Consider the following 72,089-nt stretch of genomic DNA (forward strand, 5'->3'; position numbering starts at 1 on the left):
CCTGCACAGGCTTGCCTAAATGTGAGGGACAGTCCTTTAGATACCTTACCATGTCACTGTCGACCTTGGCAATGGGCTTGGGTCTCAGCACTAATAATCACCATAGCATATTCTCACACACTAATCTGCTGTATTATGCTATTTGAATGATTAGAAGAGTTTGTTGAATATGATTGTAAGGGAGAAATACCAAAGACGCTGTTCACATTGTGCAGTCAGATCAGACTGCAGCACAAAATAACTCAACAGGGTTAATAAACACAAAGGTTTCCCAGAAGGGAGCAGGGATCCCCAATTTACCTGAAATAAATTGTACCTCCAAAACACGTTCCATTAACTCCTAAACATAATAAAATAACTACAGCGTCAAAATCCATGTTTAAATAAAGAAGAATGAAAGGGGTCACACTTGCCTCCTTGCATTAGTGAATACTAGGCAGTGTATGTCTTTGCCTGGTTTGAATAGAAAAGTAAACAGAGTTTGTTTAGCCTGACGAATCCTCAGTCTCACTGCATTTGGAAATGTGCTGTGCTGTACGAAATATACCAAGCGACTCAAACAACAGCAGCCAGGAAATTGCTTTAATTGAGCCATCAACTTCAATTATACTCTCGGAGCATCTAGTACCTGCGGAAATGCCCTGCTGTGTCTGAAGCTGACTCTTTGATTCACCTCTTCTGAGGTTAGGATCGAGTGTGGTAGAGCTGCCTCCCCTGCCTAGACCTGGCACAGCCTTAGACCCCTCCTGTTGCTTAACCCTCAAGCCTGGGGCACTGTCAGCTGCTTGACAAACAAAGTTTACCTTTTGGTACTAGCCTGGGTTTGCATTGCTGGCCTGAGAGCTTTGAGATTATGGTGTGTATGAATTAGTATTTTGTTTTTCAGGGGTCTAGTCATCTGTTCTGAGCGTGCACCTTGCTGCTTGCTAACTATTCTTTTCCATTTAACAAGGTATTTCAATGTTAGGCGGTCCCAATTCCTTTAAGCACGACAGCTTGAGTGTTACTCTGTTGTTTCTGTGGCCCCTCTGAGCTCCATGCCAGACCAAACAGAATGTCCATTTTAAACTGCCAGCCAGGCCACAGCCTCCAACAGATGGGCAAAGCGATCTTGTTTGACCATTAAAAAAACAGGTGTCTTACAGTTTCACTACAGAAATCATGACTGAGTGTTTGTTATGGAAGTTATGGGTAAGAACAGGTGTAGCTATATCAATGGGAACATTTCTGTGACCTGCTCCCTCTATTATATAGTAGTTACATATATAAATACAATAATAATCTCTGTTAGACCTGCCTCAGACCAGGGGGCCTCTGGTTCAAATCCCAGGCAATGTCACTTTCTATAGAGATAAATGGAGCTGGTGTGCAGTATAATGTGCAATTCCAACAATGCAGTCCTGACCTTGAAGACACCTGGAGGAATGTGGGAAGCACAATCTCATTCGCAAGTAGCAGAGTATCAGAGCTGCTGCTCCTGATAATCCAGGGATTCAGCCTGGGTGGTGCTGGGGGTGGACAAGTGTTTTCCATCCTGGCATATTCCCCAATGGCATTGCTGTAATCTTGACAAGCTCCCACTCTAGTATGGAGAGATGTAGCCGTTTGGTATCTATGAATATGATGAGGGGGTGGGGTATGGTGAATCTTACCATGCTGTTGCCTAACATGGAGTTCTGTACTGGTGCCCCCCCTGCTGAGAATGCCTCCTTGTCATCACTCAGCTGCTCAATCCAGCCCAGAAGAGAAAGAGGAAAGTGAAACTATTACTGGTTACTTCAGCCTCTCTCTCCCCGTCCTTCTCTACTTTTCATTTTCCTTTTCTCTCTCGCCTTGGCCATGGTCACCATGGCAGCAGTGGAGTGCTGTGCTGATTACACAAGCAGGGATTGTTGGAAAGGTCTCTCTGATAATCCTGTCTCCTTCTCAGTAGAGAGTGTGCAGTGCAGTCAGATCCTATCACAGCTTCTATACACACACACACACACACACACACACACACACACACAAACTTTTTTAAAATAAAAGTAGCACACTTCCTGTGTCTCAATACTTTGAGAGGAGTGCACATTATTGTGTTTCCTATCACAGCACTGACTGATCCATTTAAAACACTGGAACCCTGGGAAAGTACTGAAGTGCGCATCTGAATGCATGTATTGATTAGGACTGTTTAAAAATAAAAAAAACACATGTCTAAACACACACACACACACACACACACACACACACACACACACACACACACACACACACACACACACACACAGCAGTTCACCGAAACCCCTCTCCTGTCCCACAATCCACCCCCCTGTCATTCCCTTCTGGAGTACTCTGATCTCTAGAGTCCCTCAGGCTGTCAGTCCCTTTATATAGGAAACTCGTCTCAGCGTCCTGGCACACATGGGCTGATGGATTTATCTCTGGAGATAGAGTTACAGGCTGCAGGCTCCCCCCCCCTTTCCCTCCCCTCCCCTCCTCGGCTTTCTTTTTAAATTGTCCTGAGAGTGTGCTGCAGCTCTGCCCCATGGTTTGGATATAAAGTGGTCTGCCTATGCTTATTGTGTCTGTACAGAGCGAATGCAAGTGGCCATGGCGGGCCCATGCCCCAGAGGACTGGAGGTGCTGCTCTCAACGTTACAGGTAGGAGACTGCGAGTCCTGTGAGCATGTTCTACCCTACCGGCAAGCCACTGACTACACCAGCTGAACTGCATGCAAAGAGCGAGGAGGGGGAGAGTCAATGAAAAAAGGGTTTCAACTAAATCATCAGAACGCTATAGAGCCATACGGCCACCTAGAATTTCAGAATTTAAAAAACCTCTCTGTCTCTCTCTCTCTCTCTCTCTCTCTCTCTCTCTCTCTCTCTCTCTCTCTCTCTCTCTCTCTCTATATATATATATATATATATATTCAGATCTTTTCTTGAACTTCATGTAATCAAAGAAACTACAAAATGATTTCACAGAAGTCTACCAGAAGCCTTAATATTAGTGCAGTATTTCGTGTTAGATTTTGAAATGTCAATTTTTGTCAGTTTTTTGTTAAGTATATGGAAAACTATGAAGTGGTGTGTAATTCAATATGCTAACATGACATTATTAAACAGGTTTTATTCCACTTGATATTATTGATCCTTAACCCTAGCATTATTAATTCATTGTGATAAGCATTCATTTTAAACTGTTGTCAGTATGTTTAAGTGTGGCATGGATATGAAAAAAAGAATCCTTTCAAGAGAATACAGTAGAAATATGCCAAGAATTTACTGCATTCCATTTGTGTAATTGACTTCTGGTGTAGTTAATTTGTACTCCATTTTACTCTGAAGTAACAGCAGCGCTGGCCTGTATATCAAGCTCCTTCGTCAGGACTGGCGAGGGGAGACCAGGGGCACAAGCTGGGAAGTGCGCTAGAAGTATGACCACAAGATTTGCATCACCATATAGAATTAATTCATTTTACTTCATAAAGTCAAATTATACCTGCTGAATAATCAATCAATCAATCAATCTTTATTTTGTATAGCGCCTTTCATAGTGGAGCACCATCACAAAGAGCTTTACAAGACGCAGTAACAACAAGAAAACCCATAATAATTTAAATACAGAGAAATGCATAACACATGATATACAGTAAAAAAAAAAGTTACAGACTGGTCCTCAGTATAACAAACATTACAGACTGGTCCTCAGTATAACAAACATTACAGACTGGTCCTCAGTATAACTAACATTACAGACAGGTCCTCAGTATAACTAACATTACAGACAGGTTCTCAGTATAGCTTTGGAGTGGGAGTCAGGGCTCTCTATAATAAAGCAGATTGTCTCCCCGCATATTTTTATTTCCATGTGTCTTTTGCTGCTGCCATTTTAAATGCCTCTGCTTCTCATGATAAATTGTGATAGAGTCGAGCCAATGATGCAGATGTTATTTTCATGTGAAAAACATACGCAGAGCAAAAGCCACGCAGCCTCTCATTCTGTCTAGAGTGTCCATTATTTACCAGCAGACACACTGTATAAACAGGGAGCAAAGCCTTCAGCTGAGAGATACTGGAAATATCTGCGGTGATTGTGCAAAGTGCAAACTCACAGCCCTGGGTCATGAAGTCATCAGACTCCTCCCACACACAAAATAAACAGCAGGGTTGTTTTGTCAGCAGGTGACTGTATGCTGGGTCTGGTATTGTGGGGTGCCGTGGCAACCCTACTCCACGTGCAAGCTGCCAGTGCTTGAAATGGGATTTCAAAAGTACCAGTGCTCAACACTATCAACACACACACACACAGATCCAATGCACAAGCACAAAAACAAAGTAGTGGCCATGCCGAAGTGAATGGAAAAGGCAGACTGAGACTTTACAGGCAATAGGAGCAGCAATAAGAAACTGTGAGAACTTGAACACTGGTATTGGAGAATGAGTCAAAGCAAAACTCCAACCCTTCCAACTGAGCCCTGGGAACACTGTTATCAATCTGAGCACGTCCCAGGTGAGACGATTTGAAGTTAAGCAGACATGTTTTACATGATTAACATGCGTCAGATCATTAATACAAAGACAGACCCCTCTCTGACTCATGCTGTTTGCTTCCCTCCATTCAAGTGCCAAAGTAATCATTGCTGAGGGTTATAATGGCACTCAAACCAGTGTGTTTCCTTCTTGTGGTGAGCCACGGCAACATCATCACAATAACTGAAGTACATCTTCACAAAACAGACTGAAACTTGGTAGAAACTAAAGTCAAACGGAACCCAGGCTGAGAAATATTTAGATTACGTCATTTAAAAAGGGATTGAGAAAGGCCTCCTAATAAGAATATTGCAAGAAAAAATCCTAATGCTGGAGTTTCAGAAAAATAACTAATACGTTTGTTACTTTAGCCAAGTGCATAACAGATTTTACAGTTAAATAATAATAATAATCCTATAATAATAATAATAATCATAATAATTAATAATATAAACTAATAAAATTTATATAAACTGATATAATAGAAAGTCTCTTAAGAACTCTCAAGGCATTTGTTTCTCATTTTGTAAAATATAAGACATTTTCACCTTTCCAAAAAATAAAGCACTGTGTAAATGTGGCTGAAAGGGGGAGGTGACTCTACCAGAACCTATCTAACCCTGTCAGTGTAGTGCACAGTAAAACACTGTAGAGCTGCGACAGTATACAGCAAAACCAGACAGTACCGCCACAGAGTTTCTCATCTGGCTAATAGCTTCATAAAACATAAAAACCAAACAAGCTGCTATTTACATCAGCAACACAAACGACAGTTTCCTAAATAATAATACAGTAATCCCTTTTGGTACTTGCTGTTTATCGTGAAGCTACTTTTAAAATGCTTTTACCTCTCGGGTGCCTCAAATGCCTTGCCTGGGGAGAAGCGCCCTGATAGGGATGAGAGGGAGGTCGGGAGACTCTGCTCCCCTCTCTGAGAGACAGAGAGGCTGGGATGCTGTGCCAGTCGTGGAGGTATTATAGTGTGAAGTGGACACCCCATTTCCTTTTACTGGTCGAGAGTGATAGTACAGTGCAGCCATCTCTCCAGTGTGCCCTGCACTAACAGGCTGTTTAAAGAATATCTGTTAGCTGTGACAGGCCCTGGGAAGCAGGTGTCAGGCTGAGTGGGTGACATGTCTCTCCAGGCAGTGCTGGTGAGCGCCGGGGTGCCTTTGATGGGTCAGGGACTCATGACAGGGCAGGCAGTGTGTTAATAGTGTAATTGGAAGGCAGAAGTAGAAACCACTAGGTCAAATAAGAAGTGACAGCTGTATACGGTTTTCTCAGCAGAAAACACCCAGTGCAAGTTGTTTGTTGACACTGTTCGGGCGTCTGAGTTGATTGCAGTTGAAAACAAGCACAGCTACGCTGCAGTGAAAACCGTTGTAAATCAATCTGCCTGCATGGGAACTACACTGTGTCTGCTATTATGAGTGCAGTAATCTCAGAATTGTGCTCCAGCTGCTATTAAATTGTGCTGCATTGAGGTCAGTGTACATGTGGGGTCAAGAAGGTTAATGACAGCTTTTTTTAGAGTGGCCTAACTTTTCTTTGATTTAACTAACCCCGAGGGCTACTCCAGTTTCACCTCTTCTTGCAGTTCCTATGTAGCTGCACTGTAGTGAGATCTCTATGCATCCAGGGTTTATCACAAAAAGGTTATTCAAGCTTTGTATAGACTCTCCTGCTCTTGGGATTTGATCCCTGCCTGGTGGCTGTGCTTCCCTATATAGCTCCCTGCCTCTCTTCTCTTCCTCCTCCTCCTCTTCCTCCTCTCTCACTCCCACTCAGCCTCTTCCTTCTTGCAGCACTAGCTGCCAGCTCTCTCACTGTCTCGCTGTCGCTGTCACTGTCTCGCTCAGTCCCTGCATACCCATGGCAGGTAAGGTGATCTCCTCCTCAGCTGTGGGCCCTCTTCCTCCAGGATTAGGGGCACCCTACAGCTTTTCAACTCCTCACGGCTTTTAATAACTCCCTCCTCTCCCCTACACATTCCTCCAAGTCCCATCATCTGCTTATTACTGGGGTGAGTGGGACTGGGACAGAGCCAGCTCCTTCTCATCTGCTTCTTACTGGGGTGAGTGGAACTGGGATAGAGCCAGCTCCTTCTCATCAGCTTCTTACTGGGCTGAGTGGGACAGAGCCAGCACTTTGGACATTCATCTAATCTTGATCTGCGTGATACACACACTACTTATTGTAAACATTCATCTGCTCTTGATCTGCTTGAGACAGACACTACCTGTTTTAAATATCTCTTTCGTGCCAGTCTTTGATTGATTCATTTTCCAATTCAACTGAAAACTGTGGATTGTCAGAGAAACCGCAGTCATCAAATTCACATTAGTCAATTGCTCCTTTTCCTGTCTGAATGTCAATTCAAAGTGTCAAAAACAGTGGTGGACAATCAATAGCATTTTGAATTAGTATCTGTTGAACTGCATTTTTTTTTGTGAGATAAACAAATCAAAGTATTTCATCTGTGTTCAAGTAATTCACAGTGGATTATAATACACCACTATTTTTAAACCAACTACCTTCAAAGTGACTCCTCTCATTAGACCTTTCAACCCATTCTTTGTGAAACTGTATTTTATTTAAAGGAAACACTGCACTGTGTAATAACCCATAATAGCTGCCTTCTGAAGAAAGGTGTAAAGAAAATTGCAGGATAAGAGACAATTGTAACAGAAATCTACAATGTATTGACAGCCACTAATACTAATAATACACATTTAACAAAACTCCTTTATACTGTAAAGAAGACGATTCTTCATGCTGCCCTTGACAAAAAGAACGTGTATTGTGCACAGTGATATTATATTGAAACAACCTTCCTTTTCTTTCTTGCAGGATGCCAGCGACAGTGACACTCCCTGAATATTCTTAGTGTTTTCTTGCAGGATGCCAGCGACAGTGACACTCCCTGAATATTCTCAATGTTTTCTTGCAGGATGCCAGCGACAGTGACACTCCCTGAATATTCTCAGTGTTTTCTTGCAGGATGCCAGTGACAGTGAAAGCACCCTGAATATTCTCAATGTTTTGGACGAGCTGCTGTCTGCTGGTGAGGAACAGGACAGAGTAATATGTCAGAAGTGTTTAGATGACTTAACAACTAATTGCTCATCATTTACCTGTCAACATGTTCTAGAATTAAAAGGTGTGTGAACCTCATTCACATAACCAGCCTGTCTGAACCTCATTCACATAACCAGCCTGTCTGAACCTCACACCTCACATAACCAGCCTGTCTGAACCTCACACCTCACATAACCAGCCTGTCTGAACCTCACACCTCACATAACCAGCCTGTCTGAACCTCACACCTCACATAACCAACCTGTCTGAACCTCACACCTCACATAACCAGCCTGTCTGAACCTCACACCTCACATAACCAGCCTGTCTGATCCATTCCTGAGCAGGCTAACAGCAGGGGTGGGAGGTGGTTCTCCCCAGGTTTAAGGTGCAGAACAGAGGTCCCAATCACACCCTGTCTGCTTTCAGCTGGGTTCAACGTTTGCCACAAAGGCTCCATTTCATGAAAGAAGAAAATCGATACTGTTGTCAAGTATGAGAGGAATTTTCACTGCTTCACAAACGTAATGACAAACCCCATTTCCTGCTGTTCACAGGCTGCCTCTCTCTAATAGGGTGTGACATTCCTGGGGGTTCACACTGCACCTCTAATATTAAGAGAGGAGCAGTTTTACTAGCATTAGAATGAAGGCTATTATTAGAAACTAGCAGCCATGGGAAAGAATTCCAAAACGTTGCCATTCCGCTGTCTGGCCGGCTGGGCTCATTCCGTCTGTTTCTCTGTGTTTTCCAGGCACTGACAGAAGGATTCACTACATGATCAAGAAGGGAGGCAGTGAGGCTCTACTGAGGACCCTGGTGAACACGGGCTGCAGCCTCTCCCCCAACTCCACCATCCTGGTGCCTTTGTTGCACCTCCTCTCCAAGGCTGGGCACAGAGGTAAGCTTGCAATCTGTAAACCGAGAGGGGGCACTGCCAGTTCCATTCTTGAATCAGAGGCAGCGCACTCACTGTCCATGCGCACTGTTTCTCTAATTAAGAGCAACCTGAAACTATGGCTATCCAATCTTGCTTGCAGCAGCCTGCAGTAAATATCTTCAGCAGTACCGTGCTTCAGCAGTAGAGGGTAGACTCCGTTCATTAGACTGTCAAACCACTCCGTCTCAGGCAATGTTGTTATTACAGCTATTAGCTGTATGTTTATACAATACTGTGTTTGCTAGATTTGCCAAGTCTGAGAGATGGATTTGCTGGTCACGTGTGTGTGTGTGTGTGTGTGTGTGTGTGTGTGTGTGTGTGTGTGTGTGTGTGTGTGTGTGTGAGTGTGTGTGTGTGTGTGTGTGTGTGTGTGTGCGTGTGTGTCTGCAAGTGCACAATGCAGCGCACACTCTTCAAATCAAGCTATGTCCCATTAAAATGAGCAATTTTAAACTCTAGAATGTGCTTTTATTTTTTTATATGTTGATTTTTTTTTTTTTTATAACCCTGTATTGTCTCCTGTACAGTGATACACTGTTAACTGTGCTTCCAAACAGACAAGAAGATTGGCCACAAAGCTGAGAAGGAGGGGGCTGTTCTTCTGCCCCTGGACTTGCTGAGACAGAGCCTGAGCGATGTGAAGATGGCCAACGCCTGCCTGTGGTTGCTCAGGGTGTATGCGTCCTGTGGTGAGAATCTGAGGGACTTTACCACCACAACACATCAGCACACATTGGGCTGAGCAAAACACGATACCACTGCTACTCCAATCAATAAACAAAGCCTACTACCTGAATATATGCGTCTGTATATCTATACGCCCTTCTTAACTCATCTCTATATGTTTAACTGTAGCTGGGTATTGCATTATTCAGTAGTATTACTATAGAAGCAGCCCTGGAACTGTTCCGGATGCTCATTAACCGAGCTAATGAACTTTTCTTTCTATTTCAATTCCAGTTCCCACAGCTGCCCTGCTAGGTAAAAATGGAGCTCTGGACGTTCAGTTTAAGCCCATCGCTCCCCACACACGCATGGTCAAGTAAGTACATCGTGTGATATCATCATTCACTGTGTGAGTGACGACCAGCTCTGCAACAAATACATCCTATACCATAACCTGGATGAGATTAACCACCTATAGAGGGGATGAGAAAATCCACAGCAGCTCAGTATTTATGAGCAATCCTTCGCATGCAGCAATGCCTTGAAGTGGAGCTGGAATGAGCAGGTCTGCTCTCCACCACTGCACTTACAGCTCATTAAACTGGAACACATAACTGCTCAGGGGCTGCTATTCACAATCACCAAGCTGGGCTATGGCAATTGCAATTATGACACCATAATAGCATAGCAAATCAAAAGGGCAATCGGAATGCTTGGGTCTATAGCAAAACATGTGTAGAGTACAAGTCCACAGAGGTTGTGATGCGGTTATATAATGCAATGGTGAGACCGCACTTAGAGTACTTAGTGTACAATTCTGGTCACCACAGCACCAAAGGGACATTGTGGCTGTTCTGTATGTCTTGGTGTTTGGAGCTGTTCTTCGTGTCTTAGTGTTTGGAGCTGTTCTTCGTGTCTTGTTGTTTGCAGCTGTTCCACATGTCTTGTTTTTTGGAGCTATTCTATGTGTCTTGTTGTTTGGAGCTGTTCCACCTGTCTTGTTTTTTGGAGCTGTTCCACCTGTCTTGTTTTTTGGAGCTGTTCTACGTGTCTTGTTGTTTGCAGCTGTTCCACATGTCTTGTTTTTTGGAGCTGTTCTACGTGTCTTGTTTTTTGGAGCTGTTCTACGTGTCTTGTTGTTTGCAGCTGTTCCACATGTCTTGTTTTTTGGAGCTGTTCTACGTGTCTTGTTTTTTGGAGCTGTTCTACGTGTCTTGTTGTTTGGAGCTGTTCCACCTGTCTTGTTTTTTGGAGCTGTTCCACCTGTCTTGTTTTTTGGAGCTGTTCCACATGTCTTGTTTTTTGGAGCTGTTCTACGTGTCTTGTTGTTTGGAGCTGTTCCACATGTCTTGTTGTTTACTCAAGCTCCTTTCAAGCTTATTTAGTTTATGAGTGGAAGACAAGTGGCTATTCAGTGTTACAGTTTTAAATTCCTTGCTGTCTGATTGTGGTTTGCTGTTGCTTTAGTTCATGTCTTTAGCCTTCTGTGCACACTTCATCTGAAGATTGACAATCCAGTTTGTTTACAATACCCAAAGGTAGTTTTTGCTGTAGAGACACATGTTTCCTGTGAGTCATAGTTCTGCTCCTGTTACTCCTTACACAAATAGACATGTGTTTCTGGTTCTACATTTCACTGTGATCGCTCTGCTGGGCTAATCATTCCAGCTGAACCCGCACAGAAGGGCACCTGAGCGCAAAGATAATCTGCTATTGGAGGTGGAGTTTCAGCATTGAGGCTATTATACTATCACTGCAGATTTATTCTGGATTACCTTGTATGTGCACTGGATTTGTCGACAAAATAAAGTTGATCACTTTATTCATAGCCAAGATTCACAGCCCTTCCACTGCAGTGTACTGCATATGGAACTGAATGCTGTGAATTCTAGAAACTTAGCAATGATTATAGCCAGCATTGCAGAAATCAAGCAGGGAAGTGGGGAGTAGGACGTAGCTCTAGACAAATGCTGTCTTGCACTTTATCAGTGGATAGTAAGCCGGGTAATTGTAGTATTCAAATGGGTCTTTCTTAAGCATTCTGTAAAATTAATAATTTGTTAACGTGGTATAACAAACTCAAAAACAGTTGAAATTACATTTTAATACTCCAATGTGCAGTAATAAACAAACGTGTGATCAAGTTTATCCAACTTGCTATAAATGTTATTTAATGTTATTTAATGCTCCTCACCTATCCAGGTCATACAGTTGCATTTTCATTATCAGGAGCACATGTTCCTTCTAGAAGCTTCTATGCATTGGAGGGTCTACACACACCCATGCCATATTTAATCCTTCAGACAGCTTCAGTGATGACGCGCAGTGCTTGATAAGACAGGGAATGGTTCAGAGAGAAGCAGCGCTTGCTTCAGCATTAATGGTACAGTTCCACGATTAAGCAGGTTAGCAGTACAGAGACAAACCAGACACCCACCACAAGACACATCTTGTCTTGGCATATCACTTTTTAAGGGCTCTATTTTGATGCACAAGATGAATAAAATACTGTTATTTAAGTTGTTGCTGGCTGGCTGTGAACCTGTGTGCTGGCTTTGTTTGCCTTTTTGTTTGGTTGTCTCTTGTAATGTTTGGAATGGCAGTTATGAAAAAAAGCCTGGTAAACAAAGCTTGACCTCTGTATATATGAAGTCGTCGGACCGATGTTATCTCTCTTCTCTCTCTCTCTCTCTCTCTCTCTCTCTCTCTCTCTCTCTCTCTCTCTCTCTCTCTCTCTCTCTCTCTCTCTCTCTCTCTCTCTCTCTCTCTCTCTCTCTCTCTCTCTCTCTCTCTCTCTCTCTCTCTCTCTCTCTCTCCTCTCTCTCCCTCTCTCTCTCCTCTCTCTCTCTCTCTCTCTCTCTCTCTCTCTCTCTCTCTCTCTCTCTCTCTCTCTCTCTCTCTCTCTCTCTCTCTCTCTCCTCTCTCTCTCTTTCTCTCTCTCTCTCTCTCTCTCTCTCTCTCTCTCTCTCTCTCTCTCTCTTTCTCTTTCACTCTCTCTCCCACTTCCCCCTTCTCCTCCTCTCTCTCCTCTCTCTTTCTTTCTCCTCACCAAGTGAGACTCTCCTCCCGTTCCTCCTCTCTCTTCCCTCTCTCCCTCCTCCCTCCTCTTTCTCTTTCACTCTCTCTCTCTCTCTCTCTCTCTCTCTCTCTCGCTCTCTCTCTCTCTTTCTCTCTCTTCCTCTCTCTGTCTCTCTCTCTCTCTCTCAGAAGGTTTAGTCTCTTCCAGTTGCCACTGGCAGATGTGCATATGTTTATTTATGATTATTACCAACCTAATGGTCTCTGCCAAACAATCCAAATGCTGTTAAATTACCAGCTCTAAAACACACACAGCTGTTTCTCCAACAGTATAACAAGTAGCCCTGTGACAAATGGCAGCACAGGAGTCAGGTTTAGCCAGCTATCATCTGTTCACCCAACCATCTATGTAAGAAATACCTCTTGGACAAATTTGAAGGCTGTTCTTTTTTTTTAAATTGAAGCATTCAGATCAATCTGGGCTTGTCGTTTCAGGCTGCCTCTGGAATACATACATACCTTCTCTGCTATTTTTCTTTACTGAAGTCATATCAAAGCTCGCTCTCTCTCTACTCCACACAACGGCAATTCATTAAATGATGGCTTTGTGAAAAAGAGGTTGTGTGTCCTGATCTGTAAGCAAAGCGCCACACAGCTCCTTGTGATTCACTAAGTGTTTAGTGGGATAGGGCTGCAGACAAGGCACTAGGGGAACCTGGGAGTAATCCATACACGTTCCACCATACTTTGGCCTTTTGTCTAATTAGTGATCATTTTATCTCATCACACCTCTGTTCAAAGTAATCCAGTACTATGTATCGAATGTGGACTTTGTTCATATCGTAGCGTTACTTTAACGTATTGTTACACTTCTTGCAATGAGATCAGAGTGCAGTAGAGTCTCCCTGGTAGTTTAGTGCATTCGGCCATCACAACAAACCAGCGCAATGGAACCCAATGATTCAGGACTTCAGATAATGATAATAATAATAATAATAATAATAATAATATAATAATAATAATAATAATAATAATAATAATAATAATAAAACACATTGATTGATGAATAATCTCCCTAGAAAGAAAATCAAAATTAGCCTCTGTTAGGGGGTACCCTGAGGAGGTAATTTATTTGAAAAAGAAGACAATGAAAAAGGCAGTTAGCTGCTGTTAACATTTGCGTTGTTGGGGATTTTTGCACTAATTACACAGTTGGAGGAAAAACAACAATCAGCCCATACCTGGGAAAACATCCCTTGACGATTGTACTTCTAATCTGGAAAGCATTTCAACCTGCTGATCAGTATGCAGTAGAGCAGAAGAAGCAATGATTACCAACCCCCTGCCAATTACAAACCCCCTTCCAATTACAAACCCCCTTCCATTTATCAACTCCCTGCCAATTACAAACCCCCTGCCAATTACAAACCCCCTTCCAATTACAAACCCCCTTCCATTTATCAACTCCCTGCCAATTACAACCCCCTGCCAATTACAAACCCCCTTCCAATTACAAACCCCCTTCCATTTATCAACTCCCTGCCAATTACAAACCCCCTGCCAATTACAAACCCCCTTCCAATTACAAACCCCCTTCCAATTATCAACTCCCTGCCAATTACAACCCCCCCTGCCAATTACAAACCCCCTTCCAATTACAAACCCCCTTCCATTTATCAACTCCCTGCCAATTACAACCCCCCTGCCAATTACAAACCCCCTTCCAATTACAAACCCCCTTCCATTTATCAACTCCCTTCCAATTAAAAACCCCCTTCCAATTACAAACCCCCTTCCATTTATCAACTCCCTGCCAATTACAACCCCCCCTGCCAATTACAAACCCCCTTGCAATTACAAATCCCCTTCCAATTATCAACTCCCTGCAAATTACAGCCCCCTGCCAATTACAAACCCCCTTTCAATTACAACCCCCCTTCCAATTATCAACTCCATGCCAATTACAACCCCCTGCCAATTACAAACCCCCTTCCAGTTACAACCCCCCTTCCAATTATCAACTCCCTGCCAATTATCAACCCCCTGCCAATTACAAACCCCCTGCCAATTACAAACCCCATGCCAATTACAACCCCCCTGCCAATTACAACCCCCCTTCCAATTACCAACCCCCTGCCAATTACAAACCCCCTGCCAATTACAACCCCCCTTCCAATTACAACCCCCCTTCCAATTATCAACTCCCTGCCAATTACAACCCCCCTGCCAATTACAAACCCCCTTCCAATTACAACCCTCCTTCCAATTACCAACCCCCTGCCAATTACCAACCCCCTGCCCCTGAGCGCCCCTCCCACTGGGATTTGGGAGAAGCATGCTTTGGGTCATTATTTACAGGTAAAAGCACTTTTAACATTTCTACCATCATTTTATAGAGAGAAATTGCATCCCCTGTATAACACACAGAATTGAGTCTCAACTTTATAAAACGGTTACACTCTGAAAGTGATAATACCTTCAGATAATGGAATTGTATAGTAAAGTCTAACTACCACTGTCCTGAAAGAAAAACATCTCTTTAAAGGCTTTGCCCCCAGAGAGGCTCAGAAAGGCTCAGGAATTAAACATCCAGCCTGGGTCGGTCCAGTGGTCTTCTTGATGAAAAAACACTGAATTCCTCCTTTCACTGTACCGCATTCCAGTAATGCTGTTGAGTGGGCAATGTATAACATTATGGATTTGCCATTAGCATACACACAGCATGCATGTGTGATGTAGAGCTGTGGTATAATGCACTTGATGTGATTTCTATGCATTGGTAATGTGCTTTTGTATGTATGTATAATGCATGTCTTCATACAAGTGTAATGTAGGACTACAGATCAGTCCTGGGAATATGTTATGGCTTTAAAAGGATGTGAAGATTAATCGCTGTGTAAGAAGCTGCTGTTAAAGTGAAATCGGACCTTATTTTGAAACAACTGAAAAGGCGAAGAAACCTGATCTGTGTGGATTAAAAACCAGTGCAATGGTATTAAACTAGCGAGAAACATCTCACCCTAAGATTGCTTTTTAATTATAGCACTGCTATCCTTTTAGCAGATTTAACAAAGTACCACATTCAATTATTATTATTAAACTAATTATTTAAGGTTAATGCTGTATAAAGTGGTAGGACTCATCAGGTTTATTTGTCACCATTGCTGTTTGTTTTGTTCTTTGGTAGTTTTTACAAGCCGCTATACTGACAGTGACATCACAATTCAAACTTTACCCCATGGTTTGAGAGGTAAACTGTTATTATCAGTAGTTTCCTGTTACAGAACTAACGTTCTTCCATTCATCAAACCATGTGTGTTTGTCTTTCACCTCATCAATATTAGCTCCATCATTGCTGTTCCTCACCAAAGAGAATCTGAAGTATGTACACGGCACTCTCTTTAGTAACATGACACGCTTGAATGTTTAGGAATACAAGTAGCATTTTAACTGTGATTCTGCTTTTAATAAACAAGCTCTCATGCTATTGATCTGTTTCTACATGCATGATGTAATATGAAGTGATAATGTATGGAGTCATTCCTGAGATTGATTTTGTTACAAACAGATGGATGGTAACATGCCATCAGTGTGTCAGTGTTTATATGACTTTACAACTTGCTTAACAATGCATTTTCATACATAATTGATATGGTGCTGGAAACCTGAAGTGTTGCAGGGTGAACACCGAACGCTCATAGAATCTTTGAAATGTTTCCAAGGCAGCGGCAGCATTCTTGGATGGAAGAAGTGGTGGAATCTTCCACAGAAATAGACTAAAAAGACAATTTACTAAATCTTTCTCGTCGGCATTAATATATATATATATATATATATATATATATATATATATATATATATATATATATATATATATATATATATATATATATATATATAGATATAAAATGCACGTTTTTTTGCAGGGCAGCAATAGATGCACTAGCAGCATTGTTAAATTCAAGTAAGTTTTTTTATTTTATTTTTATACTGCATATATATTCCTTACATATATTTGTGGGTACACCTCTGTGTGTGTTTGTGTGTGCGCGTGTGTGTGTGTGTGTGTGTGTGTGTGTGTGCATGTGTGTGTGTGTGTGTGTGTGTGTGTGTGTGTGTGTGTGCGAGTGTTTGTGTGTGTGAATGTGTGTGTGTGTGTGTGTGTGATGTGTGTGTGTGTGTGTGTGTGTGTGTGTGTGTGTGTGTGTGTGTGTGTGTGTGTGTTGTTGGTAAAGATCAGTTTGAATGCTTTGAGAACACAATATTCAGACTATTTAAATGTTCCACTCAGTTAAACAACATCGGAGACAGCATAGCTAGCAATTGTTAATTACCTCAATAATTTGTTCAAAATTGTGATGAATCAGAAGGTTTCCTGAAAGCTCCTGCTGACTCCTCTGCTCCTCCATGGAGCTGGCACTATACCCTCTCAGCACTGGCAATAAGAGGCTCTCCACAGAGAGAGCCTGCTCCTAGGGGAGGAGGGCAGGACAGCCTCCATTCCTCCCCACAGAGAGCCTGCTCCTAGGGGAGGAGGGCAGGTCTGTCTCCATTCCTCCCCACAGAGAGCCTGCTCCTAGGGGAGGAGGGCAGGTCCATCTCTATTCCTCCCCACAGAGAACCTGCTCCTAGGGGAGGAGGGCAGGTCCATCTCTATTCCTCCCCACAGAGAACCTGCTCCTAGGGGAGGAGGGCAGGACAGCCTCCATTCCTCCCCGCAGAGAGCATGCTCCTAGGGGAGGAGGGCAGGTCCATCTCCATTCCTCCCCACAGAGAGCCTGCTCCTAGGGGAGGAGGGCAGGACATCCTCCATTCCTCCCCGCAGAGAGCATGCTCCTAGGGGAGGAGGGCAGGTCCATCTCCATTCCTCCCCACAGAGAGCCTGCTCCTAGGGGAGGAGGGCATGTCCATTTCCATTCCTCCCCACAGAGAACCTGCTCCTAGGGGAGGAGGGCAGGACAGCCTCCATTCCTCCCCGCAGAGAGCCTGCTCGTAGGGTAGGAGGGCAGATCCGTCTCCATGCCCATTCAATATGCCAATATCTGCAGTGATGCTGGTGTCCATTGGGGAGCTGGGCTGAGAACAACTGAACTCATTACACAAAGACTCCCGACAGCCCCCAGATTGATGTGTAATTATCACTGCAGACATTGACTGAAATGAAATCTGTCCTGGAGGCAAAAGGCTGTTGCTGCTGTATTCTACAGAACGTGTTGGTTCCAGCCTTGTCAAGGTTGTGAAGGAGGTTTGTTGATTGCTTCAAAGTCAGAATGCTCATGCTGGGAGCTTATTCATCCCATTAGTGACTGTCTAAAGCCAGGTGTCACGTACAGATTCATGAGCACCAGAATAGAAGACGTGACTTCTCAAGGGGATGAGTCATGCTTGAGAAATGTATGGGTCTGTGGTCTCAACATCATTTGAGCAAATGAAACATCTAATATTAGTCTGGTTGAGCTGAACTGTGTTGCATTTTCTGAAATCTTTTATTTCCTTCACACCGTTTAAGGCAGTGAGCATCAACAATTTACAGCACAAAGAAAAACTGAATGCAATAAAGTTGTATCTACTAAAGGAAATTGCAGGAGTTGTGTAAAACCTGCCTTGGTGACCCACTGAGACCTGCTGTAAATTAACAATGGCTAGTGTGTCAATGAGGAAGTGCCTGTCTGCATAATTGCATTCACATTGCAAGTAATGAAACGTTTTAAAAGCACAACATAACCAGACAGCTGTTTTGGCAGTTGTCGGCATGAATAGAGGCTGCTGCAAATGAACTCCAGGAGGAATAGAAAACTTTACCGGAGCCTCCAGGTTTGGGCCTTGCTCTCGACTCCACAAGGCCTCAGTTTAGCAAAGCTTGACCCAATTTGCACATTTACTGTAAAAGGAAAATAAAACTATCAGCGTTACAAATCTTGTGTGAAGCAGCTCAGAGGGTTCAAAGATATCTTTGTGAATATCCTGACTGTGGGAGCAGCACTCCAGCTTAGAAAATGGCAGAAAAAAATTAGCTCTTGCTTCCATAGACTGTATCCTTGGCTAATTCAAAGAAAAGTGTACTGTAGTGCAAGTAAGGAATCCCATGCAAGCATGGAGAGGCACAGTTAGGTCCTGTAGGATCACTGTGCAGAAAGCATGGTGAGGCACAGCTAGGTCCTGTAGGGTCACTGTGCAGAAATCATGGTGAGGCACAGCTAGGTTCTGCAGGATCACTGTGCAGAAAGCATGGTGAGGCACAGCTAGGTCCTGTAGGATCACTGTGCAGAAAGCATGGTGAGGCACAGCTAAGTCCTGTAGGATCACTGTGCAGAAAGCATGGAGAGGCACAGTTAGGTCCTGTAGGGTCACTGTGCAGAAAGCATGGTGAGGCACAGCTAGGTTCTGTAGGATCACTATGCAGAAAGCATGGTGAGGCACAGCTAGGTTCTGCAGGATCACTGTGCAGAAAGCATGGTGAGGCACAGCTAGGTCCTGTAGGATCACTGTGCAGAAAGCATGGTGAGGCACAGCTAAGTCCTGTAGGATCACTGTGCAGAAAGCATGGAGAGGCACAGTTAGGTCCTGTAGGGTCACTGTGCAGAAAGCATGGTGAGGCACAGCTAGGTTCTGTAGGATCACTATGCAGAAAGCATGGTGAGGCACAGCTAGGTCCTGTAGGATCACTGTGCAGAAAGCATGGTGAGGCACAGCTAGGTCCTGTAGGATCACTGTGCAGAAAGCATGGAGAGACACAGCTATGTTCTGTAGGATCACTGTGCAGAAAGCATGGTGAGGCACAGCTTGGTCCTGTAGGATCACTGTGCAGAAAGCATGGAGAGGCACAGCTAGGTCCTGTAGGATCACTGTGCAGAAAGCATGGTGAGGCACAGCTAGGTCCTGTAGGATCACTGTGCAGAAAGCATGGTGAGGCACAGCTAGGTTCTGTAGGAGTGCTCTGCAGAAAGCATGGTGAGGCACAGCTAGGTTCTGTAGGAGTGCTGTGCAGAAAGCATGGTAAACTGCAGAGCTCTCCAGAGAGCAGAGTCACGGAAACCTGTTCCCTCTACAGGAAGCTTTCTGCATCATTCGCTCTCCTCACTGCAAGTCAGTGTCTCTTCAGAGGCAGGGAAATACTATTTGTGACCACCTGGAAAAGAATTCCTTTAAATGCTGCTGTTAGTATATAACATGTAGGTGGGTTTGATTTTACAGCAAAGCTGTTCCTCTACCTGCCTGCTGGTGGCAGTATGGACTTGTGCTACTCTGGCTGAGTTGGCTGTATTTGTTTGAGGTCAGGTTGTTCTGCAATTTGCAATCGGTTATTATGCACTGTTTTCGAGTTAGCCTTATGTCTATTTAAAGATACAAACACAGAGCTTTTTCTCCCCTCTCTTTAATCAAGTGCTGATTGCACATCATATTGTTCAGTTGTAAGTAGGTGGGATGTCAGCAGCACCTCCAGTCCCCAGTACACAGTGTTCTCTAATCAGAACCCATCAACACATCTTACAAACATCACTGTATTAACTGCATCAGGTGTCAACTGGATTCAATGCATTCAGATTATTAACTTTTACTAAGCATGTTACTAAGCATTCATAACAGAGGCTGTCCAACAGCCCAGCGTGGTTTTGAAGTTGACACTCCACTGCAGTATCTCAGTATGGTTGTGAAGTTGACACTCCCCTGCAGTATCTCAGTATGGTTTTGAAGTTGACACTCCCCTACAGTATCTCAGTATGGTTGTGAAGTTGACACTCCACTGCAGTATCTCAGTATGGTTTTGAAGTTGACACTCCCCTGCAGTATCTCAGTATGGTTTTGAAGTTGACACTCCACTGCAGTATCTCAGTATGGTTTTGAAGTTGACACTCCCCTGCAGTATCTCAGTATGGTTTTGAAGTTGACACTCCCCTGCAGTATCTCAGTATGGTTGTGAAGTTGACACTCCCCTGCAGTATCTCAGTATGGTTTTGAAGTTGACACTCCACTGCAGTATCTCAGTATGGTTTTGAAGTTGACACTCCCCTGCAGTATCTCAGTATGGTTTTGAAGTTGACACTCCACTGCAGTATCTCAGTATGGTTTTGAAGTTGACACTCCACTGCAGTATCTCAGTATGGTTTTGAAGTTGACACTCCCCTGCAGTATCTCAGTATGGTTTTGAAGTTGACACTCCCCTGCAGTATCTCAGTATGGTTTTGAAGTTGACACTTCACTGCAGTATCTCAGTATGGTTTTGAAGTTGACACTCCCCTGCAGTATCTCAGTATGGTTTTGAAGTTGACACTCCCCTGCAGTATCTCAGTATGGTTTTGAAGTTGACACTCCCCTGCAGTATCTCAGTATGGTTTTGAAGTTGACACTCCACTGCAGTATCTCAGTATGGTTTTGAAGTTGACACTCCCCTGCAGTATCTCAGTATGGTTGTGAAGTTGACACTCCCCTGCAGTATCTCAGTATGGTTTTGAAGTTGACACTCCCCTGCAGTATCTCAGTATGGTTTTGAAGTTGACACTCCACTGCAGTATCTCAGTATGGTTGTGAAGTTGACACTCCCCTGCAGTATCTCAGTATGGTTTTGAAGTTGACACTCCCCTGCAGTATCTCAGTATGGTTTTGAAGTTGACACTCCACTGCAGTATCTCAGTATGGTTTTGAAGTTGACACTCCCCTGCAGTATCTCAGTATGGTTTTGAAGTTGACACTCCACTGCAGTATCTCAGTATGGTTTTGAAGTTGACACTCCACTGCAGTATCTCAGTATGGTTTTGAAGTTGACACTTCACTGCAGTATCTCAGTATGGTTTTGAAGTTGACACTCCCCTGCAGTATCTCAGTATGGTTTTGAAGTTGACACTCCACTGCAGTATCTCAGTATGGTTTTGAAGTTGACACTCCCCTGCAGTATCTCAGTATGGTTTTGAAGTTGACACTCCCCTGCAGTATCTCAGTATGGTTTTGAAGTTGACACTCCACTGCAGTATCTCAGTATGGTTTTGAAGTTGACACTCCACTGCAGTATCTCAGTATGGTTTTGAAGTTGACACTCCACTGCAGTATCTCAGTATGGTTTTGAAGTTGACACTCCCCTGCAGTATCTCAGTATGGTTTTGAAGTTGACACTCCACTGCAGTATCTCAGTATGGTTTTGAAGTTGACACTCCACTGCAGTATCTCAGTATGGTTTTGAAGTTGACACTCCCCTGCAGTATCTCAGTATGGTTTTGAAGTTGACACTCCACTGCAGTATCTCAGTATGGTTTTGAAGTTGACACTCCCCTGCAGTATCTCAGTATGGTTTTGAAGTTGACACTCCCCTGCAGTATCTCAGTATGGTTTTGAAGTTGACACTCCCCTGCAGTATCTCAGTATGGTTTTGAAGTTGACACTCCACTGCAGTATCTCAGTATGGTTGTGAAGTTGACACTCCCCTGCAGTATCTCAGTATGGTTTTGAAGTTGACACTCCCCTGCAGTATCTCAGTATGGTTTTGAAGTTGACACTCCACTGCAGTATCTCAGTATGGTTTTGAAGTTGACACTCCCCTGCAGTATCTCAGTATGGTTTTGAAGTTGACACTCCCCTGCAGTATCTCAGTATGGTTTTGAAGTTGACACTCCCCTGCAGTATCTCAGTATGGTTTTGAAGTTGACACTCCCCTGCAGTATCTCAGTATGGTTTTGAAGTTGACACTCCACTGCAGTATCTCAGTATGGTTTTGAAGTTGACACTCCACTGCAGTATCTCAGTATGGTTTTGAAGTTGACACTTCACTGCAGTATCTCAGTATGGTTTTGAAGTTGACACTCCCCTGCAGTATCTCAGTATGGTTTTGAAGTTGACACTTCACTGCAGTATCTCAGTATGGTTTTGAAGTTGACACTCCACTGCAGTATCTCAGTATGGTTTTGAAGTTGACACTCCCCTGCAGTATCTCAGTATGGTTTTGAAGTTGACACTCCACTGCAGTATCTCAGTATGGTTTTGAAGTTGACACTCCCCTGCAGTATCTCAGTATGGTTTTGAAGTTGACACTCCACTGCAGTATCTCAGTATGGTTGTGAAGTTGACACTCCCCTGCAGTATCTCAGTATGGTTTTGAAGTTGACACTCCCCTGCAGTATCTCAGTATGGTTTTGAAGTTGACACTCCCCTGCAGTATCTCAGTATGGTTTTGAAGTTGACACTCCCCTGCAGTATCTCAGTATGGTTTTGAAGTTGACACTTCACTGCAGTATCTCAGTATGGTTTTGAAGTTGACACTCCCCTGCAGTATCTCAGTATGGTTTTGAAGTTGACACTCCACTGCAGTATCTCAGTATGGTTTTGAAGTTGACACTCCCCTGCAGTATCTCAGTATGGTTTTGAAGTTGACACTCCCCTGCAGTATCTCAGTATGGTTTTGAAGTTGACACTCCCCTGCAGTATCTCAGTATGGTTTTGAAGTTGACACTCCACTGCAGTATCTCAGTATGGTTTTGAAGTTGACACTCCACTGCAGTATCTCAGTATGGTTTTGAAGTTGACACTCCCCTGCAGTATCTCAGTATGGTTTTGAAGTTGACACTCCACTGCAGTATCTCAGTATGGTTTTGAAGTTGACACTCCACTGCAGTATCTCAGTATGGTTTTGAAGTTGACACTCCACTGCAGTATCTCAGTATGGTTTTGAAGTTGACACTCCCCTGCAGTATCTCAGTATGGTTTTGAAGTTGACACTCCACTGCAGTATCTCAGTATGGTTTTGAAGTTGACACTCCCCTGCAGTATCTCAGTATGGTTTTGAAGTTGACACTCCCCTGCAGTATCTCAGTATGGTTTTGAAGTTGACACTCCCCTGCAGTATCTCAGTATGGTTTTGAAGTTGACACTCCACTGCAGTATCTCAGTATGGTTTTGAAGTTGACACTCCCCTGCAGTATCTCAGTATGGTTTTGAAGTTGACACTCCCCTGCAGTATCTCAGTATGGTTTTGAAGTTGACACTCCCCTGCAGTATCTCAGTATGGTTTTGAAGTTGACACTCCCCTGCAGTATCTCAGTATGGTTTTGAAGTTGACACTCCACTGCAGTATCTCAGTATGGTTTTGAAGTTGACACTCCCCTGCAGTATCTCAGTATGGTTTTGAAGTTGACACTCCACTGCAGTATCTCAGTATGGTTTTGAAGTTGACACTCCCCTGCAGTATCTCAGTATGGTTTTGAAGTTGACACTTCACTGCAGTATCTCAGTATGGTTTTGAAGTTGACACTCCACTGCAGTATCTCAGTATGGTTTTGAAGTTGACACTCCACTGCAGTATCTCAGTATGGTTTTGAAGTTGACACTCCCCTGCAGTATCTCAGTATGGTTTTGAAGTTGACACTCCACTGCAGTATCTCAGTATGGTTTTGAAGTTGACACTCCCCTGCAGTATCTCAGTATGGTTTTGAAGTTGACACTCCCCTGCAGTATCTCAGTATGGTTTTGAAGTTGACACTCCACTGCAGTATCTCAGTATGGTTTTGAAGTTGACACTCCCCTGCAGTATCTCAGTATGGTTGTGAAGTTGACACTCCCCTGCAGTATCTCAGTATGGTTTTGAAGTTGACACTCCCCTGCAGTATCTCAGTATGGTTTTGAAGTTGACACTCCACTGCAGTATCTCAGTATGGTTGTGAAGTTGACACTCCCCTGCAGCATCTCAGTATGGTTTTGAAGTGGACACTCCGCTGCAGTATCTCAGTATGGTTTTGAAGTTGACACTCCCCTACAGTATCTCAGTATGGTTTTGAAGTGGACACTCCGCTGCAGTATCTCAGAATGGTTTTGAAGTTGACACTTCACTGCAGTATCTCAGTATGGTTTTGAAGTTGACACTCCCCTGCAGTATCTCAGTATGGTTTTGAAGTTGACACTCCACTGCAGTATCTCAGTATGGTTTTGAAGTTGACACTCCCCTGCAGTATCTCAGTATGGTTTTGAAGTTGACACTCCACTGCAGTATCTCAGTATGGTTTTGAAGTTGACACTCCCCTGCAGTATCTCAGTATGGTTTTGAAGTTGACACTCCCCTGCAGTATCTCAGTATGGTTTTGAAGTTGACACTCCCCTGCAGTATCTCAGTATGGTTTTGAAGTTGACACTTCACTGCAGTATCTCAGTATGGTTTTGAAGTTGACACTCCACTGCAGTATCTCAGTATGGTTTTGAAGTTGACACTCCACTGCAGTATCTCAGTATGGTTTTGAAGTTGACACTCCCCTGCAGTATCTCAGTATGGTTTTGAAGTTGACACTCCCCTGCAGTATCTCAGTATGGTTTTGAAGTTGACACTCCACTGCAGTATCTCAGTATGGTTGTGAAGTTGACACTCCCCTGCAGTATCTCAGTATGGTTGTGAAGTTGACACTCCCCTGCTGTATCTCAGTATGGTTGTGAAGTTGACACTCCACTGCAGTATCTCAGTATGGTTTTGAAGTGGACACTCCGCTGCCTGCAGTATCAGCATCTATAAAGCAATTTATAATTCCCGGATCAGACACAGTCTCTTCAGTTCTCAGATCTTTTGGGTCTGCAGTTCTGACAACACTCTTTATACCACATCTCTCTTTCTTCATTAAAAAACATATTCCTCATTAATTCTTCAAAGCAATGCACACTCACCTCGTTACTGAAGTAATTCAAAGCACAGCAAAATGTAACATTTGGATCTCTATTTGATTGACTTAAACGGCCGCTTCCTGGCTTTTTCAACAAAGGGGATTTTCAGAACATTAGTACTCTAATAAGGGAGCCACTATTTTTATGATCATACTGCAGTGGTGTTTAGATTTGTCACAGTTTATTAGGACCCAAGTGTCTAATTAATTTATTCTCTTTTTTATTTGCTGTTAATTCCCCACTTAATAATACAGCAGAGTTGCAGATTCACTTCTGTTTTCAGAAAAGGAAAGTAGGAAAGGAAATGGTACCCTAGTTTCCCTTTCTCTGTGTCTTCTTTTATTAGTCTTTTGCTTATTCATCTCCTCACACTGCTTGATTTAAATACAGAAATTCATTAGAATATATATATATATATATTATATATATATATATATATATATATATATATATATATATATATATATATATATATATATATATGGTTTAATATAGTGCTCTGTGGATCATATTAAATTAAATGCAGTAGTGTTGTTCATATCAATATTAATAAGTGATCCAGCTGCATGCAATACATATTAATGTTTACTCAGAACAGGAGAGTAAACAGACAGGGACCAAAGCAAATGAACAAGCCTCTTGGTGTGCTGGCTCTGTCAATAAATAACAGATATAAACTTCAGCCCAGGATACATGTTTTAAAAAGTTTTCCATAGACTCAAATGGATGATCTCCTAATGCAGCAGGAACAGAGCTATGTGATATGTAGAAGAGCATTTCTTGAATAAATTAGAACCTGCACTGGACTCCAAAATTAAGTGTGTCCTAAACCTGTAAACACATTTTTTATCAAAGATTCAAGGAGCCCTATTCGACTGGGAAATAGAACAGAGCAAATATTTGTTTGGGCAAAGTCATCACACTATCTATAATGTGTATCAAAATGAAAACAAACATTGCTTCTCATTTTTCTTTTTTATTACATGCACTGGGCCCGTGCTTACCTGCACTCTGTTCTGTCACTGACACATTTCAAACGACGCACACAAGTGATTGATTCGCTGATTTCAATAATAAATCTGACTCAGCATCGAGACTGTGTAAGAGATCAGCTTCATCAATTTTTCTGGTACCGTGTTCCAGTGCTCACGATCCTGTATGAAAAGCAGTGACTCCAAACAGCCTCTTCTTTCAATGGATCTATACTTTCCCATTCGTTATCTGGCAGCCCTTCATGGCACCTGCTAATGCATTGCTTAACTGCTGACCGTACAGAGACACATCACTCCTACAGCCATACGATTATAGTAATTGTAAAGGCATTAGTTCATGTTTTATGGCATGCCTGGCCTGGAGTTCAGACACTGCTGTGGTTCAGGGATGTTCACTGATTACTAGTAGCAAGTCTTATGAGCCCTACAACTCACTTGTTTTCTTTGTATTCATCTCCCTATTGATAATAGTCATGGATTGGGTTTCTTGTGTAGCAATGGTAAATATACAACTAGAAAATACTAGAAGCATACCATGCATCTACCGGTAGCCTGTCCCTCTCTTTGAGCAAACACAGAAAGTAACAATTGTTATCCAGTGTTTAGTGTCCTCAAGAGGAGCAGGTAGGGGACCCAACACACCTATAAAGGGAAAGCGGTTCCCTGCAGGGCAGGGTTGTGACATGTTAAAGTGACAGACCCTTTCTATACAGAGTGGAACTGCAGGCGCGCGGTGAGCCGAGGCTACGTGAACAGCCTGCTGAATCTCTACGAGGACTGGCACAGCAACGACGCGGAAAACAAACACATTCCCATCTGGAGGGCACTCCTGCACTGCCTCCGACACCTCACCAACCTCCCAGCGGGCCGACGGGCCCTGGAGCAGGATGGGGGCATGGAGATCCTCTTCCGGACCACACAGGTACTGCACACCTGCCCAGCTCACAACAGGGCAGAAAAACGTCTCAGATTCAATATGAGTCAACATTTCAGTTCTCAACACTACTGCACACCATGAAGAGCTTGTCACTCTTTCTGTTTAAACTGTAGCAGAAATGAAGGCCCCAGATCCTCACAGAGGTGTGCTGTTTGAATTGTAGCTCACCTTACCTGCACAATAAAAACACTGGCTCAGGTTCCTTTACAGCATGTACATCCCATTGTATATTCTAATTGCAGTGCACGGTGCTTTACTGCAGTCTGGCTGCACTTAGCTGTCACACTCAGTTGATTCTTTTGTGTTTGTAAGTTCATGGGTCTGACTGTGATACAGGACTGTGTTTGTGTGTGTGTGATACAGGACTGTGTGTGCGTGTATTTGTGCCGTCATGTGTGTGTTTGATACAGGACTGTGTTTGTGTGTGTGTGATACAGGACTGTGTTTGTGTGTGTGTGATACAGGACTGTGTGTGCATGTATTTGCGCTGTTGTGTGTGTATTTGATACAGGACTGTGTTTGTGTGTGTTTGATACAGGACTGTGTTTGCGTGGGTGTGATACAGGACTGTGTGTGCGTGTATTTGTGCTGTCTTGTGTGTGTTTGATGCAGAACTGTGTTTGCGTGTGTGTGATACAGGACTGTGTGCATGTATTTGTGCTGTCATGTGTATGTGTGATACAGGACTGTGTTTGTGTGTGTGTGATACAGGACTGTGTTTGTGTGTGTGTGATACAGGACTGTGTTTGTGTGTGTGTGATACAGGACTGTGTTTGTGTTTGTGTGATACAGGACTGTGTGTGCGTGTGTGTGATACAGGACTGTGTGTCCGTGTATTTGTGCTGTCTTGTATGTGTTTGATACAGAACTGTGTTTGCGTGTGTGTGATACAGGACTGTGTGTGCGTGTATTTGTGCTGTCTTGTGTGTGTTTGATACAGAACTGTGTTTGCTTGTGTGTGATACAGGACTGTGTGTGCATGTATTTGCGCTGTTGTGTGTGTGTTTGATACAGGACTGTGTTTGCGTGTGTGTGATATAGGACTGTGTGTGCGTGTATTTGTGCCATCATGTGTGTGTGTGTGATACAGGACTGTGTTTGTGTTTGTGTGATACAGGACTGTGTTTGTGTGTGTGATACAGGACTGTGTGTGCGTATATTTGTGCCGTCGTGTGTGTGTTTGATACAGAACTGTGTTTGCATGTGTGTGATACAGGACTGTGTGTGCATGTATTTGCGCTGTTGTGTGTGTGTTTGATACAGAACTGTGTTTGCGTGTGTGTGATACAGGACTGTGTGTGCATGTATTTGCGCTGTTGTGTGTGTGTTTGATACAGGACTATGTTTGTGTTTGTGTGATACAGGACTGTGTTTGTGTGTGTGATACAGGACTGTGTGTGCGTGTATTTGTGCCGTCGTGTGTGTGTGTGACACAGGACTGTGTTTGTGTTTGTGTGATACAGGACTGTGTTTGCGTGTGTGTGATACAGGACTGTGTGTGCGTGTATTTGTGCCGTCATGTGTGTTTGTGTGATACAGGACTATGTTTGTGTGTGTGTGATACAGGACTGTGTTTGTGTTTGTGTGATACAGGACTGTGTTTGTGTGTGTGATACAGGACTGTGTGTGCAGGGGTTTTTACAGGACATGTAGGCTTGATGGTTGTGTGGAGAGTGAGGAAGGAAATACATTGCCACCTATTCACAAAGCAAAATGAAACTGCTGAGGCTGCAGAACTACTGTAGCAAGAAACCAGCACGTCATCTCCCAATTACTGATGTGAAGCTTTGCTACAAAAACCTTTACTTTTCTTTTTAATATAAAACTGCTACAAACGGATCACAGGGCTAAGCGCTTCGAGAATGCGCATGACTGGTCTCATTATTTTTTATTAACCTTGTTACATTTGACAAAGCGAAACCTGTTCATCTGTCTTCCAGCTTTGTTAATACGTAATACTAAAACATTATAACTAAGTCTAAATCAATTCACAACGACGAGACTGACTATAGCTAAAACAGCCCCACCTCTTAACAGATACAGCTAGCTCACTACAATACAGTATATACACACAGGCAGTGTGCATGTTCTATGCTTAACAGAATACTTATTGTAAATGTACCCATTTTTGCTGTTTTCCAATATATAGCTAATACCGGTATATAATATACTGGTATGTAATGCTTAACTTTAATGGGTACACTTACTCAAAACTGTCCTTCCACAGAAGCAAAGCCCTTGACTAAGTTTAGACAATCAGAACTATAGACTAGTAGCATTCTTCCATTGCATGTGCATTCTGTGGTGAAGCTCACTACATACACATTACAGAAAGCATCCCAGGCCATTAATGATGATAAATCAATACAATGAGACAGTGCACAACAATGATGTACAAGCAGGTTATCACTAGCTTCGTTTTTTGGATAGCGGGGAGCGTGATACATGAGCCCTGGGCAGACGTATTGATTTTCCTGGGGAGCTGGAAATCAAAACGCAGGGAGGAATTACTATATTATTCATATCTTTTTTTTACCATGCCATTTAATAATCCACAGCTTTCCCATATTAATTAGAACAGATTTGTTAAAGGATCTACATGGAGTTGCTGCTTTCTCCTGTGAAGATGAGCTTTCTGAAGACGATTTATTAGGTAGGGGTGTGCTTGGCTCTGTCTGCAGAACTTGTGCTTCAAAGAGAGATAAAAAAAAAAAAAAACTCTGCTCCTTATCCAGCAGACCTGCTACAACCATAGTTGGGCAATATTGAAAATACATGTAATTAAAATAAGTATTTTCTTTACATTTGTATCTTGTAATTTGTAAAGCAAATACTAATTTAGAAGTATTTTGTATTTTGTATAGAAAATGCATTTCCTAAGTATTTTGTAATTTCAAAATACATTGTCAGTAATAGTTTAAATATTAACCTGCTGCTGTATACATTTTAATTATAGTGATCGCGTATTCAATTTAAAAAATGCGCCAGTTATCTTGGGAGTAACTTTAAATCAACAATGATGTGTTCGCTACCACACTGTCTTTCTGGAGACACCAGAAGATTCCATCAACTAATGCTTCAGGCTGCTGAAGAGCTGGGTCTTTTATCAGAATCTTCTTGTGGGAGACCCCATGAAGAGGAAGAAGATGACGTCTCGTTTTTATGGATAACAAAGATGTTTCCCAGATAAGTACTCCCTCAACAAGAAGAAACAATGCTGAGCTGGAGATCCTTCACTTTCTTGAAGACCCAAGGAAGGATGCGGCATCTTTATAGCAATACCCTTTCATAAAGGAAGCTGTTTATATGCTTTAATACCATTCTTCCTTCCTCTGCTCCTGTTGAGCGTCTCTTCTCTTTTGCTGGCTTGATTTTCAGCAATTGGCTGTTGGATGATCTCTTCCAGAAACTTGTTTTGCTGAAGGAGAACTGATAGAGAACTATACAGTGCCACCCATCAGTCTAGTACATCAATGTGTACTGAAAACTACACTAATTTTAGTCATAAATAAATACTGTTTGAATATTCAAAGGCTTTTGCTTGCTATAGAATTACTCCCCCTTAAAGAGTCAAAATGCTAAAAACCCCACATATTTCCTAAAGAGCAACTTTGAAGGGATACACTTATAACAACCATACAAATGCATTCCAAAATGTTCAGGTTCAGGCCTTATTATCTAAAATAATGATTTATGGGGGGGATGAACTATATTTACAAAAAAATAATCTGTTTTGTTTATTAAATGTATTTTGTAATTTCAAATTGCATTTTCCAAATACAATGGTATTTCGTATTGAAAATACAATGATTGCAAAGTAATTAGTATTTTGTATTTTGATACATTGTTTTGTATTTTGTATTGAAAATACATTTCCTGAGTAACCATACTAATTATCATCTATCCAGCCTGTACAACATTCCAGCTAAGAAACAACTGTATCCTTTCAGAACATTGCTGCATTTCCTTTGTATTCAAGTTTAAATGTGCTATTTATGTTCCATGTAGTGTTGATCACTCTGGTAAATGGATCTATTCAACAAATATTTTTTCCTCGCTGTGTTTTAGGCCTGCCTGGTGAGTAAAGGACTGGAATCACTTGGAAAGTCTGCCACCCAGATCATGCGGAAGTGTTACCCCAAGCAGCCCCTTCATCTGCAGAGCGATCGGAGCACCTAATCCTTCCCCCTGCCCAGTTGCCCCGCCCCAAACCTGGACAGCGCCCCCACATCGGAGGGTAAGGCGGGACAACTTCAGACATGGCTTGCCTTCGGGAATGTGTCCTGGACAATTATTTCTAACTTACATGACATACAAAAGGGAATAAAAAAGGGGCAATTGAGATCAATCTCTGCTCCTTGGGGGCTGGAGAAACATGTCAGTTCAATCAAAACCTACTAAACAACGTGCAGTGCTCTTGATATACTATACAGTACATATACAATGGATGAAAGTGGTCTATAATCCTTCTTAAACTGCATGATCCATCCACCTGTATAACAAATAACATGTTGCTTCTTGGAAATTACTGACCAGTTGGCATAAGAGGCCCCCGAACTTTGTTCAACACTTAGTTGGGTCTTAGTAAGAGTGTTACTTTCTTTCAAAAGTGGAGCTTAATTAGATTCAAGGTGAGGATCTGTTAAATACAAGGATTACTGAAGTGCGTCAGTCTTCACACAGTCAGGACCTGGTGGTCCGCAGGGGTCATGTGTCCTGTCTCTCGCTGAATATTCTTTGTGATCAACCTTTTCCTGTCACCTATGCTTTATTCTTTTGTGACAAGTTCAGCTCATCCCTATTCAGTATTCACATGTGCTTCTGAATATTTATTAAAGGAAACCCTCCAGGAAACAACTCATTGGGCTGATTCATCCTGTCCAGCGGGATCACAGAGCAAAAACACCCTTCATTAAACACACAAATCAAAGGTCACGTAACACAGGAGCAATGACAAAGCCATTAGTTACAAAGCAGCTTCAGATAGAGCAACACATCTGATTTCACTTGGGGGAGGAGACGCCAATTTTATAAAAGCAGGTATTCTGTTCCAGAGCAAAGCAGTTTTAAAAGCAGAGATACATTTTACAATCCAACAGGGGCTTTAATAGCTCGAGTGCTCACATTTCCAGTAAAAAGATACACTGAAATTTTCATAGGTGTCAACCGGCACAGAAACACTCTCTTATGCTGTATATTGGCTGTTAGGGTAGTAAAGGGAGACACACTTCTACTAACATACTACAGCTGCACACTTCCTCTAGCCATGGGGAAAGGGGTGGAGCGGGTGTGGCCTGAATAAGAGACCTTCGCAAGCTTTAAATGAGGCGCGCACCTGAGAAAGGAAGACACATTATACAAAAGCTAACGGAAGGAAGACAAAGGCGTGGTTTAAAAGTCTAGCAAGTCCACTTTAAGATTGTTCTAAAGGATCAGCTTGAAGACTGAACCTCCAACAGCAGAGCATATTGGAGTGTAAAAAAGTTTTATTTTTGGACGATCGTTGACTTTTCTTGTCTCTCTGTGCTCTCCACTATTCTAACCACTTTGTCCGACTCTAAGAAGGCTGGTTAGTGGCGGTGCTTGAGAGTTGTGTGTTACAGCCTGCAATCTGACAGGAACAAGACACAGTGCAGCTTACATGTATTTCATTTCTGTTGTATAGTTAGAGGACAATGGGGTTTTAACATCTGTGCTGCTAACAGCCCCACCAACTCCAGGACTAGTGCAATAATCACCCTTCAGATTGAAATCTCTCCCCGTGTCTGAAGTGCCAAGAGGCTGATTGAATTTTGGCACGTCGTGATCATTTTGTTCGGCTCTCTGCCTCTCTCCTCGCTGGAGGGATTTGCATTTTTGTTTGTAAATGTTTGACTTAACCTTCACTTTGCCCTTCCAGGGAGCTGCCCATGCCTGTACTTTCAGCCCATATGTTTGCAGGCAACCTGCTGAATCCAGTCATAAAATCTCAAGCACCATTTTGCGGGCCGGATTTTCCATCTGGTGCTCCGGCACATCTCGTCCAGAACACTGTTCCCTGAAGCCATTAGAGTTTGAGCCATAAGGTGCGAGGCTGCCAGCTATAGATGGAATATCTTGAGAAACAGTAACGGTGACACTGTGACATCTCAATGAATGAGAAAGGCACTTACAAGAAGGCTATGTATTAATACAAATGAATACATCTCAATACTTGAGTAACAGCTTTTAGAATGTTATAAAAGTTACAGGTCAATTCTGCAAGAATGCCATATGAAGCTATTTGACAGCTTCCTTATTTTCAGATAATAATTTGGAAGAAGAAAGCGATGAAGAAGACACAGAAATTAATGATTTAGACAGAGAAGTAAGTCTGTTCATTTTGAAGATTATACAGGGAAGTGTGCATGCTTGATTCATAGAGGAGTGAGCATAATAATTTATATAAATCATCTTTAATGTGATTTATATAAATTATTATTATCAGACACACACACACACACACACACACACACACACACAGATGGTATTTTCAAAATGTACGCCCCCTTCTGTGAAAAATGTTACATGATAACTTTAAGACTTTTATGCCAATACATTCTGTTCCGTGTTAAAGCAGACAGTTCTGGCAGAATGAATGAAGGCTTTTGATTAGCTGAGAGGCACTCTCTAATTTATTATAATTACTGCTCCAGGAGCAGAGGATTGATTTGTACCATGCCAAAAATCATTCTGCTTTCTTGATGGAAATGGTAAAAGATATATATTTCTAGTCAATCTTTAATACTGATCTCTCCAAATAGGAGTTCTGTAAAACTGCTGCCCGATGTCTGCAGCATGGGAACAAATCCAAGTTTGAAATCCTGCTGTTCCGATTGGTGCACAGTCAGTTAGGCAGTTTCTATGCTTTAGTGAGATCGTATAGTCTAAACACACAGCTAAATGAAAAATGAAATAGCAAAAGAAATGAAAAGAATATATCGGAATCTGTATTGCATTTCCACCCTCTGCACACTCATGTTAATCACTTCCACCCTCTGCACACTCATGTTAATGACTTCCACCCTCTGCACAGTCATGTTAATGACTTCCACCCTCTGCACAGTCATGTTAATGACTTCCACCCTCTGCACAGTCATGTTAATGACTTCCACCCTCCGCACAGTCATGTTAATGACTTCCACCCTCCGCACAGTCATGTTAATGACTTCCACCCTCCGCACAGTCATGTTAATGACTTCCACCCTCTGCACAGTCATGTTAATGACTTCCACCCTCTTCACAGTCATGTTAATGACTTCCACCCTCTGCACACTCATGTTAATGACTTCCACCCTCCGCACACTCAGTTAATGACTTCCACCCTCTGCACACTCATGTTAATGACTTCCACCCTCTGCACAGTCATGTTAATGACTTCCACCCTCTGCACACTCATGTTAATGACTTCCACCCTCTTCACAGTCATGTTAATGACTTCCACCCTCCGCACAGTCATGTTAATGACTTCCACCCTCTGCACAGTCATGTTAATGACTTCCACCCTCTGCACAGTCATGTTAATGACTTCCACCCTCCGCACACTCATGTTAATGACTTCCACCCTCTGCACACTCATGTTAATGACTTCCACCCTCTGCACAGTCATGTTAATGACTTCCACCCTCTGCACACTCATGTTAATGACTTCCACCCTCTTCACAGTCATGTTAATGACTTCCACCCTCTGCACAGTCATGTTAATGACTTCCACCCTCTGCACAGTCATGTTAATGACTTCCACCCTCTGCACAGTCATGTTAATGACTTCCACCCTCTGCACACTCATGTTAATGACTTCCACCCTCTGCACACTCATGTTAATACCCCTCCTGTGCGGAGTGCTGACATTCTGATATGCTGGTGCAGGGCCTTCCACATCCATCTCTGCTAAATGGAACTTTTCCTGACTTCAAGCCCCGCCCCCTCCCAGCAATCTCTAAACCAGTGACACACTGTCTCGCTGTGTCCATGAATCAAGTCCCCCTCCCCTCCCAGCAATCTCTAAACCAGCGGCACACTGTCTCGCTGTGTCCATGAATCAAGCACCCCTCCCACTCTCCCCCCAGGAAGTGTTTTCCACAGAACTACATTGTCCGCGCTGAGCTGCGTTTTGCACGCTCCTACCCCTGCTTATAGAAAGAGATGAGAGGGAAGATTGGGAGGCTGCCGTGCATTTCTCATCACCCTCATCTGCTCTAGAGAACAACTTTGCATCTTTCTGGTTCACAGAGGTGCCTTTGCATTGGACGGGATTGTCAGAAGGTCTCTGCTTGTCAGTGCAAGAGGCTGGTGGCAGCCTCAGTTATATATCAGCTGCTGTACTGTTTGCTGTTGGCCAGGAGAAGTGAACTGAAACAAAGTCCCACTGTCAGTCACAACCCAATCTGCACTTTAGTGTATACTGCAATAGTATGACGTGCTGTTGGTTAAACCTGCAGAAATAGATTGAAAACACCTGGAAGCATGTCTGTTTGTCTGAAAGAAAATTGAGGGAAACAAAATACAGTAACAAACAACATTAGAGTTGGGCTGCTGGCATCCAGTACATCCTGTAGGAATCATGCTGGACCATGAACTGTAGAAGTAGGGCGGAGCAGCTGAACTCATTTTTCCTCATGCTGTGTAACCTATGTACCTGCAGGACGATGATCTGGAGACTGACTTGACGATGCTTCGTACACGAACAGAGCCTGACCGCCCCCTAGAGGAGCTGGGCCAGTATGCCAGGCTCTGCCCTGAACTTCACTACGACTTTCAGGTAATCTCTTCTGCATTGTTACAGAACTGTGCCCTCTGATTCAGGATCAGGGGCTATTATCTTCAGCATTGTTACAGAACTGTGCCCTCTGATTCAGGGGGATTGGGGCTATTCTCTTCAGCATTGTTACAGAACTGTGCCCTTTCAGGATCAGGGGCTATTCTCTTCAGCATTGTTACAGAACTGTGCCCTCTGATTCAGGGGGATTGGGGCTATTCTCTTCAGCATTGTTACAGAACTGTGCCCTCTGATTCAGGGGGATTGGGGCTATTCTCTTCAGCATTGTTACAGAACTGTACTCTCTGATTCAGGATCAGGGGCTATTCTCTTCAGCATTGTTACAGAACTGTGCCCTCTGATTCAGGGGGATTGGGGCTATTCTCTTCAGCATTGTTACAGAACTGTGCCCTCTGATTGAGGTTGGATCGGGGACTATACCTGCCAGCTTTTTCAGAAGGGAGCTTTGTCTTTTTAATTTATATTTCATTGTTATTTTTATTCAGTATTCCAAAGCACTGCGCATTGTTATTAAACAGCTATAGCAGACAGTAAAATGCTTGTCTTTTGATAATTTGTTGGTAGAGCACCTCTTTCTCAAGCACAGTAAATATTCATTACTCAGACACCAGACCTCTGCCTTGGTGTAGCGACCCTCTTCATTCAAACCGCTCAAGCTGAACTTGCAATGATACACTTTGGTCTTGCCAAGAGTAGAAATGAATAGAAATGTCACCGCACTCCAAGTGAATCTCTCCGCGCTGCGTCTCACTGCACCCGGCACCACTGTTTTAATTTAAATAGTATCACTTATTAGATTAACGGCTGGCATTGAAAAATGTTACTTCTCCAATTAATTTACGGTCGTCTTCCCCTCTGTAATAATTCAAGTGAGACAGCGGCTAAATGAAATGAGGCTGGGCTGGGATTTTATCAGCTCAGAATAATAAAAAAGATCTCGTTTATTCTCACATGTATGCTGACTCTGACACCGTGTCAATGGGTTGGACTCCTGGCTCTGCAGATGGAAGAGTTAAGCTCCGTAGTGTTAGTGGGTGATATTGTAAAAAGAACTGGATGTATTTCATAGGCTTGTGATTGAAAATGTCAAATCTTTAGGTATTTTCTTAGATCAGTGCTACTGTATAACACATTCTGCAGACCCCATTCATAACCTCCGACTGCTGTATGCTGCTGTATGTAGTAGCAGGAGATGTCATGTTAGTCTGACAAAGTCAAGGCTTGACAGGGAGAAAGCTTGTGACTTTGCAGAAAAAACTACTGTAGGGAAGACATTACCACTGATAATAATAATAATAATAATAATAATAATAATAATAATAATAATAATAATAATAATAATAATAATAATAATAATGTAATCCCTCTTCTTCAATGTATATTCCCATGTCCATTGATCTGATATGATCTGATCTTCCATAACATTTTCACCCTATACTTCTATGTGACTAATCTAAGCAATTAGCTCTCCACTGGTTCCATTGCCTGGCCTGCCAGGCTCTCTTCTTAATACATGCAGGTCCCACGAGAGAAGACTAATAATTCCCAACGCATAGTGATGCCTCATCTCCTGCATTCCTGTCAAGCGGAAGATCGTTTGTGACATTGATTGACGCTACTCATCCTTGATATAAGTGTGCAGGATTGGAAATGAGAAGGCTAATTTCTTCTGTGAAAACCCAGCTGTGTGAATGGGAGAAGCCCTGATTTAGACAGATACCTGAGCTAAGAATAGGTGACAAGAGAAGAAAAAGCACAGAGATGAAGCGAGTCCCAGGGTACCCTGGGAATGGCATTGGTAATCCCAGCAATCCTGAGCACAGCCTCACTGTCTCAGTGAACAGACAAGCACCATCTGCTGTGTGTCAGCATCCTTCCCTTGAGTTAGAGCTTCCACCCCCATCTGAAACAATGCAGCTCAGATGGCTTGTTATTATTCAAGATTGTCTCATTTACTTGTGCTGTAAGCCCTCTACCCTCTTCTCCATCAACAAACACTGTTGAATAGTGACACCCTGCAAGGGAGCTGCAATGAAGAATGCTAACAGTGATGCTGAATTCAGCTCCTCGTATACAGAAAAGTATTAGCATGGTGAACAAAAAGGTACATTAACTGAGGCATTCCCGTTTGTAAAAGCACAGCGAGTGTTTGTAAAAACCCATTCAAAACATAAAGCACAGGTAAATCACTGAAGTGTGAATATGTCATTTCCACAGGTGAGGCTAAAGCAGTGTCATTTCCACAAGTGACGCTAAAGCAGTGTCATTTCCACAGGTGAGACTAACGCAGTGTCTGCCTCAGTGAGCCCAGCCCTGACAGCCGCAGCTCACTCAGATGATGACATTCAGCAGTTTGTCTCAGAGGAATGAGTTTTTGTTTGGTTTCTGCAGGGTCGGCACCCATGATCGCTCCTTAAGGTTCAATGGAAACTAATGCCAATTATGGAAGGCAGCTAAATGAATATCTCAGTGCTGCTTACCTGCTGGGAATCCTTAATGCAGAAGATGTTTTGAATTTTTTATCTGTCAGCTGCAATAACTGGAGTGCTCATCTGTTTAAATATCAAAGTAACTGTTGCTTTGAATCCCTCTTACATAACAGGAGGAAGCTTGGGATCTACACCCTGCTTGTTTCATGTACACTGTAGTGTTTGTGGTTATTTGTTTTACTAAACTGTGACAGCAGACTAGCAGCAGTTTCATTGCAATCAAAGTTTACAGCATAAAAAGTTGTGACAGCATAATAAAGTGTAATAAAGCATAGTGGATGTATGGCTCAGCATGAGAAAATCCCAGAGGTATTGTAAAGCATATTAAAAAAAAGGCAAACTATGGTAAAGCATGAAAAGCATACGGCAACTGCAGCCTTTCTGCGTATAATTAAGTGTTAAACTTTTATAAGGTTCAAAAGCATTCACACTACAGTTGCGTAGCAGATAAACTGTTGTCTACACTAATACAGTTATTGACACTGAGTCTCCTTCTAAATAGAGAGTGAAGGATGAATGTCTGAGTGGCAGGTAGTCTGAGCTGCAGTGAATTCTCATTTCTAACCCTCAGGATCTGGATTCAGACCCAGACAGAGAGGAGAGCTCTGATGAGGATGGCTTCCTGTATGGTGACGCTGGTCCAGGCCCAAGATTCTTCTCTGGGGTAGACGAGAGGACCAGCGGTTCCCTGGCTCTGAGAACCAGGGAGACCCTGGAGTGGAGGGGAGTGTCCTTTGTCAGGCAGGCAGTGTGGGGGTCCAGAACCCCAGCTCAACCCCAGAGAGTTCCACAGCCAGTACCTGAGCAGTAGGAGAGCCGGACACAAGATCCCCAGTATGATTGAGCGGCTGCTGAAGAAGCACAGAGGCTGTATCCCCGGCCACGATCCCCAGGTCTACACCACCACAGCTGCCAACACCAAATCCATCTCCGGGTACTCCGTCCTCGCCTTCCCGGACTTTTGGGGGCACCTCCCGCCACCCTACCAGCAACCAATCGCACAGCGTAGACAGGGAGTGCAGAGATAAGGGCTGCTTTATTCATGCCATTTATTGGTATTATGATTGACCTGCAATTTGAGTGAATGCAAATTTTAGGCAAGAGCTTTATTTGTATATTACACCTGCAGATACTGTTTGCTACAATAATTTCAGAGCTGTCTCGCTCTTGGCCAGCACAGTGTTGAGTGCTAGTCTCTGCCCAGGGCTGAGCACAGCTACTCTTTAGCAGGACGTGTCAGCATATTGTGGTGCCGTCATTATTCATAAAGGACCGTACTGCGGCAGAGCGTGTGACAATGAAACTGCGTGATTGAGGGCAACAAAAAGCTACCAAAGACATTTTCATTTCCTTTCCTTCACCAGTTGATTTATTTGTTCCCTCTTTGTGGCATCTTGGACTGCTGATCTTAGATCAGAATCGCTGAGTAGATACTTATCATTTCATTAAGGAGCATTGATGAGTGTTTGCCTTGACCATGGGGCAATTCACTGGGAACTAGTTACTGTGCTGTTCTGTCAGCAGCAGAATATCACCTATAAACAAGACAGAGTCCTGAAAGCCTTCTCTCAGACTGCAGGTGGGAGCCAGGTCCTGAAAGGGTGCTTTATTAAATTGGATGATATTACAGGAGAGGGGAGAGTGAACTGCAGATGGGTAAACTACATTAACGCCCCTGAATAGCAGAAAGATACTGGAGTGTGCCATTCTTCTAGTCATCCCTGCTCCATTCGATTGTGTTGTGTGCAGAGTCAAGGCTCTTACACCATGCTTACGGGTTCAGATGTGCTTTGTGTTGTAAACTGAATGATACAGTGACTTGCAGAGAGCTGTTTTTGGATCTGTGGACTGAAACAACATAGTCCAGCACAGAGGCAAACCTGCAAGAGCAAACAACACAGTCCAGCACAGAGGCAAACCTGCAAGAGTAAACAATACAGTCCAGCACAGAGGCAAACCTGCAAGAGCAAACAATACAGTCCAGCACAGAGGCAAACCTGCAAGAGCAAACAATACAGTCCAGCACAGAGGCAAACCTGCAAGAGCAAACGACACAGTCCAGCACAGAGGCAAACCTGCAAGAGCAAAGGACACAGTCCAGCACAGAGGCAAACCTGTATTTGATTCGGTATGTTTTCCCTCTTATCCTTGAGAGTGAATTCTCAGTGACTGTATATACTTGCAGTTGACTTCATTTTGTACAAAGACTGATTCAAGAAAATGCCACATTGAAGTAAAAAGAAGGTTTTGAAGTGTAAAATCTCCAATGAGAAAGAGTCTCACTGTCTGCACTCTATCATTAGCACTGGTGAGTCTCACTGTCTGCACTCTATCATTAGCACTGGTGAGTCTCACTGTCTGCACTCTATCATTAGCACTGGTGAGTCTCACTGTCTGCACTCTATCATTAGCACTGGTGAGTCTCACTGTCTGCACTCTATCATTAGCACTGGTGAGTCTCACTGTCTGCACTCTATCATTAGCACTGGTGAGTCTCACTGTCTGCACTCTATCATTAGCACTGGTGAGTCTCACTGTCTGCACTCTATCATTAGCACTGGTGAGTCTCACTGTCTGCACTCTATCATTAGCACTGGTGAGTCTCACTGTCTGCACTCTATCATTAGCACTGGTGAGTCTCACTGTCTGCACTCTATCATTAGCACTGGTGAGTCTCACTGTCTGCACTCTATCATTAGCACTGGTGAGTCTCACTGTCTGCACTCTATCATTAGCACTGGTGAGTCTCACTGTCTGCACTCTATCATTAGCACTGGTGAGTCTCACTGTCTGCACTCTATCATTAGCACTGGTGAGTCTCACTGTCTGCACTTTATCATTAGCACTGGTGAGTCTCACTGTCTGCACTCTATCATTAGCACTGGTGAGTCTCACTGTCTGCACTCTATCATTAGCACTGGTGAGTCTCACTGTCTGCACTCTATCATTAGCACTGGTGAGTCTCACTGTCTGCACTCTATCATTAGCACTGGTGAGTCTCACTGTCTGCACTTTATCATTAGCACTGGTGAGTCTCACTGTCTGCACTCTATCATTAGCACTGGTGAGTCTCACTGTCTGCACTCTATCATTAGCACTGGTGAGTCTCACTGTCTGCACTTTATCATTATCACGGGTGCTCTGCTGAACTGCAGTCTGTCTGTGTTTGTAGAGTATTGAATAAAGGGGTGCTCTGCTGAACTGCAGTCTGTCTGTCTGTTTGTAGAATATTGAATAAAGGGGTGCCCTGCTGAACTGCAGTCTGTCTGTCTGTTTGTAGAGTATTGAATAAGAAGGTGCCTTTTTTGTATTGTGTGACGCTGCCAGTTATTAAGTATTCTTGTAATTATTAATATGGTTTAAAAATCCTTGAATACTTTTCTGGAGATTTTGAAAACCTGCCAGAGTAAATTCTGACCTCCCACCCCAGTCTGTCTCCCTTGGGTACATTTTGATTAAACAATTGAAAGGAGCAAAGGAGTCCAGCACATGTTTTTTGAATGTGCTGTTTTCTGTGCTTTTCTTTCTTTCCACATCTCAGAGTGGAGCTTGTTACACAGCAATGGATTCTAGCAGCTGGCTGTGAAATAATCGACGCATGACAACGCACTGCTTAAAAGGAGAGGGGCACTATAGAACTTCTCAACTGGCTTTGATTGTGTGCTCCTTGTATCTTCTGTCTGATCTGTGGAAAGACTGGGACCGCTGGGAGCCAATCAGCATGTCTCAGTGAGCGAGTGGGAAAATAACGAGTGTGCTGTTGAGCTGGAACAGACATGCATGTTAAGAACTGCTAATCATTTTTTAGTAAAGAGCAGGTGGCTGAGTGTTAGAGAATACCCCTTGACACACCTCTCACCTCCATCACAACCAAGTGCTTTTATCGGCATATCGTGGGCCATGAATCAGCGTGGTGCATTTTAACGTTACCTCCACCCACTGCCCTGTCTACTTTACCTTCTGAAAGGTTCAGGGAAGCTATAGTGGCATTGCATCTGATGACTGTGTCCCAGTTTAATAGATGCTAATCTTCAGATGCAAAAAAACCCATCACTGTGGACTAGTGAGCAGGTTGCTGAGCGACAGGGATTCAGCAGAAGTCTATGCAATCCTGTCTTGTAAAAAACAAGTGAAGTGATGCCTCCCTGTGTGGGAGAAGCTTTATTGGCCTGCAAATGCTTTTTTTGTCATAGCACAGAGAAAAAATCTAAAGGCAGCAGTAATTTATTCAATCTAACAGATTTTGTCTTTTCATTTCCAGAAGTGTTTGAAGATATCCAGAGGTTACTCAGTCCTGCAGATGTTGTTGACAAAGTCGTGTTTGATTTGGAAGCTCCCAGGTAAAGGGCTTATAAATAAGGAATCACAGCTGGGACTGTGGAAGCGTGTGAAAACTATTTTTGAAGGCTCGTTTAACCAGGCTAGAGGGAGGGAGAAAGAGTCCTAGTTCTAGTTTAGTTTTCATCAACAGCTTATGTATCTTAAATAGATGAGTTTAGTGCATTGGCTGTATAGATGTTGAAATAGGTTCATTCAATCTGTCTTGCAGGCTGGACTTCCCATCCCATATCAGACGATTCAGTACATTGTTATCTGCATTAAAAATAGTAAGATCTCTGTGCTGAATGCAGGAGTATGCCAACGCTGGTGTGTCATCAACTTGCAATCAATGACGTGGCTGATGTGCAATATTAAATCTGTTGGTCAGTTTTAATCCCAAATATTTGGAAGTAGTTCAGACTGGTATACAATGCATTGCCCTGTACCCTTTTACCCCCAAGCCAGAGCCCTGCAATCATTAATAATGCCTCAGAGAAGTTTCGGAAGGCTATGTTGACCCACAGAAGCAAGCTCTTTGTAGTTTTCTGCCTAAGCAGCTACAAGCTATTCCATTCTCAACTTTGGTAAACAAGGATTCTGTGTCAGAGCTTACCAGAGATGATCTAGGATCAGTTTAGGCAAAATGTGTATTTACATATTAATAACTGAATAATCCAAAACATTTGCACTCAGCATGATATCTAGGTTAAAGGAAATCTTACTGCAGTACATCTGAGCAGATGCACTTTTCATCTCTTTGCAAATTGCACTGTGTGAATGTATTCTCTCAGTGAAGAGAATGAATTTATTAACACATTGAGGAACACAAAGCCTTCATCTGAACACATGCCCTCTCCACTCCCTGATGCTTTCACTTTGCAGTGCACAGCCAACCCAAACGCTCGCCAAGGAATGCTGTTTGACCTCCAGCGTGATAGTTTTCTATGCAAAGTACAAAAAAATACACAAAAACTCTGTGCACCTAAAAGAGATCTGAATTTTAAACTCCCAAGCAACAGAGCAAAGCTCTAAACAAACCATTAAAGATTAATAAGCAGCAAGTGAAGAGCAGTATTTTTCATTTTCAGTACAGCAGCTTCAGCACAGCCTGCTTGAGAGTAAGAGCTTCTTGGGAAGTGTGAGCCTGGGGGTGATCACACTGACACAGCCCCTTCTCCGTGACACTCTCCCTCCTGTAACCCGGATTTCTACCCCCACCATTTATCATACTGCAGATGGGCTTACTCCATCCCATCCACCCTGCCATGGTGAAGCCATTCTCATGTGTGTGTGCTATCACTTATTATCACATATTGAACCATGCAGTATGAAACACAATATTAAACTCAAACTCAACTTTACTGTTTCCTCCCCTCTCCTTCCCTTATCTTTCACCCTTAGCTCTCAGGACACTGCTGAAGACTAGTTAGACTCAGACTCTCTGCACTTCTACTCCAAATTTGAATCAGGGAATCTCAGGAAAGCCATTCAAGTCCATAGGTATGTTTTAAGACTCCTTGGTTATTCTTTTTCCCCATTTGCCAGGCAGTATCTGACAGATTTGACAGTGATCACCCTCGACAGCCCAAAGATTGCAATGCACTTACTAGAAATTACACTTGGAGATCTTAAAAACAAGAAAGAATTCCTCCTGGTTGAAGACAGTACTATCAGCATCATAACTCCCATGATCACTGGAAGGGGTTAGTGCAGAGAGAGACAGCATCATAATTCCCATGATCACTGGAAGGGGTTAGTGCAGAGAGAGACAGCATCATAACTCCCATGATCACTGGAAGGGGTTAGTGCAGAGAGAGACAGCATCATAACTCCCATGATCACTGGAAGGGGTTAGTGCAGAGAGAGACAGCATCATAACTCCCATGATCCCCGGAAGGGGTTAGTGCAGAGAGAGACAGCATCATAACTCCCATGATCACTGGAAGGGGTTAGTGCAGAGAGAGACAGCATCATAACTCCCATGATCACTGGAAGGGGTTAGTGCAGAGAGAGACAGCATCATAACTCCCATGATCCCCGGAAGGGGTTAGTGCAGAGAGAGACAGCATCATAACTCCCATGATCACTGGAAGGGGTTAGTGCAGAGAGAGACAGCATCATAACTCCCATGATCCCCGGAAGGGGTTAGTGCAGAGAGAGACAGCATCATAACTCCCATGATCACTGGAAGGGGTTAGCACAGAGAGAAAGAGCCTTATAACTCCCATGATCACTGGAAGGGGTTAGTACAGAGAGAGAATTTTACTGTAGCAATCAAGATGTATAGTTTTGGCACTGGCTGCTGTGGGAAGGTAAAGTAGCTCATATTGGATATAAAGCCGTTGCTATTAAGATAATACATTAGGAGCGTGAAAGCACTGTTGTTTTCTGAAGTCTGTTCTATGTTCTGTTCCCTTCACAGCTACGAGTATGATGTGATTCTGAACTCAGATGTCAACTGCTTCCACTACCACCATTGGTTTTATTTTGAGGTCAGTGGGATGAAGGTGGGGGTTCCCTATCGCTTCAACATCATCAACTGTGAGAAAGCCAACAGCCAGTTCAACTACGGTGAGAGACTGTGCTATAATACTGCTACTTAGAAGACAAGCGGGCGCTATTATCGATTAGTCATGCAGTATACCTATTATAGATTAGTCATGCAGTATAAACCAGTTATCGAGTACATGAGCAGACAGGGCGGGTTTGTAGAATGGCAAAAGTGTCAATTTTGTTGTAATTAATTTACTGGTCCAGTGCAGAGCCTCCATATTAAATAAATGAATGAATACCATTTCCCAGCATGTTGGCCCGTGCCTGTGAACAGAGCTGTACTTGCAGGTTGTACTCTCTGGAGAGAGTCTGTTCTCAGGGAGGCAGCTGGGAGGCTCTCTGCTCCCAGGCACTCACTCTTCTCTTTACCCGTGGCGGGGATAAAATAGACAAATATCCCCACAAGAGGGGACAAAAAATACAAAAAAAAGGAAACACAAAGTTGAATAAAATAAATAAACAAATCCCTTTGTGCAGCCTCAGCAGAAGAAAAACACAGTCCAAAGAAAATCATTGTTCGCCTTTATCTTGTCTTGATCTCGACTGGTATCCTAATTCTGTCTTCTTCAAACTGGAGTCCAGAGAGAGAGAGAGAGAGAGAGAGAGAGAGAGAGAGAGAGAGAGAGGAAGGAAGTATCCACTGGTTCCACTACACCTGGTTGCTTAACTCTGTAGGCAAGAGCAGCACTATAAAGTCCAAAGCTACTAGAAGCAGTTTAATTATAATGAGGGGGTTAAAACAGGCAGGCTAAAATACTATAAAATACTGAAGATGAGGCAGAGTACAATGCTACTAAAAGAATACTAATTAGAATCAATAAAAACAAGCAACAGTTAAACTAAAGCAGCAATGGAGCTTAAAATGAGGGGAAATAATCTTAGTGGAACCGACTTCTGCAATAAACGCCACCAGCAGTATCCTGCAGCCAGTCTAGTCAACATGCAGAAAACTTTAAACAATTACAATGTAGCGACAGGCAAGTAACTCCGTGGAGTGAGTGGATCATTCAGCCACTCTCCAAAAAAGACAGATTCGCATCTCACATTACCACTGCTGCTGCTGGTTAAATGCCTTAAATCTGTCATTCCGTCCTCGTTCCTATATTAGCTTTCCTTCCATCACCACCTCTCTGCTCTGTCCTTCCATCACCATCTCTCTGCTCTGTCCTTCCATCACCACCTCTCTGTTCTGTCCTTCCATCACCGCCTCTCTTCTCTGTCCTTCCACGTACCTCCTCTGCTCTGTCCTTCCATCACTGCCTCTCTGCTCTGAACAAGACACAATGCTCAAAAGTGAAATTCAAATCAATAGTGCAGTGTTATAATCTATAAATAAAACAAATTACAATAAAAGTAAATAAATCTAAATGCAAAATTATTACAGAGAGTGACACCCTGTGACATTGTAATGCTTCCCTGCGGCAGAGCTGAGATGAGCTCATTATTTATTCTCTATTTCAGGAACCACTTTTCTCAAAGCTCGTTACCAAACAGGGGACAGAAAGGTCGCATGTACTACACTCTGACCTTCAGCGTGACCTGCCAGCACAGCGAGGACGTCTGCTACCTGGCCTACCACTATCCCTACACCTACAGTGCTCTGCAGGTACTGACCCTCTGAAGCACCTCCTGCTTCCCTTTACGAGGGTGTTCCTGTGCCTGCTCTACCACTATCCCAGTCTCTTTCCCAAACTTGTTTTATGTTCTCATGTAGTGTAAGTTTTCTCAATACATTGTAATGAGAACATTTACACCAACAGGCAGGCTTTGAGTTGATTATGCCACATGATTTTTTTTTTTTTTTAATCTCTCTCCACTGACCCCACCCCCCTGACAAACAGAAACTCATTCATCATTGCTTCCCCTGTTTCAGATGCAGCTGCAGTGCTTGCACACTCGCTGGACCCCCTGAAGGTGTTCTTCCAGCAGCAGACCCTGTGCAAGACACTGGCAGGGAACCCCTGCCCCATCATCACCATCTCTACACAACCTGCACAGGAGAGGCTAAGCATACGGTATATAGCAGAGTACAGAAAATTATTATCATGTCAAACTGCTGGAGCTATTTTTACAGACAGTTCTAGTTGTGGATGATCAAGTGCTCTTCTGGCTATTATGACTAATAAGAAGCTACCATTGGGCATTGGTACTGCTGAGCCCCATTGGTTAAGGGTCTCAGAGTGACGTGAGCACTGTGTAGTACTGCTGAGCCCCATTGGTTAAGGGTCTCAGAGTGACGTGAGCACCGTGGAGTACTGCTGAGCCCCATTGGTTAAGGGTCTCAGAGTGACGTGAGCACTGTGTAGTACTGCTGAGCCCCATTGGTTAAGGGTCTCAGAGTGACGTGAGCACCGTGGAGTACTGCTGAGCCCCATTGGTTAAGGGTCTCAGAGTGACGTGAGCACTGTGGAGTACTGCTGAGCCCCATTGGTTAAGGGTCTCAGAGTGACGTGAGCACTGCAGAGTACTGCTGAGCCCCATTGGTTAAGGGTCTCAGAGTGACGTGAGCACTGTGTGGTACTGCTGAGCCCCATTGGTGGGAAGGTTCAGGGAGTCACGTGAGCACGGTGGGGTACTGCTGAGCCCCAGGACTTTGGGAAGGTTCAGGGAGTCACTTGAGCACTGTGGGGTACTGCTGAGCCCCAGGACTTTGGGAAGGTTCAGGGAGTCACGTGAGCACTGTGGAGTACTGCTGAGCCCCAGGACTTTGGGAAGGTTCAGGGAGTCACGTGAGCACTGTGGAGTACTGCTGAGCCCCAGGACTTTGGGAAGGTTCAGGGAGTCACGTGAGCACTGTGGGGTACTGCTGAGCCCCAGGACTTTGGGAAGGTTCAGGGAGTCACGTGAGCACTGTGGGGTACTGCTGATCCCCAGGACTTTGGGAAGGTTCAGGGAGTCACGTGAGCACTGTGGAGTACTGCTGAGCCCCAGGACTTTGGGAAGGTTCAGGGAGTCACGTGAGCACTGTGGGGTACTGCTGAGCCCCAGGACTTTGGGAAGGTTCAGGGAGTCACGTGAGCACTGTGGAGTACTGCTGAGCCCCAGGACTTTGGGAAGGTTCAGGGAGTCACATGAGCACTGTGGAGTACTGCTGAGCCCCAGGACTTTGGGAAGGTTCAGGGAGTCACGTGAGCACTGTGGGGTACTGCTGAGCCCCAGGACTTTGGGAAGGTTCAGGGAGTCACGTGAGCACTGTGGGGTACTGCTGATCCCCAGGACTTTGGGAAGGTTCAGGGAGTCACGTGAGCACTGTGGAGTACTGCTGAGCCCCAGGACTTTGGGAAGGTTCAGGGAGTCACGTGAGCACTGTGGGGTACTGCTGAGCCCCAGGACTTTGGGAAGGTTCAGGGAGTCACGTGAGCACTGTGGGGTACTGCTGATCCCCAGGACTTTGGGAAGGTTCAGGGAGTCACATGAGCACTGTGGAGTACTGCTGAGCCCCAGGACTTTGGGAAGGTTCAGGGAGTCACGTGAGCACTGTGGGGTACTGCTGAGCCCCAGGACTTTGGGAAGGTTTGGAAATCAATTCATTCACACAGAAATCGATCACACAGAAGCCAACCCTGATACATTGCAAATATTAAATGTTTTTTTTTTTTTAGTTAAAACATTAATGATAATATATACTATATTATATAATATATATATCTATATATATATAATATATATATTATATATATATCATATATATATTTATAGGTATGTGTGTGTTTTACTATTTATAGGTATGTGTTTGGGTAAAATGAACATCTTTGTTTTATTCTATAAACTACTGACAACATTTCTCCCAACTTCCAAATAAAAATATTGTCATTTAGAGCATTTATTTGCAGAAAATGACAACTGGTCAAAATAACAAAAAAGATGCAGTGTTGTCAGACCTCGAATAATGCAAAGAAAATAAGTTCAGATTCATTTTTAAACAACACAATACTAATGTTTTAACTTCAGAAAATCAATATTTGGTGGAATAACCCTGATTTTCAAGCACAGCTTTCATGCGTCTTAGCATGCTCTCCACCAGTCTTTCACATTGATGTTGGGTGACTTTATGCCACTCCTGGAGCAAAAATTCAAGCAGCTCGGCTTTGTTTGATGGCTTGTGACCATCTATCTTCCTCTTGATCACATTTCAATGGTTTTCAATGGGGTTCAGGTCTGGAGATTGGGCTGGCCATGACAGGGTCTTGATCTGGTGGTCCTTCACCCACACCTTGATTGACCTGGCTGTGTGGCATGGAGCATTGTCCTGCTGGAAAAACCAATCCTCAGAGTTGGGGAACATTGTCAGAACAGAAGGAAGCAAGTTTTCTTCCAGGACAACCTTCTACTTGGCTTGATTCATGCGCCCTTCACAAAGACAAATCTGCCCAATTCCAGCCTTGCTGAAGCACCCCCAGATGAGTCAAATTTTCAGCTTTGCTCAACACCTGGTCATCTAATGGTTAGACAGAGACCTGGAGAGGCCTACAAGCCAAACTGTCTTGCACCCACTCTGAAATGTGGTGGAGGATCGGTGATGATCTGGCGGTGCTTCAGCAAGGCTGGAATCGGGCAGCTTTGGCATGAATCAAGCCAAGTACATGGTTTTCCTGGAAGAAAACTTGCTTCCTTCTGTTCTGACAATGTTCCGCAACTCTGAGGATTGGTTTTTCCAGCAGGACAATGCTCCATGCCACACAGCCAGGTCAATCAAGGTGTGGGTGGAGGACCACCAGATCAAGACCCTGTCATGGCCAGCCCAATCTCCAGACTTGAACCCCATTGAAAACCTCTGGAATGTGATCAAGAGGAAGATGGATGGTCACAAGCCATCAAACAAAGCCGAGCTGCTTGAATTTTTGCTCCAGGAGTGGCATAAAGTCACCCAACATCAATGTGAAAGACTGGTGGAGAGCATGCTAAGACGCATGAAAGCTGTGCTTGAAAATCAGGGTTATTCCACCAAATATTGACACTCCTTAGTTAAAACATTTGTACTGTGTTGTTTAAAAATGAATCTGAACTTATTTTCTTTGCATTATTCGAGGTCTGACAACACTGCATCTTTTTTGTTATTTTGACCAGTTGTCATTTTCTGCAAATAAATGCTCTAAATGACAATATTTTTGTGGTCTCTTAATTTTTTCCAGAGCTGTGTGTGTGTGTATATATATATATATTAACCCAGGAGCCAATGGACCCTGATTTGCCCCAGTCTTAGCTCCTCCCCTCCACACTCCTACCTGTCCAATAGTCTCTCAGAGTTTTGTGAGCCAGTTTAATTAAGTGCACTAATGAAATCAATGTTCTTCAGCTGTCTGACGCTCAAATCATCTTAACCGCAGCCAACGTAATTCTGTACCCGATAATGAATTAATAATGCAGTTCAGGTCATGGCTGCAGAATGTAATAACTGAAGCGCCTGTTTTCAGTGAAGTGATGAGAGGATCTGGGGTTTGGCTCTCTCAAGTTTCTAATCTGGTAACAGGCTTGCAGATTAACTGTTCCAATGAACTAATCTTGCACTGGAGGGAAGCATACTAAAAAAACAACTGTAGTCATAGCAAAAGTGCACAGAAACAAAGGCTGCTGAGTTTCATTAGATTGGTCTCTAATTGTACTTGTAATTGTTACCAGCTGATTACAGCACTATAGCTGTACATTACAGTAAGGTCAGCTCAATGTAAAGGTCATTGATTTTAGTTATGGAACATTTGCTATTTTATTTTATTTTCTGAAGTTGGTGGAAGAGCTCTTTCAGATTTTGCAGCAAGTTTGATACGGTTTGTACTAATTGGTACTAAAGGGCTGATCCTATACTACTGCTTCAACATGTACACAGGCAGGCTTTCTAATGTGTTTAATGTACAGTAACCAGCTTTGAATGCAGTGCTTTAAAGAAGTGCTGTATTTTAAAAAAGCATTTTGCACCTTTCGATAGCTTTGGGGAGATGGTCTGCATTTCCAACTGTTTAAATCTACTTCAGTATCTTATTATGCAAGAGCTTCCTGACTCTAGATGGTAGTTTCTGCTTAAACCACAACTGGCAGTGCTTCCTAAAAAGTGTGGGACACATATCAGTGTTTTCAGGTTTCTGATACGCTTCCTCTCCTCACTTCCACACAGTCAGGAGCATGGAGATGATTTCGAGTTCCACTTCAATCACCTCACCAATGATGTCATTGTTGATGTCTCTGACTCAGGTTCCACATAAGAGAAGGGACTCTCTAACGTGGAAACCTTTTTTGCTGCCAGATTCAGTGCTGTGATTCCCAATAAGGAGGACGGTCAGCAGGCTGATAAACAGCATGTTAGGGCTGAAATGTGAGAAGTGCGCAGTAGTTGCAGGACAGCTGTTGTTTCTCCTCGTTGTCCCTGGCGATGCTGCACACATTCCAGCCCGGGCAGGGAATCTACACCAGCCACGATAATATTTATATTATTCTGTGACTAAACTGTTTTCCACTGCAACTTTTACCAGAATACCTGGTCACTGCTCTCACTGAGCAACACATGTCAGATTTACATAGCTGCACACTCAATAGGGCTCCATGCTATTTAAATGAAATCCTTAGGGAGGAGAAACTTTGTCTGGCACTACTGCGATTAGTTACCTGGGACCACTGTGCTGAAAATCCTACTGCAACCTCTCCTTCTCTTACCAAAACCACAGAGACTGACTGAACAGTTCTTCAATACAGTGAAGGAATTCAACAGCACGGCTTTCTCAGCCACTGCCCAAGTGTATACAAATAGGAACCCTGGGAGGCGAGGCAATGCTATGTATCAGAGCTGAGCAGAGCAGGGAGAGTATTTAGGAACTTTATTACCCCAAGCTGTGGCACAGAGCACTAAGCAGAACGGATCTTTAATTGATTTGGGAACATATCAAATTCAGTTACAGAAAAGGGGCTCAGATCGATTTTCACCATATAAAAAATTGTTGTTAGTATTGCTCTCACTTTAAAAAATACTAAAATTATTCTAGCTGTCCTATTTATTTTGCCACAACTCTATTATCTAAAAAAAAGTTGACAGTAAAGTCATATTAAATAAAAATGGAAATTTGCAATAAAATATGTGTGTCACGCTTTTGTTTAATTTATGAAGATTTATGCGATGTTGCTATGCAAAGCTGACCCTGTGTCTAGTGGTACAATACCATCTGTTCACCTGGGTCTCCAGAGTGCAGGGTCTGATAGACAGGAAGCTGTGTGCAGAGATGCAAGGTGTAACTAGGCGTGTGGTGAGGGAGGACTGCAGGACATTCACATTCACTGGGGCACATTTATTACATCGAAAAACTATTTCCATTTTTTTTTTTGTTAAAGGAAAATCTAACTGTTAATTTAGAGCCACAGACTGTACTATTTTATAAAACTAGAAAGTTAGTTTTTCCAATGTACATTAGACTATTTGTGCAAGTTAAATATCCTATTGCTGGATTCTCAAGAAATCTCGTTCTTTTTTTGTACATGTTTTTAAAATGGCCTGTGAGACTGACAGGGTTAAAGATCGAACTAGATCAAGACTCCTTTTTTCCTGAATCCGGAGAAGGAACATTGCCCTGTTTGATAGAGATCCTATTAGTCAAATCGTCATACTAAATAGGATTATGTCAGCAATTACCAGACACTGAAATGAGCTCCAGTTAATTACACTGGAATGTTTTTAATTAATAAATTGGAAATTCAAATCTTCTTTTTGCAAGCTTTGGAGGGCAAATTCATCTTATAATTTGAAATGGACATCTCTGATTTGTACTAATTAGGTGCCATTTGCATATGCAAGTGTGGTCTGTGTGAGAGGAAAAGAGTGCTTTTTGTTGCTTCAGGCTAGATTTGTACTTTCACCAATCAAAGATGGCTGGCTTTTGTTCATGCAGCTTGAATTACTGGCAGATCATTGACACTTTTTAGCAAAATAGGAAGTCACTCATTCCAATGGCTTCCGACATGTTTACAAATTACAAAGCAATCATTGCGGTCTCGTTGATGCTCTAGTTCAGAAACCTCCAATACAACCTGTACAGAAATAATCCAGTAACGTTGACCACAGAACCCCATCCTCTTTCACTGAACTGCCTTCAAACAGAATCCTCTTTCATTGGACTGCCTTCAAACCCCACCCTCTTTCATTGGACTGCCTTCAAACCCCACCCTCTTTCATTGGACTGACTTCAAACCCCACCCTCTTTCATTGGACTGCCTTCAAACCCCACCCTCTTTCATTAGACTGACTTCAAACCCCACCCTCTTTCATTGGACTGCCTTCAAACCCCACCCTCTTTCATTGGACTGACTTCAAACCCCACCCTCTTTCATTGGACTGCCTTCAAACCCCACCCTCTTTCATTAGACTGACTTCAAACCCCACCCTCTTTCATTGGACTGCCTTCAAACCCCACCCTCTTTCATTAGACTGACTTCAAACCCCACCCTCTTTCATTGGACTGCCTTCATAGATTCTGTTCAGATTGTGAGCAGCTATGATCTTGAGTACCTTACAGATTGGAAACCATGCCACATATTTTATGAACAACTCATTTAAAAAGTTAAAGAATGTAACATGATTTTGTTTTCACTATTAACCCATTTCCTTTTTACATGAATGCAAGTGAAACTGGTTTGGTGGTTTTCACTTAGCTGCCAGTAGATAGTAGAGGCATCAGACAGTTCACATAATTGCCACTTTGTAGGTAAGGGTTGTGCATGTTCAAGGGAGGCTTTACTCCTGCACCCCAGATAGGAAGTTCTCTCTGGGCAGGCTTGGTGCATTCGTGGGAGGTATTGCTACTGCCTCAGATATCATTTCTCTAACTGACAGACTCAGCCCCCCAGTGCCCAATACTTTGGACCACTCGCTCACTGCCAGTCGAGAGGTCAGTTAGCAAGTCAGTCAGATTGCCACAGGGGATTGAACAAGAAGCTAAGGGTCTCCTTGTGGAGAAGTTAGAGGGGAGAGAGCAGCCAGCTGACACAACAGCCCAATAAAACCCAAGGAGCGCACATGCACACTCGCGGGCGGGCTTGGTGCATTCGTGGGGGGTATCGCCACTGCCTCAGATATCCCTGCAGTAAAGATAAATATTAAAATATGAAAAACTACACATCCAGTATGACACACCAAGACTTTTCAAGAGGACCAAACGATTGTCAGATAACCTGCTGCTGCTGTAGGTTCCTGTAGCTTACAGGCAGTGGGTATGTCAGTGGGCAGTATTGCCTGCTTTGGAAGTTGTGACTCAGGTACCTAAAGTCTGCACTCTCACTATCCCTGACCCTGAGTGTGAAGCTACACAGGGTTTATCCACTCAGAGCTGCTAATGGAAAGCAGTTCAGGTTTCTGATTATAGCTCAGTGATGAAGCCCTGTGACTACACTGTTAAAATTAACTTGGCAGTTCTGGTTTTGTTATGCAATGGCATCCAGAGAGCAGACTTTCACAGCAGTTCCACACAGCACTTTTGAGCACCACTCAGCTCACATTGCGAGAGGTTTAAATTGTATTTTTATATGTATTAAGATATTTCCCTAGAAAGCACCGTGGAGCTGAAACCTTTCTATTGCAAAGTTGTCTCCTGAGGAGTAAAAAGGAGCAACAGAATTAAAAACCATAAGAAGCTTCAATCAAGACAACACAAGCAAGCTGCAAATGTAACAGTTTCACACACGCATTCACACACATGCACATGCACACGAGCATGCACACGCACACACACTTGCAGAAGCACACGCACACGCACACAGCCTAGCTGTATTTGAGCATGTTGTTAGAAATTCATCAAGAGAATATTTGTGACTGTTGGAGACCCCTGCAGAACGGTGATCATACAGTGTGTACTCATTACCTGCGATGCCTTGTCTCACGCCGCACTCACAAGATGTGCTGCTGCTACCATCCAGCCCAGCGCCTCTAATAAGCCTGAGGTACAAGTGGAACTAATGGCTTCTGTGCCGTCAATGTATACAGTTTAAGGGCATGCTGGAGCAAACAGGTTTTAAAAGATCCCCGATTCTTACAGCTAAAAAGCCCTATGAACCAGTTGACAGGCTGAAATATAGGACCCTATTAAAGGATATAGCGTTACTCATTTAACAGGCAAACAAACACGGGGGTCGTGGCAGACTGGGGATGATGTTGATTAATTCTAAATGTCTAATTAAAAATGAGTGGTTTGGATTACAGAGACTGCATGCACAACATGCAAACTTGTATTTTAACACTGCCTCTACTGCTAATATGATTTTTGCAGAGCACATAAGCCAGTGGCAGGATGTTTTTCTGGCCACGATACTAATTACAAAGTCAAATATGGATTTCTAAATATGTACTGAACTGTACCACAGGATCTGAAACACACACACAAATTACACGTTGTGCTTGACACCCTGGAAGAAGAATGATTCTCAAACCTCAGAAGAGCATCCAACATGTTGTGCCTCAACTGGAGGCGTGTGCCCAAGCTGTTTCAGGTGCAGGAGGCAGCCCAGCTTTCTACTTGCATTGGCTACAGAGAGTGCGACTCTAGATCTATATATTGATGAATACACACACATTGCACATGCATAGACGCCCTAGTTGTCATTACAAAACCCCAGACTGCTCTCAGGAAAATCTGAGCCTTTTTTTGGAATGCTGATGTTGAGTAAATGGAGTAAAAGAAAGCAAGGGAGATAGTTTCATATCAGCAGCACATTTGGAATTTAATTGAATCTGGCTATAGTGGGCACTGCAGGTCTTCAGTCTGGTTAATAAATAATTCAAAAGAATTCCCTGACTGCTACATTGATCCTCACCAAGCGAGTTTCTACTGTCTCTCTGTTTTAAGATTATTTTCTTTCTTTAGCTGATATATCTAATGCCATGTTGGCTGTGATGGAGAAAACGAGTAGCAGGAAAGTGGCAAAGCTCTAAAAAGACAGATATTGAAATTTTTCAGGTTACAGGTTGAGCTCTGGGCATTTTTACAGACCGGTCTGTTCTAACAGGAGCTATGAGATGCTGTGTCCCACAGTCCTGTTTAGTACAATGCATGGGGTGGGTGAGCAGCATGTTCAATACAATGCATGGGGTGTGTGAGCAGCATGTTCAATACAATGCATGGGGTGTGGGAGCAGCATGTTCATTACAATGCATGGGGTGTGTGAGCAGCATGTTCAATACAATGCATGGGGTGGGTGAGCAGCATGTTCAATACAATGCATGGGGTGTGTGAGCAGCATGTTCAATACAATGCATGGGGTGTGTGAGCAGCGTGTTCAATACAATGCATGGGGTGTGTGAGCAGCATGTTCAATACAATACATGGGGTGTGTGAGCAGCATGTTCAATACAATGCATGGGGTGTGTGAGCAGCATGTTCAATACAATGCATGGGGTGGGTGAGCAGCATGTTCAATACAATGCATGGGGTGTGTGAGCAGCATGTTCAATACAATGCATGGGGTGTGTGAGCAACATGTTCAATATAATGCACGGGGTGTGTGAGCAGCATGTTCAATACAATGCATGGGGTGGGTGAGCAGCATGTTCAATACAATGCATGGGGTGTGTGAGCAGCATGTTCAATACAATGCATGGGGTGTGTGAGCAGCATGTTCAATACAATGCATGGGGTGTGTGAGCAGCATGTTCAATACAATGCATGGGGTGTGTGAGCAGCATGTTCAATACAATGCATGGGGTGGGTGAGCAGCATGTTCAATACAATGCATGGGGTGTGTGAGCAGCATGTTCAATACAATGCATGGGGTGTGTGAGCAGCATGTTCAATATAATGCATGGGGTGGGTGAGCTCTACTTTATCAGAAGCAGAGCTTGTTGGGATTCCAGTTTGCTGACCCAGCTGTCCTTAAAGTCATCGGTCCCTCTGTAATGCACTCATTTTGCTTGTACCAATGTCCACCTTTTTTTTTTAATGCAAAGAAATTTAGGGAAAAAATATTACAATTTAGTCTTTTAGCAACAAAACCCAGAGCCACGCAGAACATAGCAATACAGTAAGAGAAAAATAAACAACTGCTTCCTCTTTAAACTTCAAAGTTATTTTTTTCAAAACGGCAGAACATAAACAAATACATAATAATAGCGTTTTCATCATTCCTGTCACTAAGATTCACTGATGGACTGGCTAGACCATCTAGTGACGGTTAAAAACCACTTCTGAAAATGAAAAGAAGAAAAGAATAAGCATCAAGCACCTCAGAGGAAAGTGTTTTGTAGTTAAAATGGGAAGCGATAAATATCAAATCAGTGAGGGAGACAGAATTTAATTTTCCTTCAAAGAGATCTGCTTTATTTATCCTGAGAAATTGATCATTTCTATTCTAATCCAGGATAAGAGATGTCCTTTATACCTCCCTGCTCTTATATATTCCATGTTAAATTTAGCTTTCAATAGCCTGTTTCAATCTGTAGCCATGTATGTATCAAGTGGAGACAGATTTAATTCATTGTATCGTCACACATAGCATGAGGAAGCTGAAGAGACTGATTGGATGGCATGTTGTTGGCTTGTTCTAGCCATTGAGGAAGCTGAAGAGACTGATTGGATGTCATGTTGTTGGCTTGTTCTAGCCATTGAGGAAGCTGAAGAGACTGATTGGATGGCATGTTGTTGGCTTGTTCTAGCCATTGAGGAAGCTCAAGAGACTGATTGGATGTCATGTTGTTGGCTTGTTCTAGCCATTGAGGAAGCTGAAGAGACTGATTGGATGGCATGTTGTTGGCTTGTTCTAGCCATTGAGGAAGCTGAAGAGACTGATTGGATGGCATGTTGTTGGCTTGTTCTAGCCATTGAGGAAGCTGAAGAGACTGATTGGATGTCATGTTGTTGGCTTGTTCTAGCCATTGAGGAAGCTGAAGAGACTGATTGGATGTCATGTTGTTGGCTTGTTCTAGCCATTGAGGAAGCTGAAGAGACTGATTGGATGTCATGTTGTTGGCTTGTTCTAGCCATTGAGGAAGCTCAAGAGACTGATTGGATGTCATGTTGTTGGCTTGTTCTAGCCATTGAGGAAGCTGAAGAGACTGATTGGATGTCATGTTGTTGGCTTGTTCTAGCCATTGAGGAAGCTGAAGAGACTGATTGGATGGCATGTTGTTGGCTTGTTCTCAACACTGTTTTATTGGCAGTGAATAAGAAAACAATGAAGACACTATTCAACAAGTTTGTCTGCTTGACCTTTCTGTTTCTGTTTCAGCAATAGGAACTGTAAACACACTTTTCAAATCAGGACCTTCTTAGCATTTACAGCTGTAGTTTTCAATACATTTGGGTGAATATTATCTGCACCCTGCACACCCAGGAGGAAAACAACCTGCCATGCCAAACAGGTTCCTAAAGCTGTTCTAGTTAAGCAATAGTTATAGTTAGAGTTATACTGTAGTTATCATTATACAGTAGTTATTGCTATTGTTATGCAGTAGTTATTGTTATAGTTATACAGTAGTTACTGTTATTGTTATGCAGTAGTTATAGTTATAGTTAAGCAGTAGTTATTGTTATTGTTATAAAATAGTTATAGTTATAGTTATACAGTAGTTAGGGTTATAGTTATTCAGTAGTTATAGTTATGCAGTAGTTAGGGTTATAGTTATTCAGTAGTTATAGTTATACAGTAGTTAGGGTTATAGTTATTCAGTAATTATAGTTATACAGTAGTTAGGGTTATAGTTATTCAGTAGTTATAGTTATACAGTAGTTAGGGTTATAGTTATTCAGTAGTTATAGTTATACAGTAGTTAGGGTTATAGTTATTCAGTAGTTATAGTTATACAGTAGTTAGGGTTATAGTTATTCAGTAATTATAGTTATACAGTAGTTAGGGTTATAGTTATTCAGTAGTTATAGTTATACAGTAGTTAGGGTTATAGTTATTCAGTAATTATAGTTATACAGTAGTTAGGGTTATAGTTATTCAGTAATTATAGTTATACAGTAGTTAGGGTTATAGTTATTCAGTAGTTATAGTTATACAGTAGTTAGGGTTATAGTTATTCAGTAGTTATAGTTATACAGTAGTTAGGGTTATAGTTATTCAGTAGTTATAGTTATACAGTAGTTAGGGTTATAGTTATTCAGTAGTTATAGTTATACAGTAGTTAGGGTTAAAGTTATTCAGTAGTTATAGTTATACAGTAGTTAGGGTTATAGTTATTCAGTAGTTATAGTTATACAGTAGTTAGGGTTATAGTTATTCAGTAGTTATAGTTATACAGTATAGTTATAGTTATTCAGTAGTTATAGTTATACAGTAGTTATAGTTATAGTTATTCAGTAGTTATAGTTATACAGTAGTTAGGGTTATAGTTATTCAGTAGTTATAGTTATACAGTAGTTAGGGTTATAGTTATTCAGTAGTTATAGTTATACAGTAGTTAGGGTTATAGTTATTCAGTAGTTATAGTTATACAGTAGTTAGGGTTATAGTTATTCAGTAGTTATAGTTATACAGTAGTTATAGTTATAGTTATTCAGTAGTTATAGTTATACAGTAGTTAGGGTTATAGTTATTCAGTAATTATAGTTATACAGTAGTTAGGGTTATAGTTATTCAGTAGTTATAGTTATACAGTAGTTAGGGTTATAGTTATTCAGTAGTTATAGTTATACAGTAGTTAGGGTTATAGTTATTCAGTAGTTATAGTTATACAGTAGTTAGGGTTATAGTTATTCAGTAGTTATAGTTATACAGTAGTTAGGGTTATAGTTATTCAGTAGTTATAGTTATACAGTAGTTAGGGTTATAGTTATTCAGTAGTTATAGTTATACAGTAGTTAGGGTTATAGTTATTCAGTAGTTATAGTTATACAGTAGTTAGGGTTATAGTTATTCAGTAGTTATAGTTATACAGTAGTTAGGGTTATAGTTATTCAGTAGTTATAGTTATACAGTAGTTAGGGTTATAGTTATTCAGTAGTTATAGTTATACAGTAGTTAGGGTTATAGTTATTCAGTAGTTATAGTTATACAGTAGTTATAGTTATAGTTATTCAGTAGTTATAGTTATACAGTAGTTAGGGTTATAGTTATTCAGTAGTTATAGTTATACAGTAGTTAGGGTTATAGTTATTCAGTAGTTATAGTTATACAGTAGTTAGGGTTATAGTTATTCAGTAGTTATAGTTATAGTTATACAGTAGTTAGGGTTATAGTTATTCAGTAGTTATAGTTATACAGTAGTTAGGGTTATAGTTATTCAGTAGTTATAGTTATACAGTAGTTAGGGTTATAGTTATTCAGTAGTTATAGTTATACAGTAGTTATAGTTATAGTTATATCAGTAGTTATAGTTATACAGTAGTTAGGGTTATAGTTATTCAGTAGTTATAGTTATACAGTAGTTAGGGTTATAGTTATTCAGTAGTTATAGTTATACAGTAGTTAGGGTTATAGTTATTCAGTAGTTATAGTTATACAGTAGTTAGGGTTATAGTTATTCAGTAGTTATAGTTATACAGTAGTTAGGGTTATAGTTATTCAGTAGTTATAGTTATACAGTAGTTAGGGTTATAGTTATTCAGTAGTTATAGTTATACAGTAGTTAGGGTTATAGTTATTCAGTAGTTATAGTTATACAGTAGTTAGGGTTATAGTTATTCAGTAATTATAGTTATACAGTAGTTAGGGTTATAGTTATTCAGTAGTTATAGTTATACAGTAGTTAGGGTTATAGTTATGCAGTAGTTATAGTTATTCAGTAGTTATAGTTATAGTTATACAGTAGTTCGGGTTATAGTTATGCAATAGTTATAGTTATACAGTAGTTATAGTTATAGTTATACTGTAGTTATAGTTATACAGTAGTTCGGGTTATAGTTATGCAGTAGTTACAGTCATGCAGTAGTTATTGTTACAGGTATCCATCATGTATAGTTCTACTTCTCCAGTAGTTGTAGGTATTGTTCTAGTCATCCAGTAGTTATCGTTGCCGGTATACTTTATTTCTAGCTGTATTTCTACAGTAGTTGTAGTTATCCAGTATTTCTAGCAGTAGAGTTGTGCAGCAGTATTTCTATGTGTATTTCTACAGTAGTTGTAGTTATCCAGTATTTCTAGCAGTATAGTTGTGCAGCAGTATTTCTAGCTGTATTTCTACAGTAGTTGTAGTTATCCAGTATTTCGAGCAGTATAGTTGTGCAGCAGTATTTCTATGTGTATTTCTACAGTAGTTGTAGTTATCCAGTATTTTGAGCAGTATAGTTGTGCAGCAATATTTCTAGCTGTATTTCTTCAGTAGTTGTAGTTATCCAGTATTTCTAGCAGTATAGTTGTGCAGCAGTATTTCTAACTGTATTTCTACAGTAGTTGTACTGTCTGGTATACCCCCCTCATGTCTCCCCAGGTAACCATCCCTGCGTGCTGCTGATGGCCCGTGTTCACCCCGGGGAGAGCAATACCAGCTGGGTGATGAAGGGTACTCTGGAGTTCCTCTGCAGCAGTCACCCTGTGGCGGAGAGTCTGCGAGACGCATGCATCTTCAAGATCATCCCTATGCATCAACGGCACGTGAGTCCCTTTAGCACAAGGGGAGCCCTGCGGTTGTTTATACAGCAGCATGCCTTCTCATACTTATGTAATGGGTTTTGACAGCCCATCATAACATTTCAATGTTGTCATGCACTAGTGCATTGGGGCTGCGTGCTGGGAGCCAGCGGGAGGGAGGACACCTCTTGTAATCACTTGTCTTTTGCGATGTCTTGATTGTTTGTTTTCTAAGATTAAATCTGGAGAGTCTGACAAGTTATTGCCCAATTCCTAATCTATCTTCCACATCAGGATACACCTCATTTCTCATCAAAGCTCATCGGTCACATTTTTAGTGATGAGAACTGAATTCTGCCAGGAGTACTTTTAAACACCTGTGGAGTCTTTCTATCAACTGTATCTGTATGTCAGCCTGTCTGTCTAAAACCCAGCATTGGAGCGTCCAGGCTGTCATCAGCAAGTGTCTGTGAGGGAAAAAATACAAGTGATTCACTTTTCCAGGTGTGTGGAAGATCAGCTCATATCATTCACAGCACTGACAAAACTGTACTTTAAATATCCCATATATATCTATATATATATATATATATATCTATCTATCTATCTATCTATCTATATATATATATATATATATATATATATATATATATATATATATTATATATATAGATATATATATATATATATATATATATATATATATATATATATATATATATATATATATATATATATATATATATATATATAACCGCTTGGCAAGTCTCCCTCTCCAAATACCAAATATAAATCCTATTGACATGGTTATGGAATCCGACTGGAATACAAAAATCAAAGTAGTCTTGTTGGAATGCCTTTTGAATCTAAAGAATCATGACTTGGGTCTAGTACTGTACGTAGGGCAATCACAAGTGAGATTTAACTGTAGAGGTAACGGGAGGAATCTGGAGCAGACACACAGTACAACTTCAAGGCTTTGGCAGTTGGTGGATAACCTACAGGGCACCGTGTGCCACAGAGTGGTGGTACCCTCCTTCCAGCACTGCACATTGCAATATCACTTGGCTGTACTGAGCCGTCTATACCCAGAGGGACTGTATTGATCCCAGTCCCTTATTGTATCAAGCAGTCTATTTGGATTGGAAATGCATTTGCTTATCAATGGAGGCTGGTCACTGCAGTGCCCTGATCACTGAACCCTGTATTTCTCACTCTACGCTCCTTATCAGTTCCAGCTCTATTGACAGGGATCACATTCTCAATGCTAAGCAGGCAGTGTGCCTAATAGACACATCACAGAGAGAGAGTGTTGAGACAGCAGAAGACCCTTCAGACTCCCCAGTACTGCACGTTAAAGGGGCATGCAGTGCATCACTGATATGCTGGATCCACACTGTTGGGGGACAGGAGAATTTTTGAAAGGTAGCATTTCTTTTGCCTTCATTTCTATGTATTTATTTTTTTTAAGTGGCTGATTAAATGGATTTTCTGCGCTTTTACTTGTCTGATGAATAACTGGTAGATTATGCAACATCTGTGATTCATGGAAAACTATTCATTGAAGGCTGCAGGGAAATGAATCAGTAAAGTGCATCAGTATTGACTGACATCCTCAGGTCTAAAGGCTATTTTAATGTATTTGGAATCTGAAAACAATAACCTTAAATCTCAGCAAATCCAAGCAGAATTTAGAATCCTGCGTTTTCATTGTTGAGTTGGAAGGAATGTTACTGCTCGGTCTATCTGTTGCCCAGCTCCCATCTATAATTTGCACTCTCAGATGGAAGCTGCCAAAGTGACCCCTGGCATAGCAGTCAGTAGAAATGATTTGTTTCTTTCTTCAAGAAGCTCATTGTTTTGCTGCAGGTATTCATTACTTTTGTATCTTCACAAAGCGGTATGCTCACCTACAAAATTGTTCCTGAGCAATGTCAGAAGATCTACTTATATATATACTGAGTGTACAAAACATTAGGAACACCTTCCTAATATTGAGTTGCACCCCCTTTTGCCCTCAGAACAGCCTCAATTTGTTGGAGCATGGACACTACAAGGTGTCGAAAGCGTTCCACAGGGATGCTGGCCCATGTTGACTCCAATGCTTCCCACAGTTGTGTCAAGTTGGCTGGTAGTGGATCTCTACTCCAAATAGCTCGTTCCATCTCATCCCACAGATGCTCACTTGGATTGAGATCTGGTGACTGGGCAGGCCACTGCAGTAAGCTGAATTCACTGTCATGTTGGTGGAACCATTCTTGGACAATCCTAGCCTTGTGGCTTGGGGCATTATCCTGCTGAAAAAATCCGTTAGCAGATGGATACAGTGCTGCCATGAAGGGATGCACCTGATCGGCAATGATGTTCAGATATCCTGTGGCATTCAAACGTTGCTCCACTTTTATCAAGGGGGCCAATGTGTGCCATGAAAACACACCCCACACCATCACACCACCACCAGCAGCCTGCAATGTTGACACGTGGCATGTTAGATACATGTACTCATGTATTTTTCTCCATACCCTAGTCCTCCCATCAGCGTGAAACAGCAGGAACCAGGATTCATCAGACCAGGCAATGTTTTTCCAATACTCCAGTGTCCAGTGTTTTCGTTCCTTAGCCCACTGCCCCCACAGTTTCTTGTGTTTTGCTGAAAGAAGTGGAACTCTGTTATGTCGTCAGCTGCCATACCCTATTCATGTCAAGGTATGACGAGTTGTGCATTCTTTTATGGGTCTTTCGGCACCAATGTTGTACTGGACTGTCAGTTGACTAACTGTAGCCTGTCTGTTGTTCTGCACAATTCGTGTCAGCCTCCTTTGGCTGTTTTCTCAATGAGCCGTTTTCGACCACTGGCCTGCCATTGGCTGGATGTCCTTTGAGAGGGAGACCATTCTTTTTTCACTGCTGAGCGTGAAAAACCCAGCAGCGTTGCAGTTCTTGACACACTCAAACCGGCGCACCTGGCACCTACTACCATACCCCGTTCAAAGGCACTTAAATCTTTTGTCTTGCCCATTTACCCTGTGAATGGCATACATACACAATCCATGTCTCAATTGTGTCAAGGCTTAAAAATCCTTCTTTAAGCTGTCTCCCCTTCATCTACACTGATTGAAGTGGATTTAACAGGTTACATCAATAAGGGATCATAGCTTTCACCTGGATTCATCTCATCAGTCTATTTCATGGAAAGAGCAGGTGTTCCTAATGATTTGTACACTCAGTGTATATATATATATATTAAAGCTGTAACAAACAATGTTTGGTTCAAAAGCTCATCCTAAAACCAATCCCTGAGGTGAAAGGGGGGGAGAATGCAACAGGCAGTGCTTTGTGATGCAGTGCTGTTTTGAATTCTGTCCCCTGTTGGTTAGATGAGATTAGAAGAGATGAGATAAGGTGAAAGGGGGGGGGGGGGGGGGGGGGGAGAATGCAACAGGCAGTGCTGTGTGATGCAGTGCCGTTCTGAATTCTGTTCCCTGTTGGTGAGATGAGATGAGATTAAACACTCTAAAACTACAAATGTAGACGAATTTAGACTGTTTGCATAGCGGTTAAGACGCTTGCGGTTCACGCCAAGCCTCCGCCCTGTTACACGCAGGACCACTGACTTGTACACGCTGCTCGGCTGCTGTTTGTTCTGCTTTATTGCACTTTAATTGCAGTTTGAATTCCTTTTAAAAATATAGAATGTTCTTTCTCTGATATTCAAGATTACGTTTTTTGTGATGTGCACCAATGACTCCTCATCTAGATCAATGATCCACTCTGAGAAAAATGCACACTTGCCCTCTGTGTTATATTAACCTTCTCATGGATGATTCACTTTCTATATACGTATCATACATGGGGTGAGAGTCTGTCAAAAGAAATGTGTTTGAATCTCTAGCCTGCCACTGTTACAGTATAAATTAAATGCCTTACCTGCCAGCTGCTGTTTGTTTTGTGTATAAGTCCAGAGAGAGAGAGCGAGAGAGCCAGAGAATAAAATGTTCGGGCGTCTCTGATATTTCAGATTACGTTTTTACTTCTGTCGTTGTGCCCAATGCTCTCTCATCTAGTACTAAGCAATGATCCTCTCTGAGAAAACTCTAAGATCACATGACTCTTCTAAAGTCTGATTGATTTTTTTGACACTGGACCAGTTCCACCATTGGGCTGATATAAAATTATTCATAATAGACTCTGCTCCTGCAATCATAAACTTTTATTCTGTGTTCTTATATTTATTACTTTATAAAGAAAGAAAAAAGAAAGACAGAAACACAGGGCTAAGCTGTATTAAAAAAAAAAAATGGGGCGGTCTGGCATATGACATTGACATATTGTGAGGCCTCTGTTAGCAGGATTGAGACGCTGTGATGAATGGATCGGTCTGTCAAGGAAAATGTGTTATTCATCATCGCGCTCAGTCCGAGAGAGAGAGAGAGAGAGAGAGAGAGAGAGAGAGACCACGACCAGAGAGAGGAGATTGGATGAGACAGAGCAAAACCATTCAGAGAGCCAGAGACTTTTAAGATCCTTTATTTAAATATTCCAAATAAAATCCATTAAAATTCAAATAAAGGTAAAACACAACAAAAGTTAAGATTCCTACTGCCTGAGCAAAATTTAAAAAATCCTAAAATACATCGTATTCTCCTTAAAAACAGATTTTAAACAAAATAAAAGGATCATTAAAAAATCAATATTAAACAGTGTTTTTTCCTTTGTTGAAAACAGATAAAAGCCAAAATAAAACACTGTAAAACAAAAATTAAATAAAATTAGAACAAAAGCTGGAGCTCCCCCTCCTCACTCACAGCACACAAGGCGTCTCCCACACATCACCTCTCCTGAAAGTCCTCCAGGTTACTGACCAGTTTAAAATACTCAAACTCTACTCTGATCTGGCTGACCACGAGCACCCTGAACTGAACCACTAAACTGGTCAGTCCAGAACCAGAGAGTTGATTTTTCCTTGTCTTTAAAATAGCCAATTTTGCCTGTCCAATTAAAAAATTAATAAGAACACACCTGTTTTTCATTTTAAAACTGTATAGAACCCCAAAAATAAAAAGCTCCTTACTAAAAACGACCCCTAAATTATTCAAGATTCCCTGCAGTAAATTAAAAAGTGGCCGCAGCCTCTCACACTCACTGTAGGCATGAAAGAGAGTTTCCACTGCTGAGCAAAAAGCGCACTGCTCACTGATGCTGGGGTCCACTCTATGGAGAAACCTGCCTGTGGACACAATGCAGTGTAGAATCTTCCACTACAGGTCCCCCACTCTCTTGGCGAGAGGCGGCTTGTACAACACCCTCCACACAGGCCTATGCCCCTCCTCCGAACCCGTCAGTGACAGGCTGCGGCTGGGTCTCTTTGTGCGAGGCCATGGTGTTGGTGGTTCTGCTCCGGTTTCCTTCTGGATCGCCCCTTCCTCGGTCAGCACGGGCTCGCTCTGCGGCTGCGGTGCAGAAGCCGACTCTTCCTCCCGCTCACCCCCAACACCCCCGACTTCCTCCCCGCCAGCATCGCCCTGATCTTGCCCTGTCTCCGCTCTAGCCTCCTTTCTCGGGCAGGCTTTCCTCTGGTGTCCCTGTTCTCCACAGTAAAAACACCTCATCGTTTCGGAACTGACGAACACCACACAATTCATCCCTTCCAAGTTAAAATTCCAGGCAACATTAATGACTTGATTAGGATCATTTATTAAGACAAACGCTTGCCTTCTAAATGACGTGACTTGCCTAACACTGTTATTTTTGCACCCCAGCGGGATTCCCTTAATCGGGGACACCAGTTTACCAAACCGAGCTAAATTCTTTTCTAATTGCTCATTTTTTAAAAACGGAGGCACATTAGAAATAATAACTTTCATAACCGGGGTTACTAGAGGGGAAACCTGAACAAATTCACCTTTCACTGTAAATCCTTCCTCTACCAGCTCGTGTACCAGAGACACCTCCACTAAAAATATTACCAGCGCTTTATTCATTCTTGACGCTGACATAATATTCTCAAACCCCACCACCTCTCCTACTGCCAGCAGGCACTCCTCCACCGAAACCCCGGGGTCAGGCAGGCAACGGACCCCGTGTCGGCAGGTGAGAGCCCCCAGCCCTCCTGAACGACTGCCAGCAGGCACTCCTCCAATTGCTGCCCCGAGAGGCGACAGTACGAACTCCCACCCTGATATACAAGGTTTAACCTTTTGGACAGAGACACCTGTGTACTACATGAACGATGGACGATTCGTACGGTGGGTGGCGCGAGAAAACCCCAAATCCGATCGAAAATGTTGACCCGGGTTCACTAGGAAGCGCCGGCGAAGCCCGGGGGTGTCGGGAGGAATTGCTCTGGGTATTGCCCGATAGGTAGCCCCCAGCCCTCCTGAACGAGACCCCATAACGGGCTCTCCAAACACACACCACCACCCAACAAACAAACAAACACACACACACACCACTAACCTACGAACAAACAAACACCCAAAAAGAACAACTACGTAACTATCAAAATAAATAAATAAATAAATAGATAGATAAATAGATAAATAAAAATTTTAATTTCCCGGTCCTACCGCACCGGCGTTCCACCTCTCTGCAAGCCCTTCCCACAATCCTCCACGAGAGAGAGAGAGAGAGAGAGAGAGAGAGAGAGAGAGAGAGAGAGAGAGAGAGAGAGAGAGAGAGAGAGAGAGAAAGTGAAAGTGACCACGCCAGAGACCTCAGCCTGTTTTTTGGGGCCACAGGAGAGAGCTCCTTTAAAGGACACGAGTCAAACACAGCCAGGTGATGAATAAATAAACACAGGGTGTCTTTTTAGTGGTTCTGGTGCAGCTCCAGTCTTTGCAGGGAAATTATACACTGGGTTTCTGTTGAGAAGATTAGGAGATGAGGTTTGATTGTGCCAGCACTAGGTTTGTTTTTAAAACAGTATTAAGAGAGCATTGTGGTGCCTAGCTTCAGTTCACTCATTGCCCTGTTTCCATGGTGTGGAATAGATGCTTTCTTTTATAGCTTCCTTCATTGTTTTACCGCTTACTTGTATGACAGAGATTCTTTGGACTTGATCCAATACCAGTGACAATAGGTGAGAAATCTCATTCGATAGAAACTCGTGTGTCTCCTTGAGAAACCCATCATGCACTCTGACAGGCTGCTTGAAGTCATTGAGTTTAAGGGCAGTGAAGACTGCTTGCTGTCAGTCAGGGCTCCACAGCAGTGATGTCACAATAGAATAGGTCCCGGGATTGATAGATGCTAGTGAATGGGGGTGGGGCAGACCCATGCAATGATGTCACAATCGAGGGGACAGCGGGGTGATGCCAACTCCAGATGACGCTGAACAGGAACACTTCGACTCTCTACATCCTCACTAAATAAATTGGGAAGTAGTTTGCCCTGAGAAAATGTAAGGGGTCGTTATTGAGCCTCTGGCTTCTTTATTATGAATCTATTGAGGTTCACCTTTGGCAGTTAACAGGAAACACAGGCATTCAGCTTTAGCTTTCATTACAGTGGGACTCACTTCTGAGCCTGAATCAGTTAATATCCTCAGAGAGACCCAGGCTGTTCATTTACTGTATCTCCTGAACACAGCTTTAAATATGCAGTGCATGACTGGCCTAAATGTAGAATGGTGTTCTCCCCTTGAAGGTGTTATTGGTAACCTTTCATTCTAATGGGAAATGCATTTTCTTGTCTGTTAATATTGCAAATTCAAACTGGAGAAAACAAGAATGAATTCTCATATAAACTGAGTAAAAGAGGGTCTGTGCAGTAGAAGCTAGGAGTGCCCAGAGAGAACTGCTTGAGTTACATTTACATCAAATAAAATTGGTTAGAAGTCATTATGAATAACTTGTTAACACCACTGTATATTTCTGGGTCTGTAGATGTTTCTAGGAAACAAGCAATTAATCTCAGAGTTGTTGGGAAACCATAAGAGTAGGTTTACTGTAAAGTGCATCCAACCTCAGACCATGAGAAATTGCACATGAATAACATTGAAATACTGTTGCAGTAGTCATGTCAGACAGCCACGACTACTGCAACACCTTGCATTGCTTTCAACTTGAAAGACTCAGAGCCAATGGAAAAAATAACCATTTAAATCAACCAAGGCCTTTTACAGACAGCAAGCAGGCCAATTATACAACTGAGGGCAGTGCAGCTCTAAGAATCCTGACTGAGATAGGTCAAACATGGAAATGTATTCTGATTCCTCCACTGGAAGCACAGCCAGACAGGGATGGAAATGTGCAGCTCGTTATGCGGTTACGTGTTCTGATAGTCTGGATAGAGTTCTGGCCAGGATGTATTGAAAGTGGCCATTTTTGCATTTCAACAGGTTATTTTATTAACAGCAAGAAAGGCCCGAGGGATGAAAGAATCACATGCATATTCTGCTAAGCAATTAAGTTCTCTGTCCAGTGGGGGTCTGTAATGGTTCCTAGTGCTGTAGTGTGGCAAAAAAAAGAAATCCTGTTCTTTCTTTCTTTCTTTCTTTCTTTCTTTCTTTCTTTCTTTCTTTCTTTCTCTTTCTTTCTTTCTTTCATGGACCACTTGTTGCCCTTCTCAAAATCATATTAGTAATAAAATAATTCACTGTATAAAAGTCACCTTTAAAATTGCAGGAACTCAGTGTCGTTGAACAGAACCTGAAGGCATAATGATTAGGCACTTCAAAGGGCCAGGTCAATGTGTGCATTTGTTTTTTGCAGGAGTGAAAGAGTAGGCTGGTAACTCCTTGCAGCCCTCTATTACACATATGGATTGAACCATTGACTTATAGTTTTTAACTTAACTGAGTGAAGCCCCATCATAGAGATAATGGATATTACAACACTACTAACAGACAGCGCTTGCTGGAGACAGCCCTGTACAGGGTAGTTCCTCAGATACAGTGGGAAGCCCTTCTTCCATTGAGATGAGACAGCTTGTATAGGAAGAGATATGTATATATGAGGCAGAGGAGTGAACAATGAAAGCACCAGTCATGTATCACAGGTCTCTGCACTAAGAAAAAATAATTGACACGTGTCAGCTGTCAAGACGAGGACCCGCCCCTGCTGTCTGCGCTTCTGTGATTGCTGTTGAGAAGAATCATGTGCAGGTGGGAGTGCAGCCTGTGAGAAGCTATCAAGAAATGTGCTCCGAGTTCACCAGCGCTTTGGACAAGCTGTTTGACATGCCGTGTCTCTAACACAGCTCCCCATTCACTCCCTATCAGAGAGAGGTGAAAGATATGAGCAATCAATAGCAGGAGCTCAACCAGCTGGAAAAATAGAGGAATCCCTATTGCACATGATGCCTTGTTCATGGCTAGCTCCGAACTCCTGATGTGTGTAACTGGCTGGTCCCACACACAGTACATTCTTTAAGTTCAAGGAGCTGGAGTTGCCAGCATAATGCTAACCGGCTCTTAGTTATCTCATGTTGTGTCTCACAGATGATAGCTCAATATGTGGAGAAGTTAGATAATGGCCCTTCAGAGTGACAAATGACTGTTATCTGGTCTGTTGCTCACAGCATATCACTATCAGATAATGTCTCAGGGCTCCTGGCAAACACAAACTTGAACTATGAACAGTCCAGTAAGATGCAGCTCTAACTAGCTAGCCAGAAATTACAGAGAGAGGGGAAATCAATTTGTTTGATCCCCCATAGTCACTAATTTGTTTTGGGATAGGTGGTCCCTCCGTTCCCCTCTTCCAGGTGGTCTCATACTGGGAGGCTGGCATTCATTATTTAATCATTCTCTGAGGGCTTCAATGCTGGGAATATTTTGGCAGCATTATGCATCCGTTGATTCATAAATATTTCATGCAATTACTTGTGGATGTTTCCATTATTATTATTATTATTATTATTATTATTATTATTATTATTATTATTATTATTATTATTATCACTTCAAGCATATTATTCTGCATGTCTGTTTTCAGATGTGTGTCTGCCTGGTCGAGGAGGATAGGGCAGTGCCTTCAGTTAGACAATAGTTACCAGGCTTAATATGCTGCAGTGAGTATGAGACAATGAAGTGGAATGTGTGAGTGGTTAATTGGGCTACTGTTTGTGACCTGCCCGTTCCCCCTGGGATCTTCTCATTATCCTGGCAACCATGTTTGAAAAAAGAAAAAATGGGTGTTTCAGCAACTGGAAAAAAAAGGTTTATTTGACATCCTTGCAGGTTGCGTGCAGCACCTGTTTAATCAAATGACCAGTTTTGCTTGCATACCACTTACGTTTCATTTTGACTGCCCCCCAAAAAGTGGACTGATTGTTCAGGCACCGGTGTGGCACTGAAGCATGAAGCCTACAGACAGTACTGCACAACTCTTTATGTTAAACACATGTTTTTGCATGCAAGTCTTGCCTGTGGCAATACATGTATTCCAGGGTCAGCTGATAACTGCTGTCTGAGTCACTGCACATACAGTAGGACTGTTATGGAGAGAAATGATCTCAGAAGCAGACAACCCAGACAGCTGGATACAAATTTTATATTAAAAAAAGCAAATTGCAATAATATGTAGCACACTGGAGGCAACGACAGTAAGTGTTGATAATGTCTCTCAGTAGAGGAAAGTGCATTTATATCGGTGCTCTTGTGTGTTACATGCATGTGCATTTACATTGTTTTACAGTAAGTGCCTTTTCATACCTGCCAAGTCAGGTTTGTTTTACTTCA

The 72,089-nt window shown here is 42.5% G+C and overlaps 1 long non-coding RNA gene and 1 pseudogene across 1 annotated transcript; both read left to right on the forward strand.

Moving 5' to 3' along the window:
- The first annotated feature begins 2,508 nt into the window (after nt 1-2,508).
- Nucleotides 2,509-46,938, forward strand: LOC121294567 (annotated as a pseudogene).
- LOC121294888 lies at nt 35,448-41,757 on the forward strand. Its single transcript, XR_005946837.1, has 3 exons — nt 35,448-35,555; nt 38,634-40,190; nt 41,604-41,757. It is a non-coding gene; the product is annotated as an uncharacterized LOC121294888 (long non-coding RNA).
- Nucleotides 46,939-72,089: the final 25,151 nt, after the last annotated feature.

Source organism: Polyodon spathula, chromosome 19, assembly GCF_017654505.1.
Source record: "Polyodon spathula isolate WHYD16114869_AA chromosome 19, ASM1765450v1, whole genome shotgun sequence".
In the NCBI taxonomy this organism is placed as follows: Eukaryota; Metazoa; Chordata; class Actinopteri; order Acipenseriformes; family Polyodontidae; genus Polyodon; species Polyodon spathula.